The sequence below is a fragment of the Hordeum vulgare genome, chromosome 5H (genome assembly GCF_904849725.1).
Source record: "Hordeum vulgare subsp. vulgare chromosome 5H, MorexV3_pseudomolecules_assembly, whole genome shotgun sequence".
NCBI classification, from domain to species: Eukaryota; Viridiplantae; Streptophyta; class Magnoliopsida; order Poales; family Poaceae; genus Hordeum; species Hordeum vulgare.
Genome location: NC_058522.1, coordinates 488,604,307 through 488,676,395, shown reverse-complemented (window position 1 = coordinate 488,676,395; position 72,089 = coordinate 488,604,307). Strand labels below are relative to the sequence as shown.

The window sequence follows — 72,089 nt, the reverse complement described above, 5'->3', positions numbered from 1 at the left end:
GATGTAATGCTTGATTCTTTGCCCATTTACCACTTTAGGAAAATTTCCTTCCATGTTATTGATTTTGATGGCACTGGAACGATATACTTCCTCGACAACATAGGGACCTTCCCATTTAGAGAGAAGCTTGCCTGCAAAGAATCTCAAACGAGAATTGTATAGCAAGTCATAATCACCTACATTGAACTCTCGTTTCTGTATTCGGTTGTCGTGTCATCTCTTAACCTTTTCCTTGAACAACCTGGCATTCTCATATGCCTGGGCTCTCCATTCATCTAACGAGCCGATATCAAACAACCGCTTCTCACCGGCAAGTTTGAAATCAAAGTTGAGCTCTTTGATTGCCCAATAAGCTTTGTGTTCCAGCTCAAGAGGTAAATGACAGGCTTTACCGTAAACCATTTTATACGGTGACATGCCCATGGGATTCTTATAAGCAGTCCTATAAGCCCATAGTGCATCGTCAAGTTTGCTTGACCAGTTCTTTCGAGATCTATTGACGGTCTTTTGTAAGATCAACTTGATCTCCCTATTACTCAACTCAACTTGACCACTAGACTGAGGATGATAAGGAGATGCAACTCTATGGTTGACATCATACTTAGCTAGCATCTTGCGGAAAACACCATGAATGAAGTGTGAACCGCCATCAGTCATCAAGTATCTAGGGACTCCAAATCTTGGGAATATTACTTCTTTAAGCATCTTAATAGAGGTGTGGTGATCAACATTTTTAGTGGGGATAGCTTCTACCCACTTAGTAACGTAATCCACAACAACTAAGATGTGAGTGTACCCATTGGAACTCGGGAAGGGTCCCATATAATCAATGCCCCAGACATCAAATGGTTCAATGACAAGTGAATAGTTCATAGGCATTTCCTGACGCTTACTAATGTTCCCTATCCTTTGGCATTCGTCACAAGACAAGACAAACTTACGAGCATCCTTGAGGAGAGTGGGCCAATAGAAACCTGATTGCAATACCTTATGGGCAGTTCTATCTCCAGCATGGTGTCCTTCGTAGGCTTCGGAATGACACTTTTGCAGGATCTGTCCCTGTTCATGTTCGGGCACACAACGTCTAATAACACCATCTACTCCTTCCTTATAAAGGTGAGGATCATCCCAAAAGTAGTGTCTCAAATCAAAGAAGAATTTCTTCTTTTGTTGATAGGTGAAACTGGGTGGTATGTATTTGGCTACGATATAGTTTGCATAATCGGCATACCACGGTGCACTATGTGAAGTGCGGATGACATTTAATTGCTCATCAGGAAAGTTGTCATCAATTGGTAGTGGGTCATCAAGGACATTCTCTAGCCTAGACAAGTTATCTGCTACAGGGTTATCAGCATCCTTTCGGTCAACAACGTGCAAATCAAATTCCTGTAGCAGGAGAACCCATCTGATCAGCCTAGGCTTAGCGTCCTTCTTCTGCATAAGGTACTTAATAGCAGCATGATCAGAGTGAATAGTGACTTTGGAGTCAACTATGTAAGATCTGAACTTTTCACATGCAAACACGACTGCTAAAAATTCCTTCTCCGTAGTGGCATAGTTTCTTTGGGCACTGTCTAGAGTTTTACTAGCGTAGTGAATGGCATTCAACTTCTTGTCAACTCTTTGTCCTAGAACAACACCAACAACATAATCACTAGCGTCGCACATGATTTCAAAGGGCAAGTTCCAGTCAGGTGGTTGAACAATAGGTGCGGTTATCAAAGCCTTCTTAAGTATTTCCAAGGCTTCCTCACAATCCTCGTCAAAAAAAAGGAACATCCTTCTGCAAGAGGTTGGTAAGAGGCCTAGAAATCTTAGAGAAGTCTTTAATGAACCTTCTATAGAAACCAGCATGACCTAGGAAACTTCGTATACCTCTGATATCTGTGGGGCAAGGCATTTTCTCAATTGCATCAACCTTGGCCTTATCAACTTCAATGCCTCTTTCAGAGATTTTGTGTCCTAAGACGATACCTTCATTAACCATAAAGTGGCACTTCTCCCAATTCAAGACGAGGTTGGTTTCTTCGCATCTCTGTAAGACTCGATCAAGGTTGCTGAGGCAATCATCAAAGGAAGACCCGTAAACGGAGAAGTCATCCATGAAAACCTCGACAATCTTTTCACAAAATTCGGAGAATATAGCCATCATACATCTTTGGAAGGTGGCAGGTGCATTACATAAGCCAAAAGGCATACGTCTATAGGCAAAGGTACCGAAAGGGCAGGTGAAAGTGGTTTTCTCTTGATCAGATTGTGCAACAGGTATCTGCGAGAAACCTGAATAACCGTCTAGAAAGCAGAAGTGAGTGTGCTTTGATAGCCTTTCTAGCATTTGATCGATGAACGACAAAGGATAATGATCTTTCCTGGTTTGCCTTGTTCAGTTTCCAGAAGTCTATCACCATTCTATAGCCGGTAATAATCCTTTGTGGGATTAGTTCATCCTTATCATTAGGAACGACGGTGATACCTCCCTTCTTAGGTACGCAATGTACTGGACTTACGCAATCACTATGAGCAACAGGATAAATGATTCCTGCTTTCAGGAGCTTTAATATTTCTTTTCTAACGACCTCTTTCATCTTAGGATTTAATCTCCTTTGATGATCAGCAACTGGTTTGAAGTCAGGATCGGTTTTAATCTTGTGCTAACATAGAGTAGGACTAATACCTTTAAGATCATCAAGAGTATATCCAATTGCAGCACGGTGCTTCCTCGGAGTTTTTAGTAACTTCTTCTCTTCGTGCTCTGAGAGGATAGCACTAATAATGACAGGATATATCTCCTTCTCATCAAGATAGGCATACTTAAGAGTATCAGGCAACTGTTTAAGCTCGAACACAGGATCACCCTTTGGTGGGGGAGGATCCCCAAGCAGTTCAACCGGCAGATTATTCTTGAGAATAGGATATTGTTCTAAGACAATTTTATCTATCTCATCTCTCTCCTCCATATGCATATCATTTTCATGCTCAAGCAGATATTGCTCTAAAGGATCCGTAGGAGGTACGGCAATAGAGGCAAGAGCAATGATTTCATCCCTACCAGACGACTCTCTTTCATGGGGTTGTCTTCCAAACTTGGAGAAGTTAAATTCATGAGACACACCCTCGAAACTTATTGTGATAGTCTGCTTAATGCAATCAATGTGAGCATTGACAGTGTTGAGAAAGGGTCTACCGAATATGATGGGACAAAAGCTATCTTGTGCAGTACCAAGGACGAGGAAATCAGTAGGATACTTTGTCTTACCACACAGGACTTCTACGTCTCTCACAATTCCGAGAGGGCAGATAGTGTCTCTATTAGCTAGCGTAATAGTGACATCAATGGGTTCTAACTCAGCAGGTGCAATCTCATCTTTGATTTCATAATATAGAGAACGGGGTATTGCACTAACACTAGCTCCCATATCACATAAACCATGGTAACAATGATCTCCTATCTTAACAGAAACAACGGGCAGGCCAACTACATGTCCGTGTTTGTCTTTCGCGTGAGGTTTAGCAATTCTGGCGGAGTCCTCACAGAATTTTATAACATGCCCATCTATGTCTTCGGCTAAGAGATCTTTGATAATAGCAACACTAGGTTCAACTCTAATCTCCTCAGGGGGTGCAAGTGGTCTAATGTAACCCCTACGTATCACAGTTGGAGCTTTAGAATAATCCTTTATCCTAGCAGGGTATGGTGGTTTCTCAGTGTAAGCACAAGGAACAACAGGATCACTAAAAGTTATGATTTTCTCCTCAACTAGATTGGTTTTGGCTATGTTGCTTTCTACAGGAGGATGATATTTAAACCACTTCTCTTTGGGAAGATCAACATGAGCAGCAAAAGATTCACATAAAGAAGCTACTATCTCAGAGTCAAGTCCATACTTAGTGCTAAAATCTCTAGAAGTGTTTGTCCCAACAAAAGATTTAACGCAATCAAACTGGAAATTCATACCTCAGTCCTTACCTTCCTCCAGCTCCCAATCTTCAGATTTGTGTTTGATTCTCTCCAATAAATTTCACTTGTGATCAATATCCTTCTTCATAAAAGAACCGGCGCAAGAAGTGTCAAGCATGGTACGATCTTCATGAGAAAGCCGAGCACAAAAGTTTTGAGTGATGATTTCTCTCGAGAGCTCATGATTGGGGCATGAATATAGCATTGATTTAAGCCTCCCCAAGCTTGAGCTATGCTTTCCCTGTCACGAGGCCAAAAGTTATAAATAAAGTTCCGATCACGATGTACTAAATGCATAGGATAGAACTTTTGATGAAATTCCAATTTCAACCGATTGTAGCCCCATGATCCAGCATCATCACATAGCCTATACCATGTCAACGCCTTATCCTTCAAAGATAAAGGAAAGACTTTCTTCTTTACCTCATCCTCAGGCAAACCTACAAGCTTAAATAAACCACAAACTTCATCTACATAGATTAGATGAAAGTCTGGATGTGAAGATCCATCTCCTGTAAAAAGGATTAGCCAGCAGTTTCTCAAGCATACCCAAAGGAATTTCATAAAAGATATTTTCAGTAGGTACCTCAGGTTGAGGAGCAACTCCTCATGCTTCCGTTCGTGGTGAAGATACCCTGAACAAACTCCTCAAAGGAAGAGTTTCCATAGTGACAAGTGACAATAAATTTCAGCACAGTATATAAATGTTTCCTTACCAATTTCCACTTACCAAAGGCGCTTCACTCCCCGGCAACGGCGCCAGAAAAGAGTCTTGATGACCCACAAGTATAGGGGATCAATCGTAGTCCTTTCGATAAGTAAGAGTGTCGAACCCAATGAGGAGCAGAAGGCTCTGATAAGCGGATTTCAGCAAGGTAATAACTGCAAGCACTGAAAGCGGAGCCAAGACGTTGTCGGGGAAGTGCAGTCTGGTACCCTACCAATCCATGGCAAGGCGCAGCTGCCGGTAGCCGGATGTGGCAAATCCGACCGACAGGATGCGCCAAATCCCACCGTCGTATATCTACCGGCTGGCCATACGCGCCAGGCCGAGGGGAGCACCAAGCTGGCGGCTAGTGCTACGGGGAGGAGGGGAGGGGCCAGAGAGAGAGGCAGAGCAAAATGGATGGCGACGTTATGAGAGGTAGGGTTTGCTCGGGGTGGCGCGCGGAAGGAGGGGAGAAAAAGTGAGGGCATGTGTCCCCGACGGGTGATGACCCACAAGTATAGGGGGTCAATCGTAGTCCTTTCGATAAGTAAGAGTGTCGAACCCAACGAGGAGCAGAAGGCTCTGATAAGCGGATTTCAGCAAGGTAATAACTGCAAGCACTGAAAGTAGCGGTAACAAGTGATTGTGTAGCGAGGTGAAACGTAGCAAGCAAAGAGTAACAAGTAACAAGTAGTAGCAACGGTGCAGCAAGTGGCCCAATCCCTTTTGTAGCAAGGGACAAGCCTGAACAAAGTCTTACAGGAGGAAAAACGCTCCCGAGGACACACGGGAATTTCTGTCATGCTAGTTTCATCAGGTTCATATGATTCGCGTTCGTTACTTTGATAGTTTGATATGTGGGTGGACCGGCGCTTGGGTACTGCCCTTACTTGGACAATCGTCCCACTTATGATTAACCTCTCTCGCAAGCATCCGCAACTACAAAAGAAGAATTAAGACAAAGTCTAACCATAGCATTAAACTAGTGGATCCAAATCAGCCCCTCACGAAGCAATGCATAGACTGGGGTTTAAGCTTCTGTCACTCCAGCAACCCATCATCTACTTACTACTTCCCAATGCCTTCCTCTAGGCCCAAATATGGTGAAGTGTTATGTAGTCGACGTTCACATAACACCACTATAGGAAAACAACATACAACATATCAAAATACCGAACGAATATCAAATTCACATGACTATTATCAGCATGACTTATCCCATGTCCTCAGGAACAAAAGTAACTACTCACAAGACATAATCATAATCATGACCAGAGGTGTAATGAATAGCATAAAGGATCTGAACATAAACTCTTCCACCAAGTAATCCAACTAGCATCAACTACAAAGAGTAATCAACACTACTAGCAACCTTACAAGTACCAATCGGAGTTGCGAGACGAAGATTGGTTACAAGAGATGAACTAGGGATTTGAGAGGAGATGGTGTTGATGAAGATGCCTCCCCTCCGATGAGAGGAGTGTTGGTGATGACGATGGCGACGATTTCCCCCTCCGGGAGGGAAGTTTCCCCGGCAGGATCGTCCTGCCGGAGCTCTAGATTGGATGTGCTCAAGTTCCGCCTCGTGGCGGCGGCGAAACCACGAAAAAGCTCCTGATTGATTTTTTTCCAGACCAGGACGCTTCATATAGCAAAAGAGGGGGTCTAGTGGGCCTTCAGGCAGCCCACAAGCCTGCCCTGCGCCACGAGGGGGGTGGTGGCGGTGGGCAAGCTTGTGGGGCCCTGGTGGCCCCCCTCCGGTATTTCTTTCGCCCAGTATTTTTAATATAATCCAGAAAAAATCCACGTAAATTTTCAGGGCATTTGGAGATGTGCAAAATAGTGGACTAGGATTTGCTCCTTTTCCAGTCGGGAATTCCAGCTGCCTGAATTCTCCCTCTTCAAATAAACCTTGCAAAATAAGAGAGAAAAGGCATAAATATGGTACCACAAGTAATATAACAGCCCAAAAAGCAATAAATATCAACATGAAAGCATGATGCAAAATGGACGTATCAACGGGCGGGTCAGGGGAGGATATGGGCACCTCGTGGATCCTCCGACCCTAATTCCAGTCCTATAAATTCATAATCCCAAAGACAAAAATAGAGAGAAGTTTTCATCGCATTTTACGAGACGAGCCGCCGTCACCTCATGTTCTTCCTCGGGAGGGCTGATCTGGAGTCCGTTTGGGGCTCTGGAAAGGGGGATTCGTCACCGTCGTCATCACCAACCCTTCTCCATCAACACCATCATGATACTCACCACCAGGAGTGAGTAAATTCCTTTGTAGGCATGTTGGATGGTGATGGAATTGGATGTGATTGATCATGTAATCAATGTATTTTGATAAGGCTTGATCCCTAGTATCCACTATGTTGTGAGATTAATGTTCCTATGACTTTACTATGCTTAACGCTTGTTACTAGGACCCGAGTGCCATGATTTTAGATCTGAACCTATTATGTTTTTATGAATGTGAGAGTGTTTTGGATCCTATCTTGCAAGTTATACGCACCTATTATGTGTCATGATCCGTATAGCCCAAGGTGACAATAATTGAGATTCTTTTCGGTGATTGTCGTAAGTTTAAGGAGTTCATGTATTCACTATGTGTTAATGCTTTGTTCCAGTTCTCTATTAAAAGGAGGCCTTAATATCCCTTACTTTCCTTATGGACCCCGCTGCCACGGGAGGTAGGACAAAAGATGCCATGCAAGTTCTTATTATAAGCACGTATGACTATATACATATACATGCCTACATTCTATTGATGGCTTGGAGCTAGTTCTGTGTCGCTCTAGTGTGTAACTCTTACATGATGTATATCATCTAAATCATTATCCATCACCGATCCACATGCCTACGCTTTTCATATACTGAATCTTGCTAAGTTACTATTATTGTTGCTACTGTTACAATCACTACAAATTTGTTGTTGTTACTGTTACTACTACTATTTTGCTAAGCTACTAAAACTACTTCTACAGAGAGATATCCCAGGTGTGGTTGAATTGACAACTCAACTGCTAAGACCAATAAATATTCTTTGGCTCCCCTTGTGTCGAATAAGTAAATTTGGGTGTAATACCACCCGTAAAGACTGTTGCGATCCCCTACTTGTGGGTTATCAAGACTATTTTTTGGCGCCGTTGCTGGGGAGCAGAACTAATTTTTTTTGTGTTCACTTGATGCTATCCAATTGTCACTATGAAGAATCTGAAAGATACCAAAACTAAGATTACACCCTCTAAGATGAGGGGAGGTAAGGAACTACCATCTAGCTATGTTTTTGATCCACCTATTATTGTAAATCAGCTTATGACACCACCACTTGCTACTCGTTCTAATATGCCGCAAGTACTTGATGATGCTACTGCTATGCTCTATAAAAATAAATTTGTGCCACTTGGTGTATTGCTTGATGCTCATATTGCTAGATCTATAGAAACTGAAGAAAATTATGATTCACCTAGTATGCCTAGCTTTCCTAATATATATGAGATGCCTGATGTACCTGAAGGTTATGTTATGGATGGGGAGGTATCTAGAGACTTTCTTGCTTGTAATGATAGAGATGATTTGAGAAAATCATTATGCGAACTGAAAGAAAAATCTATGATGGAGAAAATGAAATGTGATCCTAAATTTGCTATATATGTGTTACTGATAAGGATTATGAATTCTCTACTAATCCCGAGTTAATCACTATAGTAGATTCAAATCCCTTTCATGGTTATGAAACTAGAACTATTGTGGCACACCTTACTAAATTAAATGATATTGCCATCTTGTTTGCTCATGATGAAAAGATGTGTTAGTACTATATACTTAAGCTTTTTTTCTTTCTCTCTCAAAGATGATGCTAATAAATGGTTCCTCACTCTTGATCCTTGTTCTATGCGTAGCCCCAGGGATATGATTTATTACTTTATTAAAAAATCCTCCTCATAAGAAACGAATTGCTTTACAGGAAATATTTAACTTTGTGCAAATTGAAGAAGAGAATCTCCCTCAAGCTTGAGGGCGACTACTCGAGCTACTTAGAGTTTTTCCTGATCATCCTCTTAAGAAAAATGAAATACTTGATATCTTTTATAATGGACTAACCAATGCTTCTAGGGACTACCTAGATAGTTGTGCTAGTTGTGTTTCCAGGGAACACATTATTGGACAAGCTGAAGAACTATCGAATAATATATTGAGAAATTCCGATGATTGCACACTTGCTGAACTACCATCGGAACCTATTCAAAAGACGAGAGGTATTCTATTCCTCACTCTAGAAGATATGCAATAAGCCAATAAAACTATGAAATAAAAATGTATTAAATTCGAAGATGTCAAGAATTTACCACGTATTAAAGAAATACATGGGCTTGATATCCCTACACAGGTAGTAGAGGTAAATTCTCTCCATAGATTTGATGAAAATGATATACCTTACACTAAAACTCCTAGTCAATGCATGGATGAATTTATAATTACATTGTTAAGAAAAAAAACATTTTAACAATTATGTTAAAGATCAATTACAACGAAATGATATTATGATTGATTGCTTGAGTGACTTAATATTCAGAATTGCCAATGATGTTAAAGGTCTAGGTAAACATGCTTCCATGGTTCATACACAATTATACCAAGTTCATAAGTCACAAAATAAATTGCTTGCTGAAATGAATAATAACATGAATGATCATGGTGTTAGAGTAATGACTAGAGGAGGTAGAATGACTGAGGACCCTCTTTATCTTGAAGGTCACCCTAAAAGAACTGAACAAGATTCTTAGCGAATCAATGTTGATGCACCTAGTCCTTCTAAAAAAGGAAAAAAAAATTTATAGGACTATGAATGCTCCTATTGAACATGTTACAGAAAAAACTACTGAGAATCATAATGATGTTTCTATTTCTGATGCTGAGATACAATCTGGTAATGAACATTCACCTAGTGATGATACAAGTGAAAATGATAACAATGATGTTCACATTGATGTTCAACCAGCTAGTAATAAAGAACCTGATAATGATGTTTATTTTTAGGATGTGGGTTATCAAGATCCGGGTATACCCACAATACCTTCCTTCATTAAACGAAGTTATGTTAGAACTGCTTTATGTCATCTAGGAGATGGTGTTAGTGTTATGCCTTTCTCTTTATATAAAAGACTTAATTTGAATAAGCTTACACCTACTGAAATATATTTGCAAATGAATGATAAATCTGCTGCTATACCTATTGGAATTTGTGAGGATGTTCCCGTTGTGGTTGCAAACATTACTATCTTAACAAACTTTGTTATTCTTGAGATGCCCGAGGATGACAACATGTAGATTATCCTTGGTAGACCCTTTTTAAATACTATAGGGGTTGTTATTGATTGCAAGAAAAGCAAGGTTACTTTTCATGTCAATGGTAAACAACATACATTGAACTTTCTGAAGAAATAAGCTTCGATGCATAGTATTAATACAATTGAGCAAGTTGCCATGATTAATGTTCGAGGGTTTAAATTTCCTCTTCTTACTTCTAAGAAGAAACACAATATTCTTATTGTTGGGGAGATGCAAATCCCCATTGAGGTAACTTAGTGTTATACGAAAGTTCTTCGATTTCATGTCAACCAGAAATGATTGTTAATAAGACTTGATCAACCTTATTAAAGGATCCTTTTTGAGAGACATGTGGTTGATGAATTTAGTAAGCACAAATTTTTGTACTTACAGTTTACTCTACGATATTTATTTTTCAATAAAATTAAATGCCATGATTATCCTGTTTTTTGAATTACCCTTTAATGAAAAATGGCCCAAAAATAGAAGTGCTCGGAACGGTCGCAGAATTTTTACATGTTTTTTTCTAGAATATTTAAAAATTTCTGGTGCTGGAAACACCCTGGGGGTGCACCTTGTTGGAGATATGCCCTAGAGGAAATCATGCATGATGATATTTCCTATGTGTTTATGAATAAAGCTAGGCCATGGTGGCCGGCGGCGGCTGGGGGTGGGAGGAAGGAACCGCGGGTGAGAGAGGCAGGGTTTACCTGATCAAGGCAAGTGGGGGGAGCCAAAATCTGAGGTGGGTACATGCCTTTTTAGCACATGGTGGAGACATACCTTTTTAGCACATGGTGGAGACATACCTTTTTTAGCACGGGCGCTATGTAGCGGTGTCCTAAAATAAAAGGTCATCACTCTGCAAAGTGGGGGTTCTGGTGTTGTGGAAGACCCTAACGTTACATTTACCATAATTCCCAAGATGCTAGCATGAAGATGGAAATCAAGGCTTTCCACAAGTGAGATCTAGGTTCGACAATTCCATCCACCAATATTTGGTGATGTCCTAAGGTGTCTTCCGTGAGGCGCACACGTGAAGAAATCACGCTCGAGGGTGTTGCAATATGTTTATGATTCTCTTATAGTGGGTGACTAGAGTTATAGAAGCTTACACCCGAGTAAGGGGGTTGTTTACGTATGGGAGTAAAGGGGACTTCATGTTTAATACTATGGTTGGATTTACCTTAATGATTTCTAATAGTTGTGAATGCTTGCTAGAGATCCAATCACAAGTTCATATTATCCAAGTACAAAAAGTATGTTAGCTCATGCCTCTCCCTCATATAAAATTGCAAGAATGATTACAGATCTTGTGATCAATTGCCTAGGATGATTCCGCACTTCATACCATCATTATTTCACACTCGCTATTTATAATATATTGTAATATATTCTAACTCTATTTAGTGCGGCAACCATTTTCATATTTTAGTTCTCCAATATAATGCAAAGCTATCCTCTTTATATCCACACCACAATTTTATTTCTTGTTACTAGATAGAAGCAAACATTTGGTGTATTTAGAGACGTATCAATGGCAGATAGAACTTGAGAAAATATTGATCTTATCTTTAGCTCCTTGTGAATTCGACACTCCATACTTATCACTTCCATCTTTGAAAATTGCTACGATGATTCCTTGCACATGGGGATTATCTAGTTCGATAGTCCATACTTATCACTTCCATTTTTGTGTGTTCACATGATTAAATTATTGTAGTAATCATGTTTTGTGTCTTTTTTTCAATAATGTGCTAAGTAAATCCTTTGGGATGATTTGTATGATGAGTGGAATTGATACAGTGCAAAAACAAAAACTTTAACGTCCGGTGCAGAATTTCTCTGAATTTGCTGGAACGCCTTTTTAAGCAGAATGTTTTAAACCGTACTTATATACAAATACTTCACGTTGTACAAATTTTTCAGAATTTTTGAAGTTACTAAAGTATGACAATTAAATGTATCTTTACAGGCTCTTTCGTTGTAAACATATTCTGTTTTTGCTTGCATAGTTTGCTTGTTTTGATGATGCTGATGCTATGGATTGTACCGGGGTGTATAAGCCATGGAGAATTTAAAATACAGTACCTTATGCTGAAATAAAATCGGAATCAATTGTTAACAATACCTAAAAGTATTTGATATGTTGCTTATACTAATGGATATTATGAAGTTTTTGTTGAGTTTTATGTGATTGAAGTTTTCAAGTTTTGGGTGAGATATCGATATGTGGAGAATAAGGAGCAGCACGAACCTTAGCTTGGGGACGCCCAAGGCACCCCAAGGTAATATCGAAGGAAGACTCAAGCGTCTAAGCTTGGGGATGCCCCGGAAGGCATCCCCTCTTTCGTCTTCAACACTATCTGTATATCTTACTTGGAGCTATATTTTTATTCATCACATGATATGTGTCTTGCTAGGAGCATCATTTTATTTTGTTTTTCCATGTTAGATGTTACTTTAAATCTTGTTTTTCAATAAAAATTTCCAAGAATTTCCTTTAGAATGCTTGAATTGCATATGTGATGCGTGATATACAAAAACAAAAACTTTGCGTGTAGTATTTGAATTATCAGATTTTACTGGTATGTGGAAAGTTTCAAAAAAATTACGCAGTACTTCCATACAAATTCTTCAGCTTGTCCTAAAGTTTCAGAATTTTGGGAGATACATAAGTACACTTTTAAAATAAATTTCGGCAGACTATTCTGTTTGTATAGATTGTTGTCATAGTTTTGTTATCTACTTATCCTAGAGTTTTCATGGCTTATATTAGTGGATATAAATTGTGTAAATGATAGTATACAATACCTAATGTTTGAAATTTATTATGAAACTTGTCTTGGCAGTACATGAAGTGTTGATTTATTCTTATGTGTACTAACCTATCTCACGAGTTCTTTTCAAGTTTTGTGTGGATGAAGTATTTGAGACTTAGGCGACACCGGGATATGAGAGGATTGAACAAGATACTAAAGCTCAAGCTTGAGGATTCCCAAGGCACCCAAAGTAAATATTATAAGAAGTTTCAAGCATCTAAGCTTAGGGATGCTACGCATCCCACCTATGTTCGTCAACAAGTATCGGTTAGCCAATGTTGATCCTAAGTTTTCATTCGTTCACATGTGCTATTCTTGGAGCATATTTTTTGTTTACCTCTCCCTTTTAATCTGTGTACCATGCTGGTATGAGATGATCATTGGTTGATTTATAGAATGATTCATGTGCTTCATTTAAATCTTTTGAGTATGTCTTTATAGAATGCTTCGCGTGCTTCACTTATATATTTTGAGCTTGGATATTGGTCTCTCTATATTCATTTAAAGAATGCTCTATGAACTTCACTTATATCTTGTTGAGATTAGTTTGGTGATCACTCTTGTGCTTAACTTATATGCTAAGAGAAAAAGTTGAATGAATTGAATATCATAAAACATGAAATTATATATGCTTCATATGCTTGTTCTATGGGGAGTAGTGACTTCACATACTAAGAGTATACCAAATAAAATGTATTGGAGGTTAACAAACATAGCATTGGTCACTTGAACAGTTCATGAAAGATTATTTAAGGAAGAGAGATTTCACGTATAAATACACTATCTTGGACATCTTCTATGATTGTGAGCCCCCATCAATTTTTTTCAAACTTGATCAAGTAGTTAACGTTGGACGAGGAAGACAACGTAATGGTTATGTTTTCTTATATTCACATAGAAATTATATTGTCATGGATCCTCTAACATGTTGTGCGTGCTTTAGATCCTTTCCCAGCCCAAAAAAATGGCACTGAGTATATATACTACTTGTGCATGTGTAACCCTTAAACCCAGTTTCTTGCCATGAGAGTCCACTATATCTATCTATGGATTGAATAAGATCCTTCAAGTAAGTTGTCATCGATGCACAGGGCATAAAATTTTCTCCTAAACATGTATGCTCTTTTATTGTAAAGGAAGATGAGCTTTGTATGATCTTGTGATGGCAAAGAAATAAAAGTGACGGACTGCATAATAAAGTTTGCTATCACAAGGGGAAATATAAAGTGACTTGCTTTTCATTAAGGGATTGCACATTAAAAATAAAAAGCGCATGACAACCTCTGCTTCCTTCTGTGAAGGGCCTATCTTTTACTTTTCTGTTTTTACTTTTATGCAAGAGTCAATAACCATTTTCCAATCTATTAATTATGTAGTTGGCAAGCACCATGTGACGGGGAAAGATCCAGGCACATATATCCAGTTGGATACAATATCGAGTACCCTCCACCATTCTTGCATGCATTCCTATTACCTCTAGACTCCTTTCTTTTTGGACACAAAAATAGGAAACCTAGAAGTCCCATAAGTTGATATATAATACAATGGTAAGCCCAATGAAGAATTATCATACATACTGCCCTAAAAATATATCAAGTCAACATATAGTAAAACACTTTTTAGGCATCAATTTGAATAGTCGTGGGAGGTTCCTTAATGGCACCATTAGGCACGAAGAAGTAACACATTGTTGCTAATTTCATGTCTATCTTGACAACCCCATCAGATAATTTGAAATCAGCTAGTTTGAATATCGTCACAGCTTGAATTAACCACAATCAATGTCACATATATAGCCTAATCAACAAGGACTATCTAACTAGGAAACTGATACGACTGTGACATATCAATATTTTTTGTTATGTCCGTGCTATATTTATATCAATTATACATGCTTTTTGTACAATTTTATATCACTTCTTTGGACTAACATTCTAATCACTAGAAAAATGGAGTAAAAGTACAAAAATCACCATTTTTTTACGAAAGGGTCCAACAGCCAGAAGATTGGAAACAAGGGAGCCACTAGGTGGCCACACCCCCATCAATTCGACCAGGGGGCGCGTGGACAACCTGCATGGGCAACCCCTAAGGAGATTGGAGATATCATTTAGCCTTTAGAAAGTTCCGGGAGATTCAAAACCACCATAAAAATTGCAGCCCAATCGCAGTTATGGATCTTCAACATTTAAGAAATGTTGAAACAACTCAAAAAGTAGCAAACATAGGGACAAAGTGAAAATCAGAAAGTAGAGAGATCTAATTTCATAGGGGCTCTCGCCCTCTTGGGAATGAGAACCCCACATGGACCAGAGGGAGAAGCATCTCCCCACCTAGGAGGGAGGCCAAGGAAGAATAAGGAGGGGGGCTCTCTTCCCCTCTCTTCTGGTAGGCTAGAGTGATACGGGAAAAACCATCATCAACGACATCTTTTCCGTCAACTCCATCACATTCCTTACCATCTCCATCATCTTACTCCCTCTCTATATAGTGGTCCACTCTTTCACAAACCTCTGTATACCCTATTTAAACATGGTGTTTGATGTTATGAATTATTATCCAATGATCTATTGCAAGGTAGATTCTCCTTGTCCTACGATTAATTGGTGATTTATTATGATTGATATGAGTTGCATGTTATGATTTGTTGTTGTCATTTTTGGTTTCTAGTGTTAGAGTGGACATCTATGTTGGATCACACTTTAGGGTTTGTAATATGTGATGATTTGCTTAGGATGTATGGCGAGAGTGATAAATATTATCGTGTCATGAGTTTGTGAATTGTTGCATGGGATATAGAGGACCCTTATATCTTAATATTGTGGTTGGGTTTTAACTTAATAAATTCTTGGTAATTTGCAGATGCTTGCTAGGGTTTCAATCGTAAATACATGTTAGATTTTGTTGCATGTTAGCACATGCCTATCTCACATACAAAACTGCAATGCATGATTACCAATCTAGTACCATAACTTATTGCCTACGACAGCTTCTCCACTCCTGCCACCGTTACTCCACACTCGCTTTCTCTAAAACCTACGAACTATCTTTACTAAAACGTTTAGGCAGAAAAATGTTTGGTGCATGTAGGGTTTTATTAGTGACATATAGGACCTGAGATAATATGCATCCTACCTTTGGCTCCTTCTGGGTTCGACAATCCATACTAACACATACACTTTGAAAAGTGCTACAATAATCCCTGCACTTGGGGATTATGAGAGGCATACCAAATCGAGCAAGATAAATTTTGATGAGAGCTTCATCTTGTAATCCATATTTATATAAGTCACCCTCTAGATCATGATAACATGTCCAGATAAGACATTTTTGCCTCTCGAACCCATAAAAAATCATGTTCCATCCATCTTAGCGATAATGACAAAAAGTCTCAGAAATCAAAGATGACTTTGTTCCAATAACTCGGAATGGGGAGGGGGACATTGTAAGTCAATTCCTAGAGAGAACTTTTGAGGAAAATATATAGAAAATGTTATTTTTTAGAAGTAAAATGAATCCAGGTTATAGTTATACAACTCAAGCAATAATTAGGAAATAAAAACTATCCATGACCAAAGCATTGCCCCACCCTACTCACACCCCCGTGTCGTGCCAAGCTAAATTATTTGTTATGTCAAGTATTGTGGTACATAAGTTAAACTGATGTAACTAGGACACCGATGTACATTCATATGCAATCAATGTGATCTAGGAGTCTTTGATAAGCTCTATTCTCATAAAGTATATTAAATAGACAGAAATTTGGACAATGTGAACTATACTACAGAAGTTGGATTAATGTAGCTAATAACATATTTGCGAAAACCTAATGCACTAAATGTGATTTACTTAGCTGAGCTAGATGTACTACTAATTTAATATTAAAAAAATGCATACTAAAAGTTTGTAAAATCCACAGAACATAAGCTGATTTGAAAATGTCCCTAAGAGAGTTTATTTAGGCTGACTACAAGCAGGTGAATAGTGTTGCATTTCTTAAGGCTTAACCAAATCTCTAATATCCACCAATAGGACTTACTAGCAAAATATGCCCGTGCGTTGCACCGGGAGAAAAACACGTCGCTCCCACACATTTTGTCTTTAAAAACTGCATGTTCGTGTTTCAAGGCTCATCCACATCGGCATGTTGTGGTTCTGTCTAGTTCATCTAATAAACATATAACACTAATTTATAGAGCGCAAGTATTGCATAACCTCACAAAATACCATAAACCATCCAGAAGTCAGCTGGTCAAACATAACATGTGTGCGTAGCAAAGCAACATATTTTTATTTTTACCATTACCATCAATGAAAAGGAAATTATAATAGTCAAACAATGTCATAAGGTGCGTAAGAAATATGCAAGTATGGAAAGTACTCGCAATGAAAATGGAAGTACACAAAAATTTGCTTGGCAACCAAAACTCATGTTGAGGTAGCTCTTGAACAACAATGTACGTAGCAACAAATTTGCAAGAGAGCACCAAAGATAGTCCATGTAGCTCTGCAGTACATGTAAGTTATTTGACACAACAATCAAATTTAGTGCTTACAACAAACCTTAAGTTGTGTAGCACACTACATAGATACATCCCTTAAATATCAATTATTTTTGCACCGCGATCATAAAACCTGAAGCTTGTTATCATAGTATTCATGGCTGATGCAGTTTAATCCTTCCAAAGAGCAAAACAACAGCTCTTTTTCAAGAGGTGTGCCAAACACAATAATGACTTAGGTTTTTTTAGATTGCGAACATTACAATCTAATTAACTAAGCTCCACGATCCAAGCCATCACAATTATGTACAATAGCTCTCCAAAACACCCCCTTGAAAAACTCTGCTGGGGATTTGACACCTCTGAAAAATTTCTACATCTCTACTTGTCTTTTTTTTTCGTATTAAACCAATCCAATCAGGATCCCTTCTGCAGCTTGTGCTGATGTTCGTCCAAGCTAGGCTCGGCACCGGAGGTGTTGAACAGGGGAAGGAGGCGGAGAAGGGAACCGGACGGGCAGGGAGGTACCTCTGCACGAGGGAAGCGGCTCTGAACGTCAACGACGATGAGGGCTGGATCTCGATGGAGGGGGGCGGGCTGGAAGGCAAGCGCGCCGGCGGACCAAAACTGCACGGAACGACGATTTTGGCTATAGCTCTGACCGATGAACATCATGTGGAGGCGTAGTTGACCTGCAGTAGTATGTGGGAGATCTCGATGGGAGGAGGAAGAGGGTCACCCCGGTCGGCGATGAAGCTCCGGCTGGTGCTCTCCCCGATGGACACCGAGCTGTGGCCGGTGAGGACCGCTCCTTGACGGCTGTCAGCTCCTTGAGGGCGAGCTGGTGGCGGCGGATCTGGGAGTCGAAGGTGCTTGGGGAGGAGGCGGCGGACCCGGGAGGCGAATGTGGTTGCGGAGGAGGCGGCGGCGGGAGGCGACGGTTGTTGGGGAGGAGGCGGCGGATCCGGGAGGCGACGGTGGCTGGGGTCTTCAGATCCAGGTCGAGGGCGGCGCGCGTCACCATTGCCGGCGGGGGTGGTTTGGTGGCCCGGGAGCCGGCTGTGGTGGGCGCGGCGGCCCACGGGGGCTGTGGCCAACAGCCGCCGGGAACACGGGAGGGCGGAGGTCCCTATGCGCCCGCTGGAGCCGGCGGCGTCGCCATTTGCGGGGTGGGGGTTGTGGGGAGAGAGGGGGGGACGAGTTAGTTTGGATAAAATACAGGGTGTTTTGTGCAAAACGTAAAATAACGGTTCGACTTGACTTATAGAAGGACTGCGGGTTGAATCCTCGAAAACGGAGGGGCTTTTTTGAAAAACGGCCACGACGGACGACCAGAAACCCAATTTGCTTTATTATTAGGGAGAGATAAGTGATAAAAAACCTTGCACACACAGGAATCCCTCGCCTGGGCCGGCCCATGCGCTAGGAACCTGTGTGCTGTGCGCGTTAGGAGAAGACGCAGCGATTCGTTTGGGCTTGCCCATGTACCGCCGTTTTTTCTGAAATTTATTTTTTATTTTTATTTTCCTTTTTCATTTTAGTGTTTTCCACTTTATATAAGTTGGGACTTAAAAAAATGTTCTTAAAAATGCGAAATTTGGAGTAAAATGTTTAATAAATCATAAAATGTTTGTAGATTCAAAAATTATTCACGATTTCATAAAAAAAGTTTGCTTATTGAAAAATATTTTAATTTTTGAAAAAAGTTCGGGAAACAAAAAAGTTCATGATTTTTTAAATGGTCATGTATTAAGTTTTTTAATTAAATTGAACAATTTTTCAGCAAGTCAAAATATGGTTTTTAATAGAAAAATATCCTACAAATTCAAAAACTGTTCATGACTTACAAAATATTCTATTTATTTATAAAATCTTCGCTGATTCGAAAAATGATCATGCATTTTTAAAAACATTTGGTAAATCAAAAATAATATTCTTTAAATATAAAAAATGTTCATGAAGTTCAAAATTTGTTCCGCCAATTTTCAAAATAATGCTCGTCCATTTTAGAAATGTTTTGCAATTCAGAAAGATGTTAAACAAAGTTCACAATTGTAAAAAAATTGTGCAAATAGTATGAAATGTTTGTGAATTCAAAAAATCTTATTAATTTTCGAAAATGTTGAAAAAATTGTAAAAGTTCTGAGGAATTTTAAAAGTTGTTCATGATTTCAAATTCATTGACGAGTTTGAAAAATGTTCAAGATTTTATGAAATAAAGAGTGATAGTATATCTCGGTGATGCAGCAAAATATGATCATGACCATTGGAAAATATGTTTTTTTTGTCTTATTGCAACACATGGCCCTTTTTTTGCTGTTAAAAAATAAAGATAGAACAGAAAACTGGCAAGGAACAGAGAGCAAAAAACTCGACCCCAAATCGCCGAAACGAGAATAAAATGTTCTTAAACAAGCTATATATAAATGGGCTGGCCCACAACTCTCCGAACGGGCTAGTCAAACCCAGGTCCAGGTTCGTGTTCGACACGCAGGCCTCCGCGAATACAGTACAATATTAGCTTCGTGCCCGTCCTCCCTGCGCCCCTCTCAAACCACACTCCCCACCTTCTTGCGCCACAAGCCGGAGCCGACGATCCGCCGTCCACGCGACCTCCTCTGCCCGCCGGGATCGGTAAGCACTCCCGTTCGCCCCCATATCCATACCTTCCGTCTCCTCGCGCTCCGGCCGGCCGTTTGCATCGCTGACCCTGCCGCCGCCGTACGCGCCCCTACTTGATTCAGACGAGATCCAAAATCCGATCGAACCCTCACCCCTCGCAGCGGCGTCGCCGGATCTCCGGAGTCGCCCGGCCTTTCTTCCGCGTAGCAGGCCTTCTTCGTCGTCCTCCATTCCGCTGGACTGGCGTGGGGTTGAAGATCCCTCCGGACCCTAGTCGATTTCTCTTGTTGGGGGCCAACTAACCTAAATACTACTCCACGAATATTTTTTACTGGGACTTATGCTATCACAGTTTGTCGCGAAATTGCTTGCTGTACTATGGAAACTTTTGGCGTTCGACTGAACCGTCGTCCCCTAGATGTTAAGAGATCTGCTCCTGGAGTCAGAGAAAACCTAGTGTTGCCTGGAAATCACATCTTGGTACCAAGTGTAATAAACGAAGCAAATTCCAGGTTTTCCCATAGGCAGGTAGCTTCATTTGCAAATCTGTAACATGCACCTTCTGATACCATGTACTAAGTATAAAATGTTTTACAATACAATGTTCACCAGACGTCTTACAACCCCGCGAAAATGCCTTGCAGTACATCTGTCTGAATAGTATGTGCAATCTGTTACATGATGCTAGCTTGTACTGCTTATTCTTAAATATCATTCTTGTTATTTATTTTTCTAGGAGACGACTGGATAGACGGTCTAGGGCTTGAAGCAACTTAACAATGAGTAGCATAGGAACTGGGTATGATCTGTCCGTCACCACTTTCTCCCCGGACGGACGTGTCTTCCAGGTCGAGTATGCTGGCAAGGCCGTCGACAACAGCGGGTTTGACATACTTCTCTCCATTATTTTCTTGGCCTTTTCTAGCTGTACAACTTCATCTTGAAATTTCGATGTTTCTCTGTAGGACGATCGTTGGGATCAAATGCAAAGATGGAATTGTCCTTGTAAGTGATTGCTGGATTTACTTTTGCCCAGATTTGGTGTTCTTTGTGTGATAACCTTTTAAAATGTTGGTCTGTAGGGTGTGGAGAAGCTGATAACCTCAAAGATGATACTTGCCGGGTCGAACCGGAGACTTCATTCCGTGCACCGGAACTCTGGCTTGGTAATTTGTCTTCCCTTTTTATACATATAGGGTGGTCTGTCTCTGAAAGTCCTAAGGTTGACATGTGAGTGGCTCCTGTATTCTGCAGTGTTCTCTTTCATGAAATTTTTTATTACCATTCTTGCTCTTGTGACGACTTCCATTTGGTAAATATAAGGTAATCCGTGTTCTCATTTTCAGGCTGTGGCTGGGTTAGCAGCAGACGGTAGGCAGATAGTCTCAAGAGCAAAGTCAGAAGCAGCCAATTATGAAAAGTGAGAATTATTAGACTTTTGATTTCCATCCAAATTCTTTTTGTAGAATTATAACTTTTAAGTTGCATCCACCAGGGTATACGGAGAACCCATGCCTGTAAAGGAATTAGCTGATCGTGTTGCTAGCTATGTTCATCTGTGTACACTCTACTGGTGGCTCAGGTAAGGCAGATAACATGTTCTTCTTGTTCAAGAAGGTTGTTGCCCTAAACATTTTACATGATAGTTTGATACAATTTAAACTCCTGTCTCAGGCCTTTTGGCTGTGGAGTTATTCTTGGAGGTTATGATAGGGATGGGCCACAGCTCTACATGATCGAACCTTCAGGCCTCTCCTATGTGAGTTCTCAATCTAACACCTGGTAGTTCTTCCATTTTGCTGTTATTTGTTAGGACTGAACAAGGGACTACTTGGCTAGTTAACACATTATATTTTGTGGCAGTGACTGGGCAAGTTTAGTTTCAGTGACCAGACAACATTGTTTACATGGAGTCATGGATTAAGATGTGCAGTGTTGTTTTTAACAGCAGTAGATCCAATCGGAATTTATTACTCACTGATTGAATTTTGACAGAAATATTTTGGTGCTGCTCTGGGTAAAGGTAGACAAGCTGCAAAAACGTAAGCCAATCAAATTTTCATTAGTTTTCTCATTGAATGATTTCTTCAGTGTCCAATTTCTGTTTTGTTGCGAACCACTAGAACTTCTAAAGCGCGGCACATTCATTAAGCATTAATTTAATATTCCTGAAAAAACATTTTAATTGTTCAAAATAGACCCATTTAGAACATGCGGAGTATGGATGCTATTCATGTTCCAAATGCTGTTCATTCAGTGATCATCAACATTTAGAGTTTGTGCTGGTAGTTGCTTAGTCATTTCATACTCAATGGATGAAAAACGGTTATTTCATATGTTAGATTTGCCACTACCAGAGGTGGTGTTTCATTGTTTCCTGCCACAGTTTGCTACATATACTCCCCCCGTTCCTAAATATAAGTCTTTTTAGAAGTTTCACTAGGGGACTACATACAGAGCAAAATGAGTGAATCTACACTCTAAAGTATGTCTATTTACATCCGTATGTAGTCCTCTAGTGGAACCTCTAAAAAGACTTATATTTAGGAACGATGGGAGTATGAGTTAGGCCAGTTTGACTCTGATAAGCTAGTATTTTTCCTTTACCAAATTTTGGCACACCACATTTTCTTAAAACAGCACTCCACACGCCATGATGCCAAATACAATCTTTGAAAAATCTTGCCACACTTGTGATGAGCAGTCTGCTCACCCAAAAAGCAGTTGTGTGTTGCCACACAGCTGGGCAAAGTTTAGTAAAATATGAATAGAACTAACTACCCCCCCACCCGCGCGCCCGTTTAATATTTTGATAACTAATCGTTTCTTTACAGCTATAACAGAAATATTTTACGAGAACTGGTAAGTGTAACTCTTTGAATTGACTAGCTTGCGCAATGCAGAACCACAATGGCCAAAACTGGCCATTAATGCCAATGGACTAGATTATGGACGAGTATCATTTACATAGTCTAAACACATTGACCATTATCTCTTTGTCCTTTTATTGGTCTTCTCTGAGGTTTGGTTTTCAGGTTAAGAGTTTTTAATTAGGAAAACTTGACCTGTATCTACTTTTCCCCCTGTAACTTTTGTAGTCATTAGTCTATGTAGTTTCTGATACTTTATCACACGAGAGCTTTTTTTGTATAGAACTTGTGCCATTCAAAATGTTGAAGAATGCCCCCTTTTAATTGTTAGCAGCTGCTGTCAAATGCATCTGCCCAGAATATCTCTGATGATGTTTACTATGTATTTCTATTGGTTATAAACGATGGTTCTGCATTCTGATGCATCTATCTTAATGTTGTCCTACAGGGAGATTGAGAAATTGAAGCTTTCTGAGCTAACCTGCAGGGAAGGCATCGTTGAGGTTGCCAAGATGTATGTCCTAAATCTTTTGCCATATTTATCACCTGGAATATTCTGTACATAATGTTTAGAAAGCTTGTTTAGCCATGCTGTTATTTGCTGAAGCCTGAAGATGGCCAGTAGTTGGGAGTACTATTTAACAGTTAATGATATTCTATCGAAAGAAACAACATGGTAGTCTCGTCATAAGGAGGCATTCCTGTTCATAGCTGTTTTAATGTTGCTGTCCTTCTTGTCATGATTTATTTTTACAAGCAGTAGGTTGTGGTTGCAATACTGTATGTTGGTTGGTGTACTCAAAATAATAACCTTCCTCTACATGCAGAATTTATGGTGTGCACGACGAAGCGAAAGACAAATCTTTTGAGCTGGAACTGAGCTGGGTATGTGAGGAATCTAACCGTCAGCACGAGAAGGTAATAAACGACCACTCATGGATGGAATTAAACAGCCACCCGCGTCAAGAGTCTGCTTTGTTGAATTCCTTGCTAACTTGCCAAGTTATACTGTACACACAGGTTCCGAGTGATCTTCTGGAGCAGGCCAAGGCAGCAGCGCAGGCAGCGTTGGAAGAGATGGATGCTGACTAAGAAGAGACACTCGCCCCGTTTACTTTCACGCGTGGTGTAATAGAGATACAGGACCGGTTGACGAATATCATTTGAGTTCCAAAAACTAGCTCAGGTTGTTGTTGCTTTCGATCCATCCCGGTCGAGGTTCTAGCGAATCGATCCGTATTAAGCTTGCTGTGTTGGTTGCACTTAATCTTCTATTAAATCCTGAGTGACCTGAAAAATCTGTCTTTGATTTATCTGTCTCTTCGTTGCCATTACTCCAACCTTAGGGCTCGTGGAATGCGAGAAAATAGACATAGAACATGTGTTTACCCGAAATTTTCAATTCAACCTGAGATTAATGATTCAATTATTCTTGGCAGCCTATATTTCCTATATAAAAGTTAGGGGCTCCTTTGATTTAAAGGAATTGTATAGGATTTTTGGAGGATTGAAATCCTTAGGAACTTTTTCCTACTCTGGTCTTTTTGATTTATAAGATAAGATTGGATCCTATAGGAATAATTCCTATGGAATCTTTTGTACTACTTCTATCACAGTTTATAAGGCAGGCGTGTATCCAGGTTGTCAATTTGACTTATATAAAATCTATTATTTAATATAAAAAGTATATCATTAAAAAATAGAACATCTAAAGTTCTTAATGATATATTTTTTGTAATATATGATTATCATAGCACAAATGTCCGTGTTGCAACGGGAAGAACAATATTTGTTTTTTTATGCGTAAAATATAATTATTTTATAGGCAAGACTCTTCGCATATTAGTATGGATTTTGAACAAACAACTTCAAATTTGAACATTAAACTGTGCAACTAAAGCTCATTTTTGTCTTTTGTGGCCGAAACACCCACGTGATGATCTTGGGTCAAGGTATAGTAGTATCTTGATGGATCCGCCCATGCATAACCTTTTTGCCCAACACCAACGAAAAATAGTAGACACGATAGAAAAAACATATTAAAAGAGAAGATGAGAAAAATTGATGGTGCAAAAGCGAGATCAAGAAAAGAATGGAGATAAGGATCATAAAATCACAAGCTTAATCACTTGTACCCAGAAATCCATCTCCACATGACTAATCATGTGACAAACAAGCAGTAGGCCAGTAGCCACAAATCCATGAGACATGCGTAATCATTAGGAGGCACAAAATCCACCTGTGCATGCAAAAATCTCAGCTCAAAATGAACCATATATTGTATACGCATCAGAAAGAATATAATAGGAAATCTAGAGCACATCACGCAGTCAATTGTGCTACACACCGCACGCCCTTCGTGGGACCCATATTTGTTTTGGTTTGATGCTAGGATGGATAGGCTATCGACGGTTGGTTGTCTGCCGTTATTCTCTTTCCAGCGATTTTGTCCATGCATCGTCTCTCTAAGTCTCCATCTCTCTCTTTCCACGCAAAGTCCATTCCTACCTTAGATCTGTGTCGCTTGGAGGCACTCGAGGTAACTGCACAAGTGCGGCGGCCGGCGACCGGCAACCGGCGCAGCCAAGGTCGCGAGGCAAGCTCCTGCCTCTCCAAGAGCTCGATTTCGATGAGACTCACACGCGAGGGAGCGGAGGAGATATCGATTCTCCGCGGGCGAGCTTGGTGGCGTGGAGTTGCACCAATGATCTTTTTTTTACGATTTCAGGACTGCCTGACCTATAGCCGATGGGGAGGAAGATGAGTGCGGCTGAAGCGCAGTTGCCTCGGGAGCGACAGGCGATTTCGGTAACGAGGAGTTTCGAGGCTTGATATATTCACTGGTGTTAATTTACATAGTCATGGATCGGGCCGTGATGCTTCGAGGCTCCTGCAGAGTCCTTGTCCGAAACTGATCAAGCGAGGCGAGATCATGCGGAGAACGACACTCGTTTTTAATTATTATTAGGTGCGCTTGGGTCGGGTGCGGTTGTGTCGTTCATGAACAAAACGGTTTTGAACTGCGGGTTGAATAACAAAAATTACAGGGGCTTTTTTTATAAAAATGGCGTGGTGGGTTTTCCGACGGAAACAATAGCCTCTTTATTACTAGGTATAGATTAAGTTAGTCAAATTGACGATCTAGATGTTGGAAATATGCCCTAGAGGCAATAATAAATTAGTTATTATTATATTTCTTTGTTCATGATAATCGTTTATTATCCATGCTATAATTGTATTGATTGGAAACACAGTGCATGTGTAGATACATAGACAAAACACTCTCCCTAGTAAGCCTCTAGTTTACTAGCTCGTTGATCAAAGATTGTCAAGGTTTCCTGACCATAGGCAAGTGTTGTCACTTGATAACGGGATCACATCATTAGGAGAATCATGTGATGGACTAGACCCAAACTAATAGATGTAGCATGTTGATCGTGTCATTTTATTGCTACTGTTTTCTGCGTGTCAAGTATTTGTTCCTATGACCATGAGATCATATAACTCACTAACACCGGAGGAATGCTTTGTGTGTATCAAACGTCGCAACGTAACTGGGTGACTATAAAGATGCTCTACAGGTATCTCCGAAGGTGTTCATTGAGTTAGTATGGATCGAGACTAGGATTTGTCACTCCGTGTGACGGAGAGGTATCTCGGGGCCCACTCGGTAATACAACATCACACACAAGCCTTGCAAGCAATGTGACTTAGTGTAAGTTGCGGGATCTTGTATTACGGAACGAGTAAAGAGACTTGCCGGTAAACGAGATTGAAATAGGTATGCGGATACCGACGATCGAATCTCGGGCAAGTAACATACCGAAGGACAAAGGGAATGACATACATGATTATATGAATCCTTGGCATTGAGGTTCAAACGATAAGATCTTCGTAGAATATGTAGGATCCAATATGGGCATCCAGGTCCCGCTATTGGATATTGACCGAGGAGTCACTCGGGTCATGTCTACATAGTTCTCGAACCCGCAGGGTCTGCACACTTAAGGTTCGACGTTGTTTTAGGCGTATTTGAGTTATATGGTTGGTTATCGAATGTTGTTCGGAGTCCCGGATGAGATCACGGGTGTCACAAGGGTTTCCGGAATGGTCCGGAAACGAAGATTGATATATAGGATGACCTCATTTGATTACCGGAAGGTTTTCGGAGTTACCGGGAATGTATCCGGAATGACGAATGGGTTCCGTATGTTCACCGGGGGGGGGGGGGGGGCAGCCCACCCCGGGGAAGCCCATAGGCCTTGGGGGTGGCGCACCAGCCCTTGGTGGGCTGGTGGGACAGCCCAAGAAGGCCCTATGCGCCATAGATAGAAAGTCAAAGAGAAAAGAAAAAAAAGGAGGTGGGAAGGAAGAGAAGGACTCCACCTTCCAATCCTAGTTGGACTAGGATTGGAGGAGGACTCCTCCTCCCCTTGGTGGCGCAGCCCTTGGGGCTCCTTGAGCCCCAAGGCAAGCCTCCCCTCCCCTCCTCCTATATATATGGAGCTATTAGGGCTGATTTGAGACAACTTTTAAGGCAGCCCGACCACATACCTCCACGGTTTTACCTCTAGATCGCGTTTCTGCGGAGCTCGGGCGGAGCCCTGCTGAGATTAGATCACCACGAACCTCCGGAGCGCCGTCACGCTGCCGGAGAACTCATCTACCTCTCCGTCTCTCTTGCTGGATCAAGAAGGCCGAGATCATCGTCGAGCTGTACGTGTGCTGAACGCGGAGGTGCCGTCTGTTCGGCACTAGATCGTGGGACGGATCGCGGGACGGTTCGTGGGACGGTTCGCGGGGCGGATCGAGGGACATGAGGACGTTCCACTACATCAACCGCGTTCACTAACGCTTCTGCTGTGCGATCTACAAGGGTACGTAGATCCGAAATCCCCTCTCGTAGATGGACATCACCATGATAGGTCTTCGTGCGCATAGGAAATTTTTTGTTTCCCATGCGACGTTCCCCAACAGTGGCGTCATGAGCCAGGTTCATGCGTAGATGTCTTCTCGAGTGGAACATAAAAGTTTTTGTGGGCGGTGATGTGCGCTTTGCTGCCCTCCTTAGTCTTTCCTTGATTCCGCGGTATTGTTGGATTGAAGCGGCTTGGACCGACATTACTCGTACGCTTACGAGAGACTGGTTTCATCGCTACGAGTAACACCCTTGCTCAAAGATGACTGGCAAGTGTCGGTTTCTCCAACTTTAGTTGAATCAGATTTGACCGAGGAGGTCCTTGTATAAGGTTAAATAGCAATTCATATATCTCCGTTGTGGTGTTTGCGTAAGTAAGATGCGATCCTACTAGATACCCATGGTCACCACGTAAAACATATAACAACAAAATTACAGGACGTCTAACTTGTTTTTGCAGGGTATGCTTGCGATGTGATATGGCCGACGATGTGATGTGATATATTGGATGTATGAGATGATCATGTTGTAATAGATAATATCGACTTGCACGTCGATGGTACGGCAACCGGCAGGAGCCATAGGGTTGTCTTTAAACTAACATTTGTGCTTGCAGATGCGTTTACTATATTGCTAGGACGTAGCTTTAGTAGTAATAGCATGAGTAGCACGACAACCCCGATGGCGACACGTTGATGGAGATCATGATGACGGAGATCATGGTGTGACGCCGGTGACAAGAAGATCGTGTCGGTGCTTTGGTGATGGAGATCAAGAAGCACATGATGATGGTCATATCATGTCACTTATGAATTGCATGTGATGTTAATCCTTTATGCACCTTATCTTGCTTAGAACGACAGTAGCATTATGAGGTGATCTCTCACTAAAATTTCAAGACGAAATTGTGTTCTCCCCGACTGTGCACCGTTGCGACAGTTCTTCGTTTCGAGACACCACGTGATGATCGGGTGTGATAGACTCAACGTTCACATACAACAGGTGCAAAACAGTTGCACACGCGGAACACTCGGGTTAAGCTTGATGAGCCTAGCATGTGCAGACATGGCCTCGGAACACATAAGACCGAAAGGTCGAGCATGAATCGTATAGTAGATATGATTAGCATAGAGATGCTTACCACTGAAACTATTCTTGACTCACGTGATGATCGGACTTGAGATAGTGGATTTGGATCATGTACCACTCAAATGACTAGAGAGGTGTACTTTTTGAGTGGGAGTTCTCAAGTAATATGATTAATTGAACTAATTGTCATGAACATAGTCTAATGGTCTTTGCGAATTACGATGTAGCTTGCGCTATAGCTCTACTGTTTTATATGTTCCTAGAGAAAATTTAGTTGAAAGTTGATAGTAGCAAACTTTGCAGAGGATTGTCCTCGTTGCTGCGCAGAAGGCTTATGTCCTTAATGCACCACTCGGTGTGCTGCACCTCGAGCGTCGTCTGTGGATGCTGTGAACATCCGACATACACGTTTATGATGACTACACGATAGTTCAGTGCAAAATACTTAATGGCTTAGAAGCAAGGCGCCGAAGACGTTTGGAAACGTCACGGAACATAAGTGATGTTCTAAAGAGATGAAATTGTGATTTCATGCTTGTGCCCTTGTTAAGAGGTACGAGACCTCCGACAAGATTCTTTGTCCACAAAGTAAAGGAGAAAAGCTCAATCGTTGAGCATGTGCTCAGATTGTCTGAGTACGACAATCGCTTGAATCAAGTGGGAGTTAATCTTCCAGATGAGATAGTGATGATTCTCCAAAGTCACTGCCACCAAGTTGTGAGAGCTTCGTGGTGAAGTATAACATATCAAGGATATATACAATGATCCTTGAGCAATTCGCCATGTTTGAAACTGTGAAAGTAGAAATCAAGAAGGAGCATCAATAGTTGATGGTTAGTAAAACCACTAAGTTTCAAGAAAGGCAAGGGCTAGAAGGGATACTTCGTGAAACGGCAAAACAATTGCTGCACTAATGAAGAGACCCAAGATTAAACCCAAACCCGAGACTAAGTGCTTCTGAAATGAGGGGAACAGTCACTGAGGCGGAGCAACTCTGGATACTTGGTAGATAAGAAGGCTGGCAAAAGTCGAAAGAAGTATATTTGATATACATGATGTTGATGTGTACTTTACTAGTACTCCTAGTAGCACGGGGGTATTGGATACCGGTTCGGTTGCTAAGTGATTAGTAACACGAAATGAAAGCTACGACATAAACGGAGACTAGCTAAAGGCGAGGTGACGATACGTGTTGGAAGTGTTTCCAAGGTTGATATGATCAAACGTCGCATGCTCCCTCTACCATCGGGATTGGTGTTAAACCTAAATAATTGTTATTTGGTGCTTGCGTTAAGCATGAACATGATTGGATCGTGTTTATCGCAATACGATTATTCATTTAAAGAGAATAATGGTTACTCTATTTGCTTGAATAATCACCTTCAATGGTTTATTGAATCTCGATTGTAGTGTTACACATGTTCATGATATTGGTGCCAAAAGATACGAGGTAATGATGATAGTACCACTTACTTGTGGCACTGCCGCTTGAGTCATGTTGGTATAAATTGCATGAAGAGGCTCCATGCTGATGGATCTTTATACTCACTTGATTTTGAATCACTAGTGACATGCAAATCAGACCACATGAGCAAGGCCTTGTTTTCATTGAGATGAAACAATATAGTAACTTGTTGGAAGTGATACATTTTGATGTATGCAGTCCAATGGGTGCTGAGGCACGCAGTGGATGTCATTATGTTCTTACTTCAATGACGATTTGAGTAGATACAAGAGTATTTACTTAATGAATCACAAGTCTGAAATATTGAAAAGTTCAATTCTGTTTCGGAGTGAAGTTCGTCATAACAAGAGGATAAACTGTCTACGATATGATCATAGAAATGAATATCGGAGTTACGAGTTTTGGTACGCAGTTAAGACAATGTGGAAATTGTTTCGCAGTTCATGCCACCTGGAACATCATAGTGTGATGATGTGTCTGAACGTCATAGCCACGCACTATTTGGTATGTTACATGCTATGATGTCTCTTATCGAATTACCACTATCGTTTATGGGTTATGCATTAGAGACAACCGCATTCACTTTAAATAGGGCACCGCGTATTTTCGTTGAGATGACACAGTATAGACTAAGGTTTAGAGAAATCTAAACTGTCGTTTCTTGAAAGTTTGGGGCTTCAACACTTATGTGAAAAAGTTTTAGTCTGATAAGCTCGAACCCAAAGCGGATAAATGCATCTTCATAGGATATCCAAAACAGTTGGGTACATCTCCTATCTCAGATCCGAAAGCAAAGTATTTGTTTCTAGAAACGGATCCTTTCTCGAGGAAAGGTTTCTCTCGAAAGAATTGAGTGGGAGGGTGGTAAAACTTGATGAGGTTACTGAACCATCACTTCAACCAGTGTGTAGCAGGGCACAGGAAGTTGTTCTTGTGGCGCCTACACCAATTGAAGTGAAAGCTGATGATGGTGATCATCGAGCATCAGATCAAGTTACTACAGACCTCGTAGGTTGACAAGGTCGCGTACTACTGCAGAGTGGTACGGTAACCCTGTCTTGGAGGTCATGTTGTTGAGAAACAGTGAACCTACGAGTTATGGAGAAAGCAATGGTGGGCCCGGATTCCGACGAATGGCTGGAAGCCATGAAATCCGAGAGAGGATCCATGTATGAAAACAAAGTGTAGACTTTGGAAGAACTACTTGATGGTCATAGGACTGTTGAGTAAAGATGGATCTTTAAAAGGAAGACAGGCGATGATGGTGATATGTCACTATTAAGAAAAGCTCGACTTGTCGCAAAGATGTTTCCGACAAGATCAAACAGTTGACTATGATGAGACTTTCTCACTCGTAGCGATGCTAAAAGTCTGTTAGAATTATGTTAGTAGTTGCTGCATTATTTATGAAATATTGCACATAGGATGTCAAAACATTGTTTCCTTGACGGTTTCCTTGAGCAAACATTGTATGTGATACAACCAGGAGGTTTTGTCGATCCTAAAGATACTAGCAAGTATGCAAGCTCCAGCGATCCTTCAATGGACTGGTGCAAGCATCTCGGAGTTGGAATATACACTTTGATGAGATGATCAAAGATTTTGGGTTTGTACAAGGTTTATGAGAAACTTGTATTTCCAAAGAAGTGAGTGGGAGCACTATAGAATTTCTGATAAGTATATGTGGTTGACATATTGTGGATCAGAAGTAATGTAGAATTTCTGTAAAGCATACAAGGTTGCTTGAAAGAAGTTTTCAAAGGAGTACCTGGATTGCGCTACTTGAACGTTGAGCATCAAATATCTATGGAGATAGATCGAAAGCGCTTAATGGAAATTTCAACAAAATCCATGCCTTGACAAGTTTTTGAAGGAGTTCAAAATAGATCAGCAAAGAAGGAGTTCTTGGTTGCGTTGTGAGGTGTGAATTTGAGTAAGACTCAAAACCCGACCCCGGTAGAATAAAGAGAATAGACGAAGGTCGTCTTCTATGCCTTGGCCGTAGAATATGAAGTATGACATGCTGGGTACCGCACCTGATGTGTGCCTTGACTCAAAGTCTGTTGAGAGGTACAGAGAGTGATCCATGAGTGAATCACTAGCAGCGGTCAAAATTTATCCTTAGTAAATGATGGACTAAGGAATTTTTCTCGATTATGGAGGTGGTTAAAGAGTTCGTCGTAAAGGGTTACGTCGATGCAAGCTTTGATTAATTGAACTAATTGTCATGAACATAGTCTAATGGTCTTTGCGAATTACGATGTAGCTTGCGCTATAACTCTACTGCTTTTTATATGTTCTTAGAGAAAATTTAGTTGATAGTTGATAGTAGCAAACTTTGCAGACTAAGTCTGTAAAACCGAGGATTGTCCTCGTTGCTGCGCAGAAGGCTTATGTCCTTAAATGCACCACTCGGTGTACTGCACCTCGAGCATCGTCTGTAGATGTTGTGAACATCCGACATACACGTTTCTGATGACTACACGATAGTTCAGTACAAAATACTTAATGGCTTAAAAGCAAGGCGCCGAAGACGTTTTGAAACGTCACGGAACATGAGAGATGTTCTAAAGAGATGAAATTGTGATTTCATGCTTGTGCCCTTGTTAAGAGGTATGAGACCTCCGACAAGATTCTTTGTCCACGAAGTAAAGGAGAAAAGCTCAATCATTGAGCGTCTGCTCAGATTATCTGAGTACGACAATCGCTTGAATCAAGTGGGAGTTGATCTTCCAGATAAGACAGTGATGGTTCTCCAAAGTCACTGCCACCAAGCTGTGAGAGCTTCGTGATGAACTATAACATGTCAAGGATATATAAAATGATACTTGAGCGATTCGCGATGTTTGACACTGCGAGAGTAGAAATCAAGAAGGAGCATCAATAGTTGATGGTTAGTAAAACCACTAAGTTTCGAGAAAGGCAAGGGCTAGAAGGGATACTTCGTGAAACGGCAAAGCAGTTGTTGCACTAATGAAGAGACCCCGGATTAAACCCAAGCTCAGGACTAAGTGCTTCTGCTATGAGGGGAACGGTCACTGAGGCGGAGCAACTCTAGATACTTGGTAGATAAGAAGGCTGGCAAAAGTCGAAAGAAGTATATTTGATATACATGATGTTGATGTGTACTTTACTAGTACTCCTAGTAGTACGAGGGTATTGGATACCGGTTCGGTTGCTAAGTGATTAGTAACACGAAATGAAAGCTACGACATAAACGGAGACTAGCTAAAGGCGAGGTGACGATACGTGTTGGAAGTGTTTGCAAGGTTGATATGATCAAACGTCGCACGCTCCCTCTATCATCGGGATTGGTGGTGAAACCCAAGTAATTGTTATTTGGTGTTTGTGTTGAGCATGAACATGATTGGATCGTGTTTGTTGCAATACGATTATTCATTTAAAAGAATAATAGTTATTCTATTTGCTTGAATAACTACCCTCAATGGTTTATTGAATCTCGATCGTAGTGTTACACATGTTCATAATATTAGTGCCAAAAGATAAAAAAAGTAATAATGATAGTACCACTTAGTTGTGGCACTGCCACTTGAGTCATGTTGGTGTAAAATGCATGAAGAAGCTCCATGCTGATGGATCGTTTGGACTCACTTGATTTTGAATCACTTGAGACATGCAAAACATGCCACATGAAACAAGTAGAGTAACTTGTTGGGAGTAATGCATTTTTGATGTGTGCAGTCCAATAAGTGCTAAGGCACGCAGTGGATATCATTATGTTCTTACTTCAATGACGATTTTAGTAGATACAAGAGTATTTACTTAATGAATCACAAGTCTAAATATTGAAAAGTTCAATTCTGTTTCAGGAGTGAAGTTCGTCGTAACAAGAGGATAAACTATCTACTATATGATCATAGAAATGAATATCTGAGTTACGAGTTTTGGTACGCAGTTAAGACAATGTGGAAATTGTTTCGCAGTTCATGCCACCTGGAACATCATAGTGTGATGATGTGTCTGAACGTCATAGCCACACACTATTTGGTATGGTGCATGCTATGATGTCTCTTATCGAATTACCACTATCGTTTATGCGTTATGCATTAGAGACAACCGCATTCACTTTAAATAGGGCACCGCGTATTTCCTTTGAGATGACATAGTATAGACTGAGGTTTAGAGAAATCTAAACTGTCGTTTCTTGAAAGTTTGGGGCTTCGACACTTATGTGAAAAAGTTTCAGTCTGATAAGCTCGAACCCAAAGCGGATAAATGCATCTTCATAGGATATCCAAAACAGTTGGGTACATCTCCTATCTCAGATCCGAAAGCAAAGTGTTTGTTTCTAGAAACGGATCCTTTCTCGAGGAAAGGTTTCTCTCGAAAAAATTTGAGTGGGAGGGTGGTAGAACTTGATGAGGTTATTGAATCATCACTTCAACCAGTGTGTAGCAGGGCGCAGGAAGTTGTTCTCGTGGGGCCTACACCAATTGAAGTGAAAACTGATGATGGTGATCATCGAGCATCGGATCAAGTTACTACAAGCCTCGTAGGTTGACAAGGTCGCGTACTACTGCAGAGTGGTACCGTAACCCTGTCTTGGAGGTCATGTTGTTGAGCAACAGTGAACCTACGAGTTATGGAGAAAGCAATGGTGGGCCCGGATTCCTACAAATGGCTGGAAGCCATGAAATCCGAGAGAGGATCCATGTATGAAAACAAAGTGTAGACTTTGGAAGAACTACTTGATGGTCATAGGACTGTTGAGTAAAGATGGATCTTTAAAAGGAAGACAGACGATGATGGTGATAAGTCACTATTAAGAAAAGCTCGACTTGTCGCAAAGATGTTTCCGACAAGATCAAACAGTTGACTATGATGAGACTTTCTCACTCGTAGCGATGCTAAAAGTCTGTTAGAATTATGTTAGTAGTTGCTGCATTATTTATGAAATATTGCACATAGGATGTCAAAACATTGTTTCCTCGACGGTTTCCTTGAGCAAACATTGTATGTGATACAACCAGGAGGTTTTGTCGATCCTAAAGATACTAGCAAGTATGCAAGCTCCAGCGATCCTTCAATGGACTGGTGCAAGCATCTCGGAGTTGGAATATACACTTTGATGAGATGATCAAAGATTTTGGGTTTGTACAAGGTTTATGAGAAACTTGTATTTCCAAAGAAGTGAGTGGGAGCACTATAGAATTTCTGATAAGTATATGTGGTTGACATATTGTGGATCAGAAGTAATGTAGAATTTCTGTAAAGCATACAAGGTTGTTTGAAAGGAGTTTTCAAAGGAATACCTGGATTGCGCTACTTGAACGTTGAGCATCAAAGTGTTGGAATTATGCCCTAGAGGCAATAATAAATATAGTTATTATTATAATTCCTGTATCAATATAATCGTTTATTATCCATGCTATAATTGTATTGAATGAAGACTCATTTACATGTGTGGATACATAGACAAAACACCGCCCTAGCAAGCCTCTAGTTGGCTAGCCAATTGATCAAAGATAGTCAGTGTCTTCTGATTATGAACAAGGTGTTGTTGCTTGATAACTGGATCACGTCATTAGGAGAATCACGTGATGGACTAGACCCAAACTAATAGACGTAGCATGTTGATCGTGTCATTTTGTTGCTACTGTTTTCTGCGTGTCAAGTATTTATTCCTATGACCATGAGATCATATAACTCACTGACACCGGAGGAATGCTTTGTGTGTATCAAACGTCGCAACGTAACTGGGTGACTATAAAGATGCTCTACAGGTATCTCCAAAGGTGTTAGTTGAGTTAGTATGGATCAAGACTGGGATTTGTCACTCCGTGCGAACGCAGAGGTATCTCGGGGCCCACTCGGTAATACAACATCACACACAAGCCTTGCAAGCAGTGTAACTTAGTGTAAGTTGCGGGATCTTGTATTACGGAACGAGTAAAGAGACTTGCCGGTAAACGAGATTGAAATAGGTATACGGATACTAACGATCGAATCTCGGGCAAGTAACATACCGAAGGACAAAGGGAATGACATACGGGATTATATTAATCCTTGGCACTGAGGTTCAAACGATAAGATCTTCGTAGAATACGTAGGATCCAATATGGGCCTCCAGGTCCCGCTGTTGGATATTGACCGAGGAGTCTCTTGGGTCATGTCTACATAGTTCTCGAACCCGCAGGGTCTGCACACTTAAGGTTCGACGTTGTTTTATGCGTATTTGAGTTATATGGTTGGTTACCGAATGTTGTTCGGAGTCCCGGATGAGATTACGGACGTCACGAGGGTTTCCGGAATGGTCCGGAAATGAAGATTGATATATAGGATGACCTCATTTGATTACCGGAAGGTTTTCGGAGTTACCGGGAATGTATCGGGAACGACGAATGGGTTCCGGGAGTTCACCGGGGGGGGGGGCAACCCACCCCGGGGAAGCCCATAGGCCTTGAGGGTGGCACACCAGCCCTTAGTGGGCTGGTGGGACAGCCCAAAAGGGCCCTATGCGCCAAGAAGAAGAAATCAAGAGAAAAAAAAAAGGAGGAGGTGGGAAGGAAGGGGGACTCCCTCCCACCAAACCAAGTCCAACTCGCTTTGGGGGGGGGGAGTCCTCCCCCCTTGGACTCGGCCGACCCCCTTGGAGCTCCTTGAGCCCCAAGGCAAGGTCCCCTCCCTCCCACCTATATATACGGAGGTTTTAGGGCTGATTTGAGACGACTTTTCCACAGCAGCCCGACCACATACCTCCACGGTTTTTCCTCTAGATCGCGTTTCTGCGGAGCTCGGGCGGAGCCCTGCTGAGACAAGGTCATCACCAACCTCCGGAGCGTCGTCACGCTGCCGGAGAACTCTTCTACCTCTCCGTCTCTCTTGCTGGATCAAGAAGGCCGAGATCATCGTCGAGCTGTACGTGTGCTGAACGCGGAGGTGCCGTCCGTTCGGTACTAGATCGTGGGACTGATCGCGAGATTGTTCGCGGGGCGGATCGAGGGACGTGAGGACGTTCCACTACATCAACCGCGTTCACTAACGCTTCTGTTGTACGATCTACAAGGGTACGTAGATCACTCATCCCCTCTCGTAGATGGACATCACCATGATAGGTCTTCGTGCGCGTAGGAAATTTTTTGTTTCCCATGCGACGTTCCCCTTCAGTGGTATCAGAGCTAGGTTCATGCGTATATGTCTTCTCGAGTAGAACACAAAAGTTTTTGTGGGAGGTGATGTGCGTTTTGCTGCCCTCCTTAGTCTTTTCTTGATTCCGCGGTATTGTTGGATTGAAGCGGCTTGGACCGACATTACTCGTACGCTTACGAGAGACTGGTTTCATCGTTACGAGTAACTCCGTTGCTCAAAGATGACTGGCAAGTGTCGGTTTCTCCAACTTTAGTTGAATCGGATTTGACCGAGGAGGTCCTTGGATGAGGTTAAATAGCAACTCATATATCTCCGTTGTGGTGTTTGCGTAAGTAAGATGCGATCCTACTAGATACCCATGGTCACCACGTAAAACATGCAACAACAAAATTAGAGGACGTCTAACTTGTTTTTGCAGGGTATGCTTGTGATGTGATATGGCCAATGATGTGATGTGATATATTGGATGTATGAGATGATCATGTTGTAATAGAAATATCGACTTGCACGTCGATGGTACGGCAACCGGCAGGAGCCCTAGGGTTGTCTTTATACTAACGTGTGTGCTTGCAGATGCGTTTACTATTTTGCTAGGATGTAGCTTTAGTAGTAATAGCATGAGTAGCACGACAACCCCGATGGCAACACGTTGATGGAGATCATGGTGTGGCGCCGGTGACAAGAAGATCGTGCCGGTGCTTTGGTGATGAAGATCAAGAAGCACGTGATGATGGCCATATCATGTCACTTATGAATTGCATGTGATGTTAATACTTTTATGCACCTTATTTTGCTTAGAACGACGGTAGCATTATGAGGTGATCTCTCACTAAAATTTCAAGACGAAATTGTGTTCTCCCCGACTGTGCACCGTTGCTACAGTTCGTCGTTTCGAGACACCACGTGATGATCGGGTGTGATAGACTCAACGTTCACATACAACGGGTGCAAAACAGTTGCGCACGCGGAACACTCGGGTTAAGCTTGACGAGCCTAGCATGTGCAGACATGGCCTCGGAACACATGAGACCGAAAGTTCGATCATGAATCGTATAGATGATATGATTAGCATAGGGATGCTTACCACTGAAACCATACTCAACTCACGTGATGATCGGACTTGAGCTAGTGTAAGTGGATCATGAACCACTCAAATGACTAGAGAGATGTACTTTTTGAGTGGGAGTTTAGCGAATAATTTGATTAAGTTAAACTCTAATTGTCTTGAACATAGTCTAAGTCCACTTTGAATATATTTGTGTTGTAGATCATGGCTCACGCGACAGTCATCCTGAATTTTAATACGTTCCTAGAGAAAGCTAAGTTGAAAGATGATGGAAGCAACTTTGTAGACTGGGCTCGTAATCTTAAGCTAATCTTACAAGTTGGGAAGAAGGATTATGTCCTTAATGCTGCGTTAGGAGATGAACCACCCGCTACGGCTGATCAGGATGTTAAGAACGCTTGGTTAGCACGTAAGGAGGACTACTCAATAGTTCAATGTGCAGTCTTGTATGGCTTAGAACCGGGACTTCAACGTCGCTTTGAGCGTCATGGAGCATTTGAGATGTTCCAGGAGTTGGAGTTTATCTTTCAGAAGAACGCCCAGATCGAGAGGTATGAGACCTCCGATAAATTCTATGCTTGCAAGATGGAGGAAAACTCATCTGTCAGTGAACATGTGCTCAAAATGTCTGGGTACTCAAACCGTCTAGCTGAGCTGGGGATTGAACTCCCGCAAGAAGCTATCACTGACAGAATCCTTCAATCACTGCCGCCAAGCTATAAAGGCTTTGTGTTGAACTACAACATGCAAGGGATGAACAAGTCTCCCGGCGAGTTGTTTGCGATGCTGAAAGTCGCAGAGTCTGAACTCCGTAAAGAGCATCAAGTGTTGATGGTGAATAAGACCACTAGTTTCAAGAGAAACGGCTAAGGCAAGAAGGGCAATTCAAAGAAGAGCGGCAAGCCTGTTGCCAATCCGACGAAGAAACCCAAAGCTGGACCTAAGCCGGAAACGGAGTGTTACTATTGCAAGGGTATGGGTCACTGGAAGCGCAATTGCCCCAAGTATCTGGCAGATAAGAAGGCGGGCAAAGAAAAATCAGGTATATTTGATATACATGTTATTGATGTGTACTTAACCGGCTCTCGTAGTAGTGCCTGGGTATTCGATACCGGTTCTGTTGCTCATATTTGCAACTCGAAACAGGAACTGCGGAATAGGCCAAGGCTGGCGAAAGATGAAGTGACGATGCGCGTAGGAAATGGTTCCAAGGTTGATGCAATCGCCGTCGGCACAGTGTCACTTCAGTTACCGTCAGGATTAGTGATGAACTTAAATCATTGTTATTTAGTGCCTGCGTTGAGCATGAACATTATATCTGGATCTTGTTTATTGCGAGACGGTTACTCTTTTAAGTCAGAGAATAATGGTTGTTCTATTTCTATGAGTAACATCTTTTATGGTCATGCACCGAATGTGAGAGGATTGTTCATATTGAATCTTGATAGCGATACGCATATACATAACATTGAGACCAAAAGAGTTAGAGTTAACAATGATAGCGCCATATTTTTGTGGCACTGCCGCTTAGGTCATATTGGTGTAAAGCGCATGAAGAAACTCCATGCTGATGGACTTTTGGAGTCACTTGACTTTGATTCACTTGACACGTGCGAACCATGCCTCATGGGCAAAATGACTAAGACTCCGTTCTCAGGAACAATGGAGCGTGCAAGTGACTTGTTGGAAATCATACACACCGATGTGTGTGGTCCGATGAGCGTGGAGGCACGCGGCGGATATATTTATTTTCTCACCTTCACTGACGATTTAAGTAGATATGGTTATATCTACTTGATGAAGCACAAGTCTGAAACATTTGAAAAGTTCAAGCAATTTCAGAGTGAAGTGGAAAATCATCGTAACAAGAAGATCAAGTTCCTACGGTCTGATCGTGGGGGTGAATATCTGAGTTTCGAGTTTGGTGCTCACTTAAGACAATGTGGAATTGTTTCATAGTTAACACCGCCTGGAACACCACAGCGTAATGGTGTGTCCGAACGTCGTAATCGTACTCTATTAGAGATGGTGCGATCTATGATGTCTCTTACTGATTTGCCGTTATCATTTTGGGGCTATGCATTAGAAACAGCTGCATTCACTTTAAATAGGGCACCATCAAAATCCGTTGAGACGACACCATACGAACTGTGGTATAGCAAAAGGCCAAAGTTGTCGTTTCTTAAAGTTTGGGGATGTGATGCTTATGTCAAAAAGCTTCAGCCTGAAAAGCTGGAACCCAAAGCGGAAAAGTGCGTCTTCATAGGTTACCCAAAAGAGACAGTTGGGTACACCTTCTATCTCAAATCCGAGGGCAAAGTGTTTGTTGCTAAAAACGGAGCTTTTCTCGAGAAGGAGTTTCTCTCGAGAGAATTGAGTGGGAGGAAGATAGAACTTGACGAGGTTGTCGAACCTCTCATCCCTCTGGATGGTGGCGCAGGGCAAGGGGAAACCTGTGTCATTGCGACGCCGGTTGAGGAGGAAGTTAATGATGATGATCATGAAACTCCAGTTCAAGTTTCTGTCGAACCACGCAGGTCGACGAGACCACGTGCTGCTCCAGAGTGGTACGGTAATCTCGTCTTATCAATCATGTTGTTAGACAACAATGAACCTGCGAATTATGAAGAAGCAATGGTGGGCCCAGATTCCAACAAATGGCTGGAAGCCATGAAGTCCGAGATAGGATCCATGTATGAGAACAAAGTGTGGACTTTGGAGGTACTACCTGAGGGCCGCAAGGCTATTCAGACAAATGGATCTTTAAGAGGAAGACGGACGCTGACGGTAATGTGACCGTTTATAAAGCTCGACTTGTGGCAAAGGGTTTTTCACAAGTTCAAGGAGTTGACTACGATGAGACTTTCTCAACCGTAGCGATGCTTAAGTCCGTCAGAATCATGTTAGCAATAGCTGCATTTTTTGATTATGAAATCTGGCAGATGGATGTCAAAACGGCGTTCCTCAACGGTTTCCTTAAGGAAGAGTTGTATATGATACAATCCGAAGGTTTTGTCGATCCTAAGAATGCTAACAAGGTGTGCAAGCTCCAGCTATCCATTTATGGACTGGTACAAGCATCTCGGAGTTGGAACAAACGCTTTGATGAGGTGATCAAAGCATTTGGGTTTATACAAGTGGTTGGAGAATCTTGTATTTACAAGAAAGTGAGTGGGAGCTCTGTGGCGTTTCTAATATTATATGTGGATGACATATTACTGATTGGAAACAACGTAGAGTTTTTAGAGAGCATAAAGGATTACTTGAATAAAAGTTTCTCTATGAAGGACCTAGGAGAAGCTGCTTACATTCTAGGCATTAAGATCTATAGGGATAGATCAAAACGCCTGATAGGACTTTCACAAAGCACATACCTTGATAAAGTTTTGAAGAGGTTCAAAACGGAACAGGCCAAGAAAGGGTTCTTGCCAGTTCTACAAGGTACGAGATTGAGTAAGACTCAGTGCCCAGCCACTGATGAAGATAGAGAGCATATGCGCTCCGTCCCCTATGCTTCAGCCATAGGTTCTATCATGTATGCGATGCTGTGCACTAGACCGGATGTTAGCCTGGCCATAAGTATGGCAGGTAGGTTCCAGAGTGATCCAGGAGTGGATCACTAGACAGCGGTCAAGAATATCCTGAAGTACCTGAAAAGGACTAAGGAGATGTTTCTCGTGTATGGAGGTGACGAAGATCTCGCCGTAAAAGGTTACGTCGATGCAAGCTTTGACACAGATTCGGACGACTCTAAGTCGCAAACCGGATACGTATTTATTCTTAATGGGGGTGCAGTAAGCTGGTGCAGTTCCAAGCAAAGCGTTGTAGCAGATTCTACATGTGAAGCGGAGTACATGGCTGCCTCGGAGGCGGCTAAGGAGGGTATCTGGATGAAGCAGTTCATGACGGATCTTGGAGTGGTGCCAAGCGCACTGAATCCAATAACCTTGTTCTGTGACAACACTGGTGCCATTGCCTTAGCAAAGGAACCACGGTTTCACAAGAAGACCAGACACATCAAACGACGCTTCAACCTCATCCGCGACTACGTCGAGGGAGAGGACGTGAATATATGCAAAGTGCACACGGATCTGAATGTAACAGACCCGCTGACTAAACCTCTTCCACGGCCAAAACATGATCAACACCAGAACTGTATGGGTGTTAGATTTATTACAATGTAATTCACATGGTGATGTGAGGGCTAGATTATTGACTCTAGTGCAAGTGGGAGACTGTTGGAATTATGCCCTAGAGGCAATAATAAATATAGTTATTATTATAATTCCTGTATCAAGATAATCGTTTATTATCCATGCTATAATTGTATTGAATGAAGACTCATTTACATGTGTGGATACATAGACAAAACACCGTCCCTAGCAAGCCTCTAGTTGGCTAGCCAGTTGATCAAAGATAGTCAGTGTCTTCTGATTATGAACAAGGTGTTGTTGCTTGATAACTGGATCACGTCATTAGGAGAATCACGTGATGGACTAGACCCAAACTAATAGACGTAGCATGTTGATCGTGTCATTTTGTTGCTACTGTTTTCTGCGTGTCAAGTATTTATTCCTATGACCATGAGATCATATAACTCACTGACACCGGAGGAATGCTTTGTGTGTATCAAAGTCGCAACGTAACTGGGTGACTATAAAGATGCTCTACAGGTATCTCCGAAGGTGTTAGTTGAGTTAGTATGGATCAAGACTGGGATTTGTCACTCCGTGCGAACGGAGAGGTATCTCGGGGCCCACTCGGTAATACAACATCACACACAAGCCTTGCAAGCAGTGTAACTTAGTGTAAGTTGCGGGATCTTGTATTACGGAACGAGTAAAGAGACTTGCCAGTAACGAGATTGAAATAGGTATACGGATACTAACGATCGAATCTCGGGCAAGTAACATACCGAAGGACAAAGGGAATGACATACGGGATTATATTAATCCTTGGCACTGAGGTTCAAACGATAAGATCTTCGTAGAATACGTAGGATCCAATATGGGCCTCCAGGTCCCGCTGTTGGATATTGACCGAGGAGTCTCTCGGGTCATGTCTACATAGTTCTCGAACCCGCAGGGTCTGCACACTTAAGGTTCGACGTTGTTTTATGCGTATTTGAGTTATATGGTTGGTTACCGAATGTTGTTCGGAGTCCCGGATGAGATCACGGACGTCACGAGGGTTTCCGGAATGGTCCGGAAACGAAGATTGATATATAGGATGACCTCATTTGATTACCGGAAGGTTTTCGGAGTTACCGGGAATGTATCGGGAACGACGAATGGGTTCCGGGAGTTCATCGGGGGGGGCAACCCACCCCGGGGAAGCCCATAGGCCTTGAGGGTGGCACACCAGCCCTTAGTGGGCTGGTGGGACAGCCCAAAAGGGCCCTATGCGCCAAGAAGAAGAAATCAAGAGAAAAAAAAAGGAGGAGGTGGGAAGGAAGGGGGACTCCCTCCCACCAAACCAAGTCCAACTCGGTTTGGGGGGGGGGGGAGTCCTCCCCCCTTGGACTCGGCCGACCCCCTTGGAGCTCCTTGAGCCCCAAGGCAAGGTCCCCTCCCTCCCACCTATATATACGGAGGTTTTAGGGCTGATTTGAGACGACTTTTCCACGGCAGCCCGACCACATACCTCCACGGTTTTTCCTCTAGATCGCGTTTCTGCGGAGCTCGGGCGGAGCCTTGCTGAGACAAGGTCATCACCAACCTTCGGAGCACCGTCACGCTGCCGGAGAACTCTTCTACCTCTCCGTCTCTCTTGCTGGATCAAGAAGGCCGAGATCATCGTCGAGCTGTACGTGTGCTGAACGCGGAGGTGCCGTCCGTTCGGTACTAGATCGTGGGACTGATCGCGGGATTGTTCGCGGGGCGGATCGAGGGACGTGAGGACGTTCCACTACATCAACCGCGTTCACTAACGCTTCTGCTGTACGATCTACAAGGGTACGTAGATCACTCATCCCCTCTCGTAGATGGACATCACCATGATAGGTCTTCGTGCGCGTAGGAAAATTTTTGTTTCCCATGCGACGTTCCCCTTCACAAAGATCTATGCAGATAGATCGAAAGCGCATAATAGAAGTTTCAACAAGATGCATGCCTTGACAAGTTTTTGAAGGAGTTCAAAATAGATCAGCAAAGAAGGAGTTCTTGGTTGCGTTGTGAGGTGTGAATTTGAGTAAGACTCAAAACCCGACCCCGACAGAATAAAAAGAATAGACAAAGGTCGTCTTCTATGCCTCGGCCGTAGAATCTGAAGTATGCCATGCTGGGTACCGCACCTGATGTGTGCCTTGACTCAAAGTCTGTTGAGAGGTACAGAGAGTGATCCATGATTGAATCACTAGCAGTGGTCAAAATTTATCCTTAGTAACTGATGGACTAAGGAATTTTTCTCGATTATGGAGGTGGTTAAAAAGTTCGTCGTAAAGGGTTATGTCGATGCAAGCTTTGACACTAATCCGAATAACTATGAGTAGTGAAACAGATTCGTATAGTAGAGTAGATATTTGGAGTATTTCCGAATAGCACATAGTAGCAGCATCTATAAGATGACATAAAGATTTGTAAAGAACACACGGATCTGAAAGTTTGAGAACCATTGACTAAAACCTCTCTCACGAGAAAGACGTGATCAGACCCCATAACTATATGGGTGTTGGATTCGTTGGAATCACATGGTGATGTGAACTAGATTATTGACTCTAGTGCAAGTGGGAGACTGTTGGAAATATGCCCTAGAGGCAAAAATAAATTAGTTATTATTATATTTCTTTGTTCATGATAATCGTTTATTATCCATGCTATAATTGTATTGATTGGAAACACAGTGCATGTGTGGATACATAGACAAAACACTGTCCCTAGTAAGCCTCTAGTTGACTAGCTCGTTGATCAAAGATGGTCAAGGTTTCCTGACCATAGGCAAGTGTTGTCACTTGATAACGGGATCACATCATTAGGAGAATCATGTGATGGACTAGACCCAAACTAATAGACGTACCATGTTGATCGTGTCATTTTGTTGCTACTGTTTTCTGCGTGTCAAGTATTTGTTCCTATGACCATGAGATCATATAACTCACTGACGCCGGAGGAATGCTTTGTGTGTATCAAACGTTGCAACGTAACTGGGTGACTATAAAGATGCTCTACAGGTATCTCCGAAGGTGTTCGTTGAGTTAGTATGGATCGAGACTGGGATTTGTCACTCCGTGTGACGGAGAGGTATCTCGGGGCCCACTCGGTAATACAACATCACACACACAAGCCTTGCAAGCAATGTGACTTAGTGTAAGTTGCGGGATCTTGTATTACGGAACGAGTAAAGAGACTTGCCGGTAAACGAGATTGGAATAGGTATGCGGATACTGACGATCGAATCTCGGGCAAGTAACATACCGAAGGACAAAGGAAATGACATACAGGATTATATGAATCCTTGGCACTGAGGTTCAAACGATAAGATCTTCGTAGAATATGTAGGATCCAATATGGGCATCTAGGTCCCGCTATTGGATATTGACCGAGGAGTCACTCGGGTCATGTCTACATAGTTCTCGAACCCGCAGGGTCTGCACACTTAAGGTTCGACATTGTTTTAGGCGTATTTGAGTTATATGGTTGGTTATAGAATGTTGTTCGGAGTCCCAGATGAGATCACGGACGTCATGAGGGTTTCTTTTATGCTGGTGGGACAGCCCAAGAAGGCCCTATGCGCCATAGATAGAAAATCAAAGAGAAAAGAAAAAAAAGGAGGTGGGAAGGAAGAGAAGGACTCCACCTTCCAATCCTAGTTGGACTAGGATTGGAGGAGGACTCCTCCTCCCCTTGGTGGCGCAGCCCTTGGGGCTCCTTGAGCCTTAAGGCAAGCCTCCCCTCCCCTCCTCCTATATATATGGAGCTATTAGGTCTGATTTGAGACAACTTTTAAGGCAGCCCGACCACATACCTCCACGGTTTTAGCTATTAGATCTTGTATTACGGAACGAGTAAAGAGACTTGCCGTCACGCTGCCGGAGAACTCATCTACCTCTCCGTATCTCTTGCTGGATCAAGAAGGCCGAGATCATCGTCGAGCTGTACGTGTGCTGAACGTGGAGGTGCCGTCCGTTCGGCACTAGATCGTGGGACGGATCGCGGGACGGTTCGTGGGACGGTTCGCGGGGCGGATCGAGGGACGTGAGGACATTCCACTACATCAACCGCGTTCACTAACGCTTCTGCTATGCGATCTACAAGGGTACGTAGATCGGAAATCCCCTCTCGTAGATGGACATCACCATGATAGGACTTCGTGCGCGTAGGAAATTTTTTGTTTCCCATGCGACGTTCCCAACACTAGATACACGTGCCGGACTTATAAACTGAAATGGAGGGAGTATTACAATTCATAGGAAATCTAACATTCACTCCAACCTCTTTCTACAATTCCTTGTTTTTTTGTGGCATTAAACACTCCTTAATCTTATAGGGTACAAATGGACATGCCACTCCAACCCTTTACTTTTTTTCAATCTTGCGTTTTCAAAATCCTGTGAATCAAAGAGACCTTAGATTTTGAGACGTATTGCACTGCATTGCATTAAGTTTTAAACTTGAGGAGCGAAAGTGATATTTGGACCAAAAAGAGCCAACTAGCAGATCCGTAAACCCAAAACTTTACTCCCTCCGTCTCGGTGCATTAGGCATATTAGAAGGTGCACTGCAACCTAGGCACGTAGGGATTGGGTAAGAAGAAATTAAATTGTAGAGGAAGCCAATCACACTATTCCTTTCTCAACAAAAATATGCTATTAATTAGAAGACCTCTTCAAATCCAAAAAACATGACGCATAAATTGCATGCATTGGTCCTTCAATTAATAGATGAGTCTAATTAATATGCATGCAACTAGTACTACTGTAATGTGCCTTAGCGTTTTGGGATTATTAGATTTTCATAAGATGCCTAATGCATCGAGACGGAGGGAGTACTAAATTTTAGATTTTTTAGCCCCAAAACTTGCATGCCCCCTCCTGCCCAGCCTTGATGCTGCCACCCCATTAACTGTTGTCGGTTGTCCCCTTCCATGATGACCGACGGGACGGGTAGGCTTTCCCCTGCCATACCCCTGGACACAAGCGCTGGCATCAAAGACACATCGACGGCCACGCATTCAGCGGCCGAGGACGGGATGGATTCGGACGCTTCAACTAGTGGCAACGGCATGCTCGAGGAAATGCCCGACAGGTGCATGTACTTGCCTAGATCCAACAAGAATGATTGAAATGACATTTATTTTTGGACGGTATGATCTAGGTGTACCAAAATGACATTTCTTTTGGTACACCTAGATCATACCGTCCATCAAACACACATGTTGATCTCAACTGACCCTTGCATCAGCCTAACCACGCGAGCCTCACCTAGGATCCTCCATATGATGCAGGTTGGAGCTATGGAGGCTATCGAATACTCCCAATAAGATCAATGAAGACAAAGCTTTGTGTGAAGCTTGACTCAACACCTCTCTCGATGCCGCGGTCGGTGCCTACCAAATAAATGAGAGAACTTTGACTCGCATCGAGGGGTAGTACAACAACATTGTGCCCATCCCCTCTAGCCACACAATTGGTTCTCTTAGTCATCGTTCGGGTAACATCCAAGAGCAGCGCAGCCTGTGGGCCGACTATGTGGAGCAAGTCAACTTGCAACCGCCAAGTGGAGTGCCCATCCACCAATATGTGGAACCAGTGCAAGCTCTTTACAAAGAAATGAGCAACAAAGATGTCGGCAAACCTTTTAGTTTGCATCATTGCTACAACGAGCTTCATGGACATGAAAAGTGGATAAGAAGAAACTTTAAAACCACACCAAAGAGGCAAAAGGCTCAACAATTATGAAGGATATGGTTTTGTAGAGAATCCATCTACCCATTATGTGCGTCGTTTGCCGCTTGATACGTCCCAAACGTATCTATTTCAAACACTTTTGCTCTTGTTTTGGACTCTAATTTGCATGATTTGAATAAAACTAACCAGGACTGGCGCTGTTTTCAGCAGGACTATCATAGTGTTGTTTTTGTGTAGAACTAAAAGTTTTCGGAATTGGACAAAACTTTTCAAATATTTTTTATGTAAATTATATATAAAATACTGGAGCAAAGAACCATCGAAGGGGGCCACCAGTTGCTCACAAGGCAACAGGGCACACCGAGATGCCTTGTGAGGCCCACGTGGTTCCGCTGACCTTAATTCCAAGGCTATAAATTCCTATTCACCAAGAAAAAATCATGAGAGAAGTTTTCATCGTGTTTTATGAGACGGATCCACCACCACCCCATGTTCTTCCTCAGGAGGGCTGATCTGGAGTCCGTTTGGAGCTTCGGAGAGGGGGATTCGTCACCATCCTCATCACCAATCCTTCTCCATCCACAATTCCATTATGCTCACCACCGGGTGTGAGTAATTTCTTTTATGCTTGTTGGACGGTGATGATATTGGACGTGATTTATCATGCAATCGAGTTATTTTGATAAGGCTTGATCCCTAGTATCCACTATGTTCGGAGATTGATGTTACAATGACTTTGCTATGCTTAATGCTTCTCGCTAGGGCCCGAGTCCCATGATTTCAGGTATGAACCTATTATGTTTTCATAAATATGAGAGTGTTTTGTATCCTATCTTGCAAGTTATATGCACCTATTTTGCGTCATGATCCGCATACCCCAAGGCGACAATAATTGAGACTCTTTTCGGTGATTGTCATAGTTTGAGTAGTTCATGTATTCACTATATGTTAATGCTTTGTTATGGCTCTCTATTAAATGGAGGCCTTAATATCCCTTAGTTTCCTCATGGACCCGCTGCCACGGGAGGGTAGGGAAAAAAGATGTCATGCAAGTTCTTACTATAAGCACGCATGCCTATATACGAAATACATGCCTAATTACATTGATGAATTAGAGCTAGTTCTGTGTTGCTCTAGTGTGTAACTGTTACATGATGAATGTCATCCAACACAATTATCCATCACTTATCCAATGCATATGCTTTTTACATATTGATCTTTGCTAAGTTACTATTCTTGCTGCTGCTATTACAACCACTACAAACTATTACTGTTACTATTAATTTCTGATCAAAACCATATCATCACCATCAGTCTCTTCCCCAATATGATCAAAACCTTCTACAGTAAAAAACAGGATATACAACTTCTTTTTCATCTCCACCAGTCTTTCAAATGGGATTTTCTTGGGATCTCTACAGGCCACTTTGATCCTCACCACTTTATAAAAGCTTTTGAGGATCCCATTCCAATCCACATCCACCAGAATCCCAAAGCAAGCAGCCACTTGAGCAAACACCTTCCATGCACACCATTTGGGGGGAATCCCTTCAATCTGAACCCATGCCTCTGTCAACTCCCAAAAAAGAAATCAGATTATTTTGCATGTAATTTTTTTTGTATTGTATCATCCTTTCAATACAAGCATATGTTGTTAAAATTCCATTTCCAAACTCGCACAAGAAATTGTCTTCACACATTTATAAATGCCCAATTCCATACTTTGTGTATCCAAACATGATTTGGCATTGTTCCTTACTATGCATTCCAGGAGCCCAATACATGAACATGCAAACAAGATCTGTAACATTGAAGTGCAATACCAATGTCTTGGGATATTTGGCATTGGATCCAATGCAATACCAAGGTCCTCAATGTCTACATCCAAACAGAGCATAGGCCATGTTCAAAGAAATGCTATTTGCTAAACCATTCCGCATGTTTATTTGTAAGCTTTAAATTTAGTTTGTAAACTATATTCGTAATTTGGTTGAACATTTCAATTTATGTTTAGTTTTTATATGTGTGCTAATATGTACTTCCTCTGTAAAAAAAAGTATAACAGCGTTTAGACCACTATTTTAGTGATTTAAATGATCTTATATTTATTAACGGGGGAGTAGTTGCAATTCATATCGAAATTGCAAAATTAAAAATAAATAAATTTTACTATGTTATATTTAAAGACCGATTAGGTTTGATCAAAATATAGTGAAAATACATATACCCCCACTAAGTTTTAGGGATCCGTTAGAGGCCCTAAGAAAAAGAAGCAAAAAAGATAGTACAGGAGAAGGTTCGCAAAACCGGATCTGAACGTAGTATAATAAAATGGGCCGGCCCAACTCACGATGCCTCACGCGGCTCGCTGCGCGTTTGGTCGACAAAATCGTTCCGTCAAAGCGTTCCAAAACGCGACCCGACGCCTCCGCAGACCCCTTTCGCTAAAGAAGATAAGAAAAGCTTCCGCAAACCCTAACCTCACCGGCGGCGGCGGCGGCGGGGCGGAGATGGACCCCGACTCAGTGGCGAAGGCGTTCGTCGAGCACTACTACCGCACGTTCGACACCAACCGGGCGGCGCTGGTCGGGCTGTACCAGGAGGGCTCCATGCTCTCCTTCGAGGGCGAGAAGTTCCTCGGCGCCGCCGCCATCGCCACCAAGCTCACCTCCCTCCCCTTCGAAAAGTGCGCCCATACCGTCGTCACCGTCGACTGCCAGCCCGCCGGCCCCACGGGCGGCATGCTAGTCTTCGTCTCCGGGTCCCTCCAGGCCGGCGACGGCGAGCACCACATCAAGTTCTCGCAGGTATTGCCCCAATCCTTTGGCCCAATCTAATAATTCAGTGCTAGCTGGAATGTTCCGATGGAAGTGCCATCTTAACTGGGTCCTTGCTTAGATCTCCATTCTGAAGTACAGTAGTTTAGTTCTCCATCAGGAATGCTATGTGAATTTGTGTATTAGAACTGGCTCGTCAGCGTTAGATTTGTTTGATCTGGTCTCTGGTTAATGGCTATTGCCCTGTTTATTGATAGTATATGAGTTTAGTCTCAGGATCCAGTATTATCCTGGGATCGCAATGCCAAAGGGATCTTTATTTGTCACGAGCTTTGTTTAATTTTACGTTCTTCAGATCATCTGTAGGATTCTTGATATGGTCTGCATCATTACTAGTAGTACTTCTTCCTGTCGCAGCAGGTGTCTTCGGTGTTACCGCTTACCATTCATGTATGCCTTCTTTGTATGCTCGCCCCTGATCTCTTTGTGGTGGAATTGCGATATGTGTAATTTATCTTTAGTATGCAGTGACAGTGTTGATTTACTTTCAGCCGAATCAATCAAATCAGATGTTTTCTTTGTTTAGGAGTACACACATCTCTTTGCATTGCTGGATTTGTGTCTCTCACAGCTGTATTATATTTTACCATGATCCGTGGAATTTATCGGTGTGCCTTCAACGATGATTGATGTGAAATCCTAGATCACCTGAACTTTTATTTTTGATGTAGTATTTGTTATTGATATGTGACTCTTTGGGTGTTTGCCCAAAGTTATTGGAAAGGTTATGCTTGGCATGCCCATTGGTGTCCACTTGCTAACATGACAACCCGCTGTCTGCTGCAGATGTTCCACTTGATGCCACTCGGCCCAGGGAACTTCTATGTGCACAACGACATGTTCCGCCTGAACTACGGCTAAGAATCATACAAGAGGTCGTGCGTCCCCATGGAAGACAGAATGTTCTGCGAAACAAACAATCTGGTTGTGGTTTTTGTGTTTGATGGTGAAAAACTTTGTGGTGATTTCTTCTCAACAGCTTATTATGAGATTCACTGGGGATGAAACATAACGAAACACCCAGTATTATGGGTCTGGATCTGAAATTGTATCGTGGTTATTATTGTATCAATCTTGCGCGCCCATTTTATCTCTGATTGTCTGATTCTGTGTGTTGATCTTCTCTTGAGTTTCTGTGCTCCTCCCTGATGCTGATGGTCATACACGAGAAAGGAGCCAGTTGCTTGCCGTTGCCGGAAGAGCTGGCCTCAACTTTGCTTCTGAATTCTGATGTTGATCTCCTCTTGCCTTTGCTTTCATGGCCCCTACATTCGACCTGACCTTGCAACCTTTCAGTTCGGTGGGTCTCAGGGTGCCCATTTTTCTAGCTCGAGTCAGGGTCCCAGCATCCGCAGTTACCTGTAGCAATCTCGTAGCTCTTTTGGGTCCAGAAGAAGAGGCACTTTCGTGAAGCAACCTGTAGCAATCCGTTGTTAGCCTTGCTAGCTCAGGCTAGGATAAGGACAGGTCAAGTTCAAGCAGAGGAGACAGATGGTAGTGTAATCAAAAGCCAGACGCCACTGCCAACGGATTGGACAAAACCCCATTTTCTTCTCACTATCTACTCTAGTCTATAATAAAGGAAACACCTATGATCAAAATCATACAAGTCAATTTCAAGTAAAGGAAGCATTGCTAACCTTCTACTCCAGTGAGCAGAGTATGCATATTGCCGTCTACTCTTCGACAAAAATCTGTCACCCTTTTTTCGTTCTCATTCTTGAAAATGAGAAATTCATTTATGGTCAACATCATACAGATTTCAAGTTTACATGGCATTACAAGCATTCCCACCGATGAAACCATCCAATTTGCGGACATTCCTCTCAAACAGATACAAACTTATCCGGAAATACGAAATTTCCTGTGATTTTGGGAAGATACCGAGGATCTTCATTTCTCAAACAATCATAAGCCTCGCGTAACAATTACAACAGAGCATTCTTCCAATATGTACAAAGTTTGCTGTCAAGATGTATCCTCCTAGTTATAAGTATACAACCATTCAGACTTGTTGCATTTGTTACATGGTAAAAGTTGCCCAGGAAGGAAAATACTGCTGCACAAACTCATGGCGCTTCTTCTGTACAGCGCTGCTTCGTATTCAAACGTCTACATGAATGGAGGCTTGGGAAATATATGCCCTGTGACAAGAGGACAATGAAAAGGTCAAGTTATACTCTTGTATTGGGTAGTTGAGCAAGCAATACATAGGCAAAAAGTCTTGGCAGCATGATAGTGACATATGCACAGCACTATTTTAGTAGCAATGAAGGATACGGAAAGGAATTACATTGATATCATCATATTGTAACATTGTATTGGATCTTGAGGGTACACTTACATCTATGAGCATTATTTATTACAGGAATATTATGATAGAGATTCTAGCGTGTGAATCAAAATGATCAAGAGCAAATCGTGGTTGGTGGGGAAACCAAGGTTCACCTTGAGCGCAATTGCTCACTAGGTAGACAGTCTCTAATCGAAATACTAAACTGTCTATTTCAAAATTCTGCTCTTATTGGAAATGTAAGAGTGACAGCGACATGTTAAACTAATAAAGGTTAAGTTCCAAGGTTCTTCTCTTTTTCTTTTTTCTTTTTGCCTAGGATGCTGGACATTTTTTTTCAGCAACCCTTACGTATTCTTATTATGAAGTTTATTTGCTAAGAACCCTACCCATGTCCTGTCAACATTAGCCAAGATATAAAGTTTCTTTTTCTTGTCTCCTGCTTAACAAACACTAAAGCGCATAGGCAACCAAATACCCTTTCACTTTTACATATACATTTTGACTTTATATGTTTACCTACTGCTCCTTTCCCATCTTTGATTTCATATGGTCACCAAGGCAGTCATACTATCCCCATCGTTTAACTCATCAAGCAGCAGCTCGGAGTCTTTCTTGATCTAAATTACGGAAAAACATTATCCAAGAAATAAACAAGTAATGGCATGCACCAGCAGTCACTGGTTGCTTGTTTCCCTTTCCCCTTCTCTAGGAGATGGGGTAGCCAGGTAGGGATGGTGGGTGCTTCAATCCTAAGTTAATCTTTTCCTGAGGTTAATCCTAGGTTTAATTCGATTGCCCGGGGAGAGAGGTGAAGCTTTTGTGAAATCATAATTTCTGCATCATTGGCATGCCCTCACGAAATGAATTGGTAGACTCCTAAGGTTCCAATCTGATCCGCGCGAGGAGTCTCATGAGCATCAACATCCAGAACAATCAAAAGTGCCAAGAAGCACACGGATGGTTCAAATTCGGGCAGAGCGTGAGCGAGGACGCCCAATTCAGCGCACTTGACCCGGATCCAGCCTAGAAACGGCACCGATCCTCGTATGAGTTCCTAAAAATCACCCTGAATTTCACACCGAATCGAATCGCAATGTCGAACGAACGAACCCAAAGACAGGCCGTAAGTAGAGTAATTTGTTTGTTTTCCCCTCGGCCTCGGGCATGACGCGTAATAACAGAGGGGAGACGGGCAGACGGATCACGTACATGTGGAGGCGTCCTTATGGGGCGAGGAGGAGGCGGCGGTCCAGCAGAGGATGGCCCGCCCGATCCCGGAGAGGTTGGTGAGGAACCCGACGAAGAGGAAGACGCAGGCGAGGCCGACGACCCAGGGCATGAGGAAGAAGCCGAGCATGAAGGTGACGGAGCCGCAGAGCATGAGCGCCATGGAGGCGCCCAGCATCATGGACGCCACCCCGGCCGCCGTCACCTGCCGCGGCGGCCCCCGCCCCTCCTCCCCCGGCCCGAGCGGCGACCGGAGGATCGTCAGCAGCAGCGCGCCCAGCTCGTAGAGGAGCCGCGACTGGTGCGCCTCCGTCGCCGCCGCCGTCCTCATGCCTCCGCCTCCGCCTCCGCCGCGCGGGAGCCCCGGGCCTCGAATCGTCGGAGGAGGAGGGGCGGAAGGGAACAGCGGGGTTTGCGCTGGTGTTGCGGGGCGTGGTGCGTTGCGTTGCGGGTTGGGTTTGCGGGTTGGTGCTGCGGGCGGGGGAAAGGGAAAGGGAAAGGGAAAGGGAGCGTGGGCGACGATGAAATAGAGGGGGGGCCACGGGATGGGTCTGCCACCGTCTCTCCCGCGAGAGGATAATGGTGGAATGCTCGTGCAGTCGTGCTGACGAACGGAATACGCTACTCGTCTATTCTTTAGGTTATCGGGTTGGTTAATGTTCCCGTTATGAGGTGGATATAACTGTGCGTGCAGACCCATAGGCTGGCCGTTGTTCATCGTCAGAAGCCAAGGGCGCCCGCCATGGGCACGTATTATCAACTGATTTTTTCTGTACGTGCACATATATGCGGAAGCCCGTCGTATAAGAGCTACTCCAACCGGCTCACCTAAATAAAGGGCGATTTTGTCTGTTTTTCATCCGTTTAGATCGTCCGTCCATCTTGTGTCCGTTCGTTTTAAAATTTGAGTCGACCCGATACATCAATTCATACTTATCCCTATGGTCGGTTATCTGCCGGTTTTGACAAATACAAACATTTTGCATATTTTTCAAAAGCAAATGAAATGGCATAGTTCCACCGCCCAAATAAAATATAGCAAAGTTTTACAAGCCCTACAAAATTAATTTGTCTTTAAAAGATACATCTATTGGTTGCCAACATGATCCACATATGCTCAACCAAATCATCTTGCAACTGGATATGAGTTTTCCAATCACGCATTTTATGATGAAATTAGATAAACTGTGCAAACGATACCGCTCCTCCGTCATACTGAGGCACCACATTGTCATCCTAAAACTCAAACACTTGATCGTGGAGACGTTCCGGTTGCTCATCTTCTATGATCGTATTGTACATGATCACACAAACAGTCATCACTTCCCGTAATTTCTTGGTGCTTCAAGTTCTAGCGGGGTACCGAACTATGTCCCATCGAGATTGCAGAACACTAAAAGCACGCTTGACATCCTTCCTAGCACTCTCTTGATCTTGGGCAAATCTTTTTCTCTTCTCTTCTATAGGGTTGGAGATTGTCTTCACAATAGTGGTCCACTGTGGATAGATTTCGTTAGCTAGATAGTATCCTTTGTTGTAGTTGTGACCGTTGATGTTAACAATGACCGACGGGCTGTTGCCTTCGACAAGCCTTGCAAACACTGGGTACTCCATAAGCAAGCATCTGGATAGTTGCAGTGCATTTCTGATAAAATAAGAAGTCAATCTTTCTAATGGCATCCTCTTTGCACTCGAAGTAGTCATCGTATCCGATCACCCCCTCTCGAATCTGGTTGAAAACATGCCTAGCCATACGGAAATGCCGTTGAAATTTCTAATGTTTGAGCAGTGGATTGGTTGTGTCAAAGTAGTACTTCCATAGAAGGAAATGAACGGTCTCTTGGTTGCGATTCAACGCCGGAACATGCCCCGAAATCGAGCCCCGGAACAACGACCGCTGCCTATTAAAGTGGTCATGGACCAACACGGCAAGTAGCATCTCCCCAGCGTTGGATGAGGAATCGTCGGAGTCGCACAAAACATTATGGAAAAAGAACTCGTCGACGAAGTCCATTTGTACCTTGAGCCAAATTGTTGAACAACTTGCGGGCGTGGACGACGAAGCTAACCGGCAACGTCGAATTGGGGTCGGGGAAGCTACGGTGGCACGGCGGCGATGCGGCCTGCGGCGTGGATCGGTGTCGGTGTTTGGTGAGGTACGGGAGGAGGCGCTGGTGGCCGAGGCACGAGAACTGGGCGGCGGCGGCGACGGGGTGGGGGCGAGGCGAGGGCTAGCTGTCGGTAAGGGTGAAGAACAACCAATGTGCTACCGACTAACGGGCAAGGGGAAGGGGTACGCGCGTGTCGTCCGCGTCCGTTTCGTGTCCGCGCCGACCCAAACCAGGCTCAAAATTGGGCTCGGAATGGGTCCGCACGCGGATGAAAAGCAGAGGCACGTCCGTTTTGATCGGCGCGTTGGGCCGACTTTTCTGTCCGCACAGACCCAAACGAACGGCGGCGGACGAAATGAGTCACCCCGTTGGAGTTGGTCTAACCTTGTTTCATATATGCCTATCAATGAATTCAAATTCAAATGTATTCTAGTTCACACAACGCGCCTCATATTCAAATGTATTTCAATTCACACAGCGCGGCGGATCACATGCCCGAGCACAATAAAAACAAGCAAATATTCTTAATTTTTACATGTTTTGATTAAAAAATACATCATCCTGGCAGTGCGTGCATTTCTGGCCTATCGGGCCGGCAAACCCAACCATGTGCTCTATGATTAAGGACGTGTCGTCGCCGCCGCGTAGGCAGCCTCCGCCTTCGCCGCCTCCTTATAGCCCGTCGTCGGCAACTCATCTTTCTGTCGCTGCAACATCTGATAAAGGACGGATTGCACGATCAGTCTTGCGTCGGCATCCAAAGATTCGACATTCAGGGCCAATATCTTGACGCCTTCCACATTGGCGGTGATCTTCACCCTTTTTTCATCGGGCACGACCTTCATGGTTCTCCTCTCTTCGAGCTTGAGCTTCTTGTCCGTCGCCTTCATTTACAATTTGAACCTCTCCACCTTCTTATCCTCCTTGATGTCCGAGCGTCTCATGCATGCCCCCTCCTTCTTTGCCAATATGCTTATGGTCATGGAACCATATGTGAATGTTCCTCCAAAAGGTTGTGTCCTTTTGCTCCATGCCATGGAATAGTTCAATGCTAGTGACCAATCATGCATCGCGCAACAGCTCATCCCCCCGCATTTTGAATCTTTCTCCTCTACCCTTCTTCCTCGGATCATCGACTGCATCATCCGGATCATCGTCGTCGCCATCCTCCTCCTCCTCATTCCCCTCCAGCTGCTGCTCTCCAGCGGCGCAATCATGATGTTGTTGTGTGCCATCGTCGGTTGGGTGTAGGATAGTTGTGTGGCCCTAGGGGTGTAGGATTGTTGTTGTTGGTAGTTGTCGGGCTAGGTGGGATCCGAGTCTTCCACCTGATAGTTCTCATAGCCCCCTCCTCCTCACTCTCCTCCGTCGTCGATGATGTCGAGCATCTGCTTGTCCGCATCGTACGTCGTCTACCTCGCTCTAGGCTTTGAAGCGAACAACGTGGGGGCACCATCTGCTCCTTGGTCGTCGTCCGTGCCCGGACAAGCTACGACGAAGAATACTCGAAGAAGAGCCAACCCACATTAAGGTCGACGGTGTACGGTACCGTATAACGAGGGATTCCAAGCTGGCTTGGCGGCATAGCAGTATGGATGCTTGTAAGGCTCTGGTCATGGTTTCGTCGTTTGTATTGTGGGCGCTCCCGTGTGGCGGCAGCCACCACGGCATGTAGACCGCCTCGTCCGACGTCGGCCACGAACTCCACGCCTGTCGCCACCATCAGGCCCACCAATGGACAACCGCTTCTTGAGTTTCTCCTCCTTTGCGGCCTTCGCTTTGACGCGGCGATCCTGCTGCGTCGCGGAGCTGATCTTCCGGGGCGAGCATGATGCTCGGATCCACCGGCACCTTCGGTGGCTCCATCATCGATGCCGAAGGGAAGGAGAGGGTGGGAGGAAAAAAGGAATTAGTCGGAGAGCGGGGGGGGGGATGGAAAAGAGAGTGGGTGGATGGTTGATGCGGAAACAAAGTGAGATGCTACCCCCCCTAAAAAAATAACATGGCACATAGGGGGCAGAGGGCGATGTTTCGCATGTCCGGTCTCGTGCAAAGCTTTCATGTTTATCTTCGGTTTACGAAAAAAATATGCCTGGACCGACTTGCGGATTGATACATGACCATGTTAGACGGCTTTCATGATCTAAGCATCGCGGTCTAGACGATTACGGACGATTTGTGGGACAACGTAGGAGATGCCGCTACGGAACATAGAAATAGAAACAGTAACTCGATAACTTCTGATGTTTTGCTTATTATACTTACTAGCAAAAAGGCTCGTGCGTTGCAACGGAAAAAAAGAATACCACACACTTTTAATTTACAAAACGTGGTTTATAATTTGAGTATTTGTAGCTACGACCCAAACAAAGATGATTTTAACCTATAAAAATGTAGTTCAAGATTCTACAGGTTTTCTATTTAAATACGGCTTGTATATAGATTTAATACATACAAAGAAAATGTCAAGTGATCTTTAATTTCGTGTTTAATTCTGATTTTACTGAGATGTTCATCCACAATCCAAATCAGTACCGGTATGAAAGAAAGACGAGTAATGCATTATTGATTAAGACTGCATCTTAGATTTTTTTTTCAAAATGGTAAGAGGTAAAATAACATCATATTCAGATTCTACATATTTTTCTAATCAAAATCCATATATAAAATGTTAAATTTAGAGTTACGGTTTAGAAGATATGAATATTTAAAAATATATTTAATATGTACTACGGGTTTAACGTTAGAAATATGAAGTTTTTTTTCATAAAATAACATGATGGATTAAAAATATCTATTTTCTTTATTAGTAGATATAGATTTTTGAGCTAAACCTTAGTTTACTCGTGTGCGGTGCTGTGCGCAGTGCAGATTAGCGCGCATGTGGCACATAGTCAATCGAGTGATCGAGAGAATCGACTTTATCATTTCTTTGCACGACGGCAGAGATATACTCCGGTGTGATCAGAAATGATATTATTCGCGTCTTCAGGATAAACAAATAGTCCGTGATCAGGTGCGATAGAAAAATAATTTCGAATTAGATAATGGAGGCACGAGAACACGCGGAATCTTTCTCAAGAAACACCGACACGACGAGCCGAAAGTGTAGCACCGAAGCAAACACTTCCCCGTGCGTGCGTACGCGATCTGCTTTTCCCAGCTTAGACGCTACTTAACGGAGACACGTCCGTCGTCGAGCCACTACCTTTGAGACTTTGAGAGTTTGACTGATTTTGCCTCCACGTTAAAACGGTCAGTGGTTAACTATAGTAGTAGTTCAAGGATCACGGGCTAGTCGTCGTGCTTGCCAAAAACACAAGGGTTTGTCGTTGTTGACGGCTCCGAGGAGCGGGACGAGGATAAACATGAGGAATTACTCGTCGTGATCAACCCGGGTAAAAATATCCAAGGAAAAAAGCGAGGATGTGCTGATTAGGCGCGTGACATGGCAGCGGCAGGAATATCGTACCGATCAGTTCCCCTTTGACAGGAACCAGCACCAGCGATCCATGGTTGAATCCGGCCGAGCTGTCGCTTCACGGTTTCTGTAATTCTGCTAGACCACAGCTAGTACAAAAATTAAATCAGGACCAGAAAAAAGAGCGATCGAGGTAGCACGGTGCCTGAACCATGTGTTCACCACGGCACCACCACTCCGAACTGGCTCGTAGCACCAAAGTCACCGTGTGTGGATGCGGCGGGCCGGTGTGCAGGCATGGTGGAGGTCCGCTTGGGTGAGGCGGGCGCGCGGAGATGGCCGGGGCATGGCCCTGGGCAAGGCGGACGCGGATCAGGCGACGACTGACGCGGCTTCGGCGTGGGTTGGCGCAGATCCGGTGGTCTGAGGTGGAGGGGGAGGGGCGGCACGTCGGCAGGCTCGTGCTGGCTTCGTGCGGCGGATTGTGCTGCCGCTCCTGCGGGGCGGATCTGGCGTGCGTATGGTGGCCGGACCCCTTCTTTAGCGATGGCGATCGTGGTGGTTGTGTGGGCAGCGCCACGGCTGGAGCTCGGGTGCATCGGGACTCCGCGACGATCCTTGGTCATGCTATGGACACTTGGTGATGGTCGATGGGTTGGTTGTGGCTGTGGTGCAGGGCGCCGGAGACGTGGTCAGTTGTGGCCCCTGCGGTCAATGGCTCTGCGTGGTGCAGGCGGCGATGGCACGGGCTATTCTGAGCGGCTTCGCACTTTGGTGGTGGGTGGTGATTCACGCAGGTGGTGGCTCTCGTAGGCTAGATCGAGCGAAATACTTCTTTTGGCTGTTGGAGGGAAAGCCTTGCTCTGTCCTTGGCCGAAGCCGATGACGACGATGTCCGTAGGCGTCGCACACCTTCCTTGAAGCGTCGTCGTTCAAGGGCCTAAGATCTCTTCTCTCACACGCCGAGGTAAATCCCTGTTCCAGATTCCTGGAACGGACGATGGCTACGCTACGGTGTCGCATTTTAAAGTGGTCTTGGCCTACGAGAGCCATCGACTCGGGTGGTGTGCGGCCTCGGGGCCGACATGGAAATCGAAGCGGCGGTTCCGAATCTCGTCGTCATGAAGAGGTGTTGGCATTGGTCTGGTGGGTGTCAGTGTCGTTGCTAACCTCGTGCGCGACCTCAGGGTCGGCGTGGATGTTGAAGCGACGGATCTGAATATGGTTGTGTGTTGTCGGTTTCGATTGTCCGGGTGATGAAGCTGACGGCGAGCCTCATGCGCGGCCTCGGTGTCGGTGTGTGTGGTTTTCATCTGTACACCGAAGCGGCGGCTCCGAAGATAGATGTAACGTATCGACTCCGATTGCTTGGGCAGCAGGGCAGGCGGCTCGCCTGGTGCGCGGCCTCGGGGTCGGCGTGGATGCTGGAGCGGCGGCTTTGGATTTGGTTGTAGGATGTCGGCTACGGGTTACTCGGATGATGGAGCCGACGGCTCGTCTGGTGCGTGACCTCGGGGTCGGCGTGTGTGGTTGGTGTCCGGTAGGGACATGTTGTAACGGTTTTCATCTGAACTTCCGTTAATTAATCGAACAATTCTCTTCTATTTTCGATTAATGAATCGAACCCTAACGGCCGTTTTTCAGAAGAAAAAAAAGTCACCCCGTGGTTTACACTTGTTTTTTTGTTTGTTTCAGGGCCATCCGTCACCTTGTTGCTTGTGCTTGGAATGTTCCGTTTCGCCTGTGACGTGGGGTTCCTCGTGTTCCCGTACCGTGTGTACGTGCTTGATCGCGGATCGCCCGAGGCAACGCGCGTACAGTAGCGTGGGACCTCTTGCTCGGGTCGACGTCACACGTTTATTACTTCCAACTTCCAACGTCGCACGTTAATTACTTACTTCCAACTTGGATGCTGGATGTTGGTCACGTGCGTGCGGGGAGGGCAACGAGCCAGGAAAGCGAGGGAGGGAGATGGCTGACTTGAGTTCACCCCATGCCTCGGCGTCGGTGATTATATTTTTCGAATGTCAAACATGGCTGCCCGCTCGTCGAGAAGAAACTTGGCTGTTGAAACGACTCGTGACACGAGAATGAGAGCATCCACAGCCGGAGCCGGACTCTATACGCACGCTGACAGCATGACTCTATACGCATACGGACGAGTCCGGACACGTTCACGGACAACGTCGGACCGCCCATCAATGACTCTATACGCATACGGACGAGTCCGGACACGTTCACGGACAACGTCGGACCGCCCATCAATGACTCTATACGCATACGGACGAGTCCGGACACGTTTACGGACAACGTCGGACAGCCCATCAGACCAACTCCTATGCACAGTCTTAAATGTACGTTTGTTTTATTCGAATTTCATTTGTTTGGCACTTTAAAATGGATGTTCGTGCTCGGTTTTTTCGGTCTGTAGGTTGGTGCACCCAAGGTGCGGCTGCATCGCAACTTGCCCGATTTTGATTTTAAAAAATAGTTTTAAGAAAGCATACATAAAACATAATAAAACATTGACATAAATTAAAAAATGTTCAAATTTGTCCCTGCACATATTTAAACTTAATTCAAACTTAGAAACATTGGAAGTTATAGATTATACGTTGTTGCCGTGGCCGTCTTGGATATCGCCATCGCCTTCACGCGTCGTCGTCTTTCTTGTTGTCCATGATGAGGTCGACGTACATCGGTGGCTGTCAGAGCTGGGTGGGTGGCACTGTGATGGCTGTGTGACTCGAGGCGCCTGCACCACCTCTTCCCATGGCGGGGACAATTCAGGTGACTGTGGTGGCATGGGTGCCCATGGCTCGGCACCGACCGAGTTGGCCATCTCCGACGTCGTGGACGACCACGTCCATCTGTGCCCCACCAAGAGTGAGTTCCAAACGACGATGGGGGCTCCTCGACCACCTCCTCATTAACGACCATGTCAAGCTTGAGGATGGCAACGTCTGAGAGGGCCAAGTAGGTTTCGAGCCCCTTTCACTGACAATTCGTCATGGGATGTTCGTGGAGTCCTCTATCACCCGCCTCATGAGCTCCGCCTCCCACTCTTTGGTCATGGGAGGTGGTGGTGGTATGGACCAGGAGGGAGATGGCATCGGCTTGAGGCTGCGCACCTGCGTACGTCCATACATCTCGGACGGGCTGAGAGCACACGTCTGGTGTCGTGGAAACGATTCCGAATATTTAAGGGGTTGGATGAAGGAGCATGATCTATCAAGATGCAAACGGGTGACAGGAGTGCTTTTAGCGAGTTTGGGCCTCTCCCAGTGGAGATAACAGCCTTACGTCTCGTGCTTCAGAGAGGCTTTCTATAATCTCACATGAACACGGAGTTACATGATGCATTTGAGAGAGAGAGAGAGAGGGAGGGAGATAGAGAGAGAGATGAGAGGGAGAGAGAGAGAGAGAAAGTACAATCATGCCTTTAATTATATTTTGATGTTGTTGACAACATACACATAGGGAACTAATCAACCCTGTCAAGTGCGTTTCAGGTTTAGTTCTCATGAGATTATCTGTGTGGATCATAACTGACATATTCATGATATTCAAGTACGGAGAAACAAGATAAAATAGCTCTATATCTTTCGGTTTACTCTTGAGTATAGGGATCCCGCACTATTAAGAGGGGACCACTTGTTCTCGCGATAGACATGCTAAAAAATCCAAGAAAAACCCCATGGTTAAATTCCTATCTTGAACAAATTGCTTTGATCTCTGATGGCTCGGACGTCCGACACTTCATGGCTCTCGGTTGTCCGACGCCTCCGGAGGTCCGGAGCAACCTCACCCGCATCAAATCATCGGATTTCTGGTCGTTTCGGTCGACCGGCCTTCGGACGTCCGTGTGTGGCCGGAAATCCTACGCCGTCCCAACCGAACCATACTGATCAGACGTCCGGCCCTTCCGGATGACGTGCGCCGGACGGCCGACGATCTTCGGATGTCCGAACCGTGTGCTAAACTTCCCTCTACCATGTTGGTTTGTTGTCCTCACTGACCGGTCGTCCGACCCTTCCCTTGTGTCCGAACGACCGGAACCTGTCAAACGTCCAGCAAGTGTGCATCATAATTGACCTCCAATGGTCATTTTCCACCACTACTATATATACTCCCTTCCCTCCTCGGGTGGGGGAATGTCCAACACACCAATAAGATTCCAAGAACACTTTTCTATCTCACTCTCTCCACTCCTCACCAAATCCTAGATCCCAAGAGCGTTTGTGAGGATTCTTGAGTGTTGTTCCAATCCAAAGATAGATCGTCCCTGTCTCCTCATCTCAACCAAAGCAATTCGTAATTTGAGCAAGACTTTAGCGGTTCCCTTGATCTTATTACTCTTGGAGGTTGGAGACTCCTAGGCGGTAGGAGTTCTTCGGAGAGGAATCAAACCTTTGTGATTTCCCCCGGAAAGTTTGTAGGGTTTGGAGGCCACCTCAAGGTCTACCACTAGTGGTTGAGAAACACCTCCGTGGTCTTGTCTCAAGGAGATAATAGGGCGAGCCTTCATGGCATTGGTGTGCTCTCGTGGTAACATCCACCTCCCTAAACAGTGACGTAGCTTCCCTCCAAGGAAGTGAACATCGGGATACATCCTCGTCTCTCAGAGTTGCGGTTATTCCTAACCCCAGCTCCTTAATTGTGGTTACTTGTCTCCTTACCTGTATAATATGTTTTCATATTTAGGTTTGTTTATCTAGTTAAGTGTGTAACTTGTATATCATACTTGTCACCTTATGTCCAAAGAAATTGTTAGGCTAAAGTTCATGTTCCGCATTATTGCCTAAAGTTGCTAATAACAATTGAAATTTGTAATTGTACCTATTCACCCCCTCTAGGTGCATCTCGATCCTTTTCAATTGGTATCGGAGCCTCATGCTCTAATCATGTGGCTTAACCGCCCTAGAGAGAGATGGATAAAAATGGGAATCCTATGACTGCTCCTCCCCTTGAGGGAGGATCTTTGATGACCCACAAGTATAGGGGATCAATTATAGTCCTTTCGATAAGTAAGACTGTCGAACTCAACGAGGAGCGGAATGAAATGACAAGCGGTTTTCAGCAAGGTAATTTCTGCAAGCATTGAAATAGTAGTAACAAGTTGTTTGATAGCAAGATAATTGTAACAAGTGACAAGTAGCAATAGTAACAATAGGTCCAGCAAGGTAGCCCAATCCTTTTGTGGCAAAGGACAGACCATAATAATTTCTTATAATAGGCAAAGCGTTCTTGAGGGCACACACAAATTTCATCTAGTCACTTTCGTCATGTTGGGTTAATTCGCATTCGGTTTTTTGATAATTTGATATGTGGGTGGACCAATGCTTGGGTGCTGTTATTACTTGAACAAACCTCCCACTTATGATAACCCTCCTGCAAGCATTCGCAACTATGAGAAAAGTATTAAGAATAAATTCTAACCATAACATTAAACATAGGGATCCAAATCAGCCCCTTACAAAGTAGTGCATAGACTTAGGTTTAAGTTTCTGTCACTCTCGCAACCCACCCTCTAATTACTACTCCACAATGCATTTCCTTAGGCCCAAAATATGGTCAAGTGTTATGTAGTCGATTTTCACATAACACCACTAAGGGAATCACAACATTCATATCATCAAAACATCGAAGGAATAGCAACTTCACATGATTACTTGCAACAAGATTTCTCCCGTGGCCTCAAGAACAAAAGTAACTACTCACAAGTGATAAATATGTTCATGATAAGAGAGGTATTAAATAGCATAATGGATCCGAACATATGATCTCCCATCAAGTAAACCATAAAGCATCAACTACAAGATGTAATTAACACTACTAGACACACCCAAGTACCAATCCGAGGATCCGCTACAAGATTGAGTGCAAGATATGAACTAGGGTTTTGATAGGAGATGGTGTTGGTGAATATGTTGATGGAGATTGGCCTCAGCGAGATGAGAGGGTTGTTGGTGATGACAATGTCCTTGATTTCCCACTTTGGAAGGGAAGTTCCTCCCGCTGAATCGCTCCATCAAAGGACAAAAGTGCTCATGCCCAGTTTCCGCCTCGATACGGCGACGCTTCGTCCTGAAAGTACCCTCCTTAATTTTTTAGGTCAAATGAGAGTTTATACCAGAAGATGGGACTAGAGGTGGGCGAGGTGGCCCACTAGATTTCAACCCGCGCTAGGGGTGCCTGGCACACCCTGGTATCTAGTGGCCTTGCTCCGACACTTCTTCGTTCCAGGATTTTTTATTTATTATAAAATAAATCTCCATAAATTTTCATCCCAATTGGAGATGCACAAAATAGGTATCTCTGACGTAGCCTTTTCAGGTCGAGCATTCCATCTGCCGGCATTCTCCCACTTGATGTAAACCTTGCATATTATGAGAGAAAATGCATTATAGTTACTCCACCAAGTGGCAAAATGCATAAAAACACTATAAATAAAAGTAACAAAACATGATGCAAAATGAACGTATCAACTTCCCCAAGCTTAGACCTCGCTTGTCCTCAAGCAAAAGCCAATAGCGAAAAGCATGACCACATGCTTTGAGAGAGAGGTGTCGTTAAAAAAATATGGACATAGCAACATCGTGCTCATTATTATAACACCGAATACAACTTTATAAAATACTTCATCACAACATTTTAATCATATAACTTTTATCATAAAGGCTTCTTATAAACAAGTAGCAATTCATCACAACATTGAAGTATGAAGCATAAACTCTATTGAAAACTAACAAACTATGTTCTCAATGAACTTTGCAACACAATTCATCATATTTTCAAGAAGGGTCACATGCCGGAGCTTTAAGCAAGTCTACATACTCAACCATCATTTAGTCTTCTATGATTGCTAACACTCACTGGATACATATGAGTAGAAGGTTTCAACCGGACATATAGAAAGACATGGGCTTAAGATGTTGCCTCCCAACGTATTCACCTCAAGGGTGATGTCAACAATAATAACTCATGACCACTCACATTCAGCTGGATATATATGTTTAGATCATTCCCCACCACATGATGTTTGCCAGATAGAAGATAAAGGAAGTAGAGGAAAATACTTTGACTCTTGCACGAAAGTAAATACATAAAGGTAAAAGATAGGCCCTTCGCAGAGGGAAGCAAAGGTTGTCATGCGCTTTTTAGTTGTATGCTAAATCTCTTAGTGCAAAGGAACGTTACGTTATATTGCCCCTTGTGGTGGCAACTTTTCTTATGCGGTCCATCGCTTTTATTATCGCCATCACAAGTTTCTACAACGCTAAATTTCCCTTACTCTAAATCATCAAACATGTTTAGAAGCAATTTTTATTGCTTTGTGCACCGATGACAACTTACTTGAAGGATCTTACTCAACCCATAGGTAGGTATGGTGGACTCTTGAAACACAGGTTTGGGTTTAAGGTTTTGGATGCACAAGTAGTATCTCTACTTAGTGCAGAGTTTTTTTTGGCTAGAAAAGGTATTGGGAAAGCACCACATGTTAGAGGATCTATAGAAATATAACTTCTATGTGAATGTGAACAAGTATAAATCATTACGTTGTCTTCCTCGTCCAATGTCAACAGTTTTGGCATGTTATAATTAATGAGGGCTCACAATCATAAAAGATGCCAAGGATAGTGTATTTGCATGTAAATATTCTCTTCCCTTATTAATTATTTCATGTGTTGCATCACTGACCAACGCTATGTTTGTCAACCTTTAACAAAATTTACCACTTATACTTTTCCTTATGTGATGTCACTACTTACTATAAGATTGACATACGATCTTTTTTTACCATTTTCTTTATTTTGATTGCAGCAAGAAAGCAAAGAAGAAAAACTCAAACTAAACTTTATTATATAGCTCTCACTCGATTACATAGATAGATAGATAGATCATGAAACTAGCACTCAAAAGAAAAAGATTGAACTAAACTTTTATTTGACTAGATTTCAGAATAGCTAAAGATCAAACTATGATGGATAAAGATAAATAAGGGTGATGGTGATTCGATACCGGGGCGCCTCCCCAAGCTTGGCACAAGCCAAGGGGAGTGCCCATACCCGTGTACTGAAGCCTCCTTTGGTGGTGAAGATGGAGGTGGTGGTGTAGATGATGAGGTAGCGTCAAACTTGTCCTCCGGCTTCCATGGCAGTGGCTCACCATTATAAGAAGAGGCACGAGTCTCCAGAGTCCTGCAAATGGCAGCTAAACTCGTACCTTGAAATCTTGCTTCATACTCAAAGATTCAGTTTTGAAGATCGAAGACTTGGCCTTGCAGAAAATTGATTTGATCATTGAGGGTGAAGACGATATCCTCCTAGGGCCTGCCATCCACCTTTAGATCATGGCTGAATTCCGTGATCATGGTGTGGTTAGCATTGAGTCGACGCTCCACCATGCCTTGGCACCTGAAGATATCCTCCTCCACTGCCTCAAGCTTAGCTTCCATCGTCCCCATCTTCTTTGGACCTTCAACATCCCCGATGTGAAGCACCATATCACACATCTCAATGGTTTGAGGGTGCTTCATCACCTCCAACAAGTAGGGGTTGATGACCTTCTCGAAGAACTTGTCCTTGGAGGAGCTTGACGAGGCCATGGTAATCTAGTTCTATCAGAAAAACAACACAAAACAAGAACAGAGGATTTCTCCGTGGTACTAGGGTCAAATCATCGGGAGATATATAGAGAGAATGTTTATACAAGGAAATACATGTTCCACAAGAAAACGGAGCCAGGAAGGTATCCGAGGGGCACAGTAGGACATCAGGCCATGCCAGGGGGGCCTCACGCGCCCTCATGCCTAGTGGACACCAGGGTTGCCTCCCGTGTGTTTCTTAGTTTCCTAAATTTTCTAAAATACTAAAATTGCCAGAAAATATTTTTGCGTATTTTTCTGAGCTCGTTTACTTACTATATCACATACCTCTTCCTTTTAGGGGTTCTAGAGTGTTCTCGAAGGTCTCCCTAATGTGATCCTCCAGTGTCATGGTTTAGATAATATTGTTCCAACATTAAGTGGTCTACCTAAAATATAGTGTTTTATTGTTTGTCCATTGGCCACCTTCGGGTTAGTGTCGTCCGGATTATTGATCTTAATAGCTCTAGAACAATAAACTTCTTTGATGATATATGGTCCTTCTCATTTGGAGAGAAGTTTTCCTGCAAAAAATCTAAGACGAGAATTGTACAATAGAACATATGTTGGAAATATGCCCTAGAGGCAATGATAAATTAGTTATTATTGTATTTCTATGTTCATGATAATCGTTTATTATCCATGCTATAATTTTATTGATTGGAAGCGCAAATACATGTGTGGATACATAGACAACACATTGTCCCTAGTGAGCCTCTAGTTGACTAGCTCGTTGATCAAAGATGGTCAAGGTTTCCTCGCCATATGCAAGTGTTGTCACTTGATAACGGGATCACATCATTGGGAGAATGATGTGATGGACAAGACCCAAACTATAAACATAGGATATGATCGTGTCAGTTTATTGCTATTGTTTTCTGCATGTCAATGTATCTGTTCCTATGACCATGAGATCATGCAACTCCCGGACACCGGAGGAATACCTTGTGGGTTATCAAACGTCGCAACGTAACTAGGCGACTATAAAGGTGCTCTACAGGTATCTCCAAAGGTGTCTGTTGGGTTGGCATGGATCAAAACTGAGATTTGTCACTCCGTGTGACGGAGAGGTATCTCGGGGCCCACACGGTAATACAACATCACAACAAGCCTTGTAAGCAATGTGACTAAGGAGTTAGTTACGGGATCTTGTATTACCGAACGAGTAAAGGGACTTGCCAGTAACAAGATTGAACTAGGTATGGTGATACCGACGATCAAATCTCGGGAAAGTAACATACCGAAGGACAAAGGGAATAGTATACGGGATTATATGAACCCTTGACATAGAGGTTCAACCGATAGAGATATCCGTAGAATATGTAGGAGCCAATATGGACATCCAGGTCCCGATGTTGGTTATTGACCAGAGAGTGTCTCAGGTCATGTCCGCATAGTTCTCGAACCCGTAGGGTCTGCACACTTAAGGTTTGGTGACATTTCTGTATAGTTGATTATATGTGTTGGTGAACGAAGTTTTGTTTGGAGTCCCGGATGAGATCCAGGACGTCACGAGGAGTTCCGGAATGGTAGGGAAACGAAGATTGATATATAGGAAGTTGGTATTTGGATTCCGAAAGGTTTTTGGCCATTGCCGGCAGTGTATCGGGAGTGACGAATGGGTTCCGGGGGCCCACTGGGTGGTCCCACCACGCCCCAAGGGGTCCACGTGGGTTTATTGGATGTGCAATAAGGCATAATGGGCTGACAAAGTCATCCAAGGAAAGCCCATGAGGGAAAAGTGGAAAATCCAAAAGAGGTGGGAAATTTAGGAAGGAGTCCTAATCCAATTGGGATTGAAGGAGGACTCCTCCCTCCTCCACTTCGGCCGACACAAGGGAGCCTCCCTTGTGGCGCCAAGACTGCCCCCTCCCTCCTCCTATATATACTAGAGGTTTAGGACTTTTTGAGACATAACTTTGCCACGTGCTGCCCTCTCCTCTAGTTTGTAGTTCTTCCTCTAGATCGATTTTCTGCGGAGCTCGGGCGGAGCCCTCCAGGAATAGATCATCACCGTCACCGGCGCGCTGTCACGCTACCGGAGAACTCCTCTACTTCCCCGCCCCCCCTGCTGGATCAAGAAGGCGGAGATCATCATTGAGTTGTACGTGTGCGGAACACGGAGGTGCCGTCCGTTCGGCACTTGATCGGGATGGATCACGAGACGGTTCGTGGGACGGATCGTGGGACGGTTCGTGGGACGGATCATGAAGACGTACCACTACATCAACCGCTTTTATTAACGCTTCCGCTTAGCGATCTAAAAGGGTATGTGGATCCGATCTCCCTCCCGTAGATGATCATCACCATGATAGGTCTACGTGTGCGTAGGAATTTTTTTTGTTTCCCATGCAACGTTCCCCATCAATGGCATCATGAGCTAGGTTCATGCGTAGATATAATCTCGAGTAGAACACAAAAGTTTTTGTGGGCGTTGATGTTCGATTTTCTGCCCTCCTTAGTCTTTTCTCGATTCAGCGGTATTGTTGGATTGAAGCGGCCCAGACCAACCTTACTCGTACGCTTACGAGAGACCGGTTTCATCAACTAGCATGCAACTTGTTGCTTAAAGATGACTGGCGGGTGTCTGTTTCTTCAACTTTAGTTGAATTGGATTTGACCGAGGCAGTCCTTGGAGAGAGGTTAAATAGAAATTTTCACATCACCGTTGTGGTTTTGCGTAAGCAAGATGCGATCATACTAGATACCCATAGCAGCCACGTAAAACATGCAACAACAAATTAGAGGACGTCTAACTTGTTTTTGCAGGGTACGCATGTGATGTGATATGGCCAAAGACATGATGTGATATATTGGATGTATGAGATGATCATGTTGTAATAGTTAAATATCGACTTGCACGTCGATGCTACGGCAACCGGCAGGAGCCATAGGGTTGTCTTTAAACTAAAGTTTGTGCTTGCAGATGCGTTTACTATGTTGCTAGGTTGTAGCTTTAGTAGTAATAGCATAGATAGCACGACAACCTCAATGGCTCCATGATGATGGAGATCATGGTGTGGCGCCAGTGACGATGAAGATCATGCCGGTGCTTTGGTGATGGAGATCAAGATGCACAAGATCATGGCCATATCATGTCACTTATGAATTGCATGTGATGTTAATCCTTTTTAGGCACCTTGTTTTGCTTAGAACGACGGTAGCATTATAAGGTGACCCCTCACTAAAATTTCAAGATAAAATTGTGTTCTCCCCGACTGTGCACCGTTGCGAC

General features: G+C 43.3%; 3 protein-coding genes across 3 annotated transcripts; 2 read left to right on the top strand and 1 right to left on the bottom strand.

Annotated features, from left to right (window-relative positions):
* The first annotated feature begins 19,857 nt into the window (after positions 1–19,857).
* Positions 19,858–24,121, top strand: LOC123399784 (proteasome subunit alpha type-3). Its single transcript, XM_045094169.1, has 11 exons — positions 19,858–19,965; positions 20,690–20,836; positions 20,919–20,958; positions 21,036–21,119; positions 21,300–21,373; positions 21,449–21,535; positions 21,628–21,712; positions 21,949–21,995; positions 23,272–23,337; positions 23,651–23,741; positions 23,844–24,121. The coding sequence occupies exons 2-11, from the start codon at positions 20,733–20,735 to the stop codon at positions 23,913–23,915; spliced, it is 750 nt and encodes a 249-aa protein (XP_044950104.1). The 5' UTR covers positions 19,858–19,965; positions 20,690–20,732; the 3' UTR covers positions 23,916–24,121.
* A 26,601-nt stretch (positions 24,122–50,722) lies between these two features.
* Positions 50,723–52,244, top strand: LOC123399782 (nuclear transport factor 2-like). Its single transcript, XM_045094167.1, has 2 exons — positions 50,723–51,122; positions 51,939–52,244. The coding sequence occupies exons 1-2, from the start codon at positions 50,826–50,828 to the stop codon at positions 52,011–52,013; spliced, it is 372 nt and encodes a 123-aa protein (XP_044950102.1). The 5' UTR covers positions 50,723–50,825; the 3' UTR covers positions 52,014–52,244.
* LOC123399783 lies at positions 52,084–55,157 on the bottom strand. Its single transcript, XM_045094168.1, has 2 exons — positions 54,658–55,157; positions 52,084–53,296 (listed from the first exon to the last, which is right to left on the bottom strand). The coding sequence occupies exons 1-2, from the start codon at positions 55,004–55,006 to the stop codon at positions 53,265–53,267; spliced, it is 381 nt and encodes a 126-aa protein (XP_044950103.1). The 5' UTR covers positions 55,007–55,157; the 3' UTR covers positions 52,084–53,264.
* Positions 55,158–72,089: the final 16,932 nt, after the last annotated feature.

What these genes read in the sequence shown, in the direction of transcription:
- LOC123399782 (XM_045094167.1), top strand. Translation starts at nt 50,826, where the DNA reads ATGGACCCCGACTCAGTGGCGAAGGCGTTCGTCGAGCACTACTACCGC. An exon ending in ACCACATCAAGTTCTCGCAG is followed by an intron (nt 51,123 to 51,938) that starts GTATTGCCCCAA and finishes TGTCTGCTGCAG; the next exon opens with ATGTTCCACTTGATGCCACT.
- LOC123399783 (XM_045094168.1), bottom strand. Translation starts at nt 55,006, where the DNA reads ATGAGGACGGCGGCGGCGACGGAGGCGCACCAGTCGCGGCTCCTCTAC. An exon ending in CCATAAGGACGCCTCCACAT is followed by an intron (nt 53,297 to 54,657) that starts GTACGTGATCCG and finishes CTCTTGTCACAG; the next exon opens with GGCATATATTTCCCAAGCCT.
- LOC123399784 (XM_045094169.1), top strand. Translation starts at nt 20,733, where the DNA reads ATGAGTAGCATAGGAACTGGGTATGATCTGTCCGTCACCACTTTCTCC. An exon ending in AAGGCCGTCGACAACAGCGG is followed by an intron (nt 20,837 to 20,918) that starts GTTTGACATACT and finishes GTTTCTCTGTAG; the next exon opens with GACGATCGTTGGGATCAAAT. An exon ending in AACCTTCAGGCCTCTCCTAT is followed by an intron (nt 21,713 to 21,948) that starts GTGAGTTCTCAA and finishes GAATTTTGACAG; the next exon opens with AAATATTTTGGTGCTGCTCT.